Consider the following 70,000-nt stretch of genomic DNA (forward strand, 5'->3'; position numbering starts at 1 on the left):
CATAATTTATATCTGAAAAGTAACTAGTAACTAAAGTTTTCAAATAATTGTAGTGGAGTAAAAGTACAATATTTGCCTCTGAGATGTAGTGGAGTAGAAGTAAAAGTGTTGGAAATTGGAAATACTCAAGTAAAGTACAAATACCTCAAAATAAATACCCTGTACTTAAGTTCAGTACTTAAGTAAATGTACTTAGTTACTTTACACCACTGCTGAAAACCGAAGGCGGTTGTGTGTGTGTGTGTGTGTGTGTGTGTGTGTGTGATTTTGATTGTATTGCTGTATTGTTATATTATGCTTTCTGCTTTGGCAATGTAAACGTATGTTTTCTCATGCCAATAAAGCCCTTTGAATTGAAAATTGAATTGTGTGTGTGTGTGTGTGCGTGTGCGTGCGCGTGCGTGCGTGCGTGCGTGCGTGCGTGCGTGCGTGCGTGCGTGCGTGCGTGTGTAAGACATGCAGAATTAGTCGAGGCCTTTAACCCATTTAGGCCTAAGGCCAATTCTACAAATGCCCTCAAAATAAAAAAAAAATTATTTATATTTGTATAATTTATATATAAAAAAAACAGTTTTCTGAAAAATCCTATGTTGTCGTTGCTGTCGTCGGGCAGAAACCGTCTTATGGTCCATATTCAAACTTTTTGTGTTCTTCGTAAATGAACGCCCAACTTGACCATACTACTACAAAACTACTATCAAAAGACTCTATTGTAATTGGCTCTGGACTAAGAGCGTCTGCTAAATGCCTGAATTGTAAAATGTCATTACGTAGTCAGTGTTGCATTGCTGAATTGGAACGTGGTTGCACTCTATTTTAATGAGGTGCCGCGCACGTCGCTCAACACCTACACTACAGGTCACACAATGGACAATTGTTATGCATCTATAGGCTCATTCATATAAAAAAAAATCGCCTGGTGTCAGTCGGGAGCCTTTGTAAACTTTGTTGAGGTGTGAACTTAAAGTTGTTTTAATGCATAGAGCTCCTGTTCAAAAAGGTTGTTGCGCGGCGTGTCAGGACGCCCCATGAGCAATGCAACCCTGTACGTAGTTCTACGCCACGACATCTCAGGCAAATAATTGTACTTTTTTATTCACTCCACTACAATTATTTGAAAACTTGAGTTACAAGTGACTTTGTGGATTTAGATCTGTATTAACAAAACACACACGCACGCACGCACGCACGCACGCACGCACGCACGCACGCACGCACGCACGCACGCACGCACACACACACACACACACACACACACACACACACACACACACACACACACACACACACACACACACACACACACACACACACACACACACACACCAACCGCATCATTCCAAACATGCACTGCACAAGGTGCGGCCATAGTTGAATGATTAGAGAGCCCGCCTTGGAACCCAGAGGTCTCAGGTTCAATTCCAGGCCCCAGCAAGTGTCCCTGAGCAAGACACTTGACCCCCAACTGCTCCCCGAGACACTGCCCCTTAGGGTTAAATGCAGATACTGTTTTCCAATATATCCAGTGACAAATACCACAAATGCGTGTGGACTGCATTATTACGGGGCCAGAGCTCAGCTCTGGACCTGTTTTAATATTACCTGTATTCTGTTTCTTCTGCCACTTTTCGCAGTTCTGGCTGAACCGTGCTGTCGCTTTTTACGAAACTTGGCCATATGGTAGATGGTCATGAAAAACTATCAAGAAATAAATCTCACAATCTTTCGTCAAAAGGTGGCGCTATAGCACTCAATTGAAAATGCCAACTTTGAACAGGTACAACTCATGCCCTGTTTAACCTACAGCCATAAAACTTCAATACACACATGCGTCTACTCATGATGAACAACTTTAACCCTCTGACTTTTGACCTCTGACCTTTAGATCTCCCACCATTTTGAATTATATGAAAAACAGTTAAAACCTATCTCCTCCTGGGATTTTTGAGTAATCTGCACGAAACGTTTTACACATGAACTTTGGACCTATGCCGACAAACAAGCAGCAAAGATTTTCCATAAGTGAAAAAATGAAGCTTTAAAGGTATCATGACATTCATTTTCACTTTTTTTATTTTCAATGTTTTATTTGGGGTTGTATGACCTCAATTACACCCAAAAAACCTGAACTTAGAACATTCAGTGGATTTTCTGTGGTCTGGGGTTTTCTGAATAATTAGGCTGAAAAGTAATCTGAGCTTGGCCCTTCGACATTGAGGTCACAGTCGATTAATCCCGCCCACTCTCCTCCTCGCCCCTCCCCTCCCCTATCCTTTCCTTTTGGGGGGGCGGAGCAGAGGCGATGATTGACAGGCAAAATCCCTCACCAGCGACACCCGCAGGCAAAGATTTCTTTTTTCATTGCAGTTGAAAAGGCTTTAGAAATGTGAGAGAAAAACACCTGCCATGGATCACTGGAATGGAATTTTCACTTAAAACTTTTTGTACACTTTTGAAGGACCAGGACAAAGACTTTGAATGTGGTGTAAAAGTGAATGTCATTAAACCTTTAATGAGCCAATGAATATTGCAGTTTTATGACAATTATTCATCTGCCCATAACACATACATGCAGACTCACATTTCTTTGAAACTTTGCGTTAATGTTGAGGGTCATTCCAAATATTACTGAAACCAATCTTACTCCAATTGGTCAAAGGGGGGCGCTATAGCGATTTTTTGAAAGTGCAAACTTTAAACAGGCAAAAGTCATGCCTCATTTGGCCGACAGCCATTAAACCTGCTTACACATGTGCCTTGACTCATGAGGAACACATGTATCACGTTGACCAGTAAGCTCCGCCCTTAGATTGTCCGCAATTTTGAGCAGTTTGAAAAACACTTAAACCCAGGATTTTTCAGCTATTTGCGTGAAACTGTATCATCTGTTTGATCTCCTTTTTCACAGGTTCTTGTCCGTTGGTCCAATGGCTTCTCCCTTAAACGTGTGCCTCACAACCTGAAGGTTGCCAGTTCAAGCCTCACTTGATGCGGACTTCATTAAAGTTGCATTGCACACAACATGATTGTGTCAATTAATACATGTGCAATTGTTAAACATAACCTGAAATACTTATTTGAGAGGGTATGTTTTTGCTTCATTCTGAAAATAGCCGATCTACAATCTCAAAACTTTTCAGATAGCAACGTGTTTCTGAGCTTGTAGATCGGCTGCTTTCACTGGTTCACTTTTATCTTCAACAGACAACCTCAGCCTGGACAAAGCTATAGCACTATAGGTAATGTTGCAGCCCGTCAATCCGAAGGTTGAGGGTACGATTCCTGTTAATGGCAATAGGTTGACACGTCCAATCAATCCATTCTGCTTCCATCCTTCTCTCTCTTCAATCTATTGTTTCCATGTCTCTCTCTCTTCAATCTATTCCGTTTCCATGTCTCTCTCTCCGCCCTTAGATTGTCCGCAATTTTGAGCAGTTTGAAAAACACTTAAACCCAGGATTTTTCAGTTATTTGCGTGAAATTGTATCATCTGTCTGACCTCCGTTTTCACTGTATCAGGTCTGTTGGTCCAATGGCTTCCCGCTTAAGTGAATGTTTCACAACATCAAGGTTGTCAGTTCAAGCCTCACTTGGTGGAGACTTCATTTAAAGTGCATTGCAAACAACAAGACTGTATTAATGACTACATATGCAATTGATAAAGATAACATGAAATGCTTATCTGAGAAGGTCAGTTTTTGCAATGTATGACATACTTCATTCTGAAAATAGCCGATCTACAATCTCAAAACTTTTCAGATAGCAACGTGTTTCTGAGCTTGTAGATCGGCTGCTTTCACTGGTTCAGTTTTATCTTCAACAGACAACCTCAGCCTGGTCAATGCTATAGCACTATAGGTAGTGTTGCAGCCTGTCAATCCAAAGGTTGAGGGTTCGATTTCTGTTAATGGCAATAGGTTCAGATGTCCAATCAATCCATTCTGCTTCCATCTCTCTCTTTCTTCAATCTATTATGTTTCCATCTCTCTCTCTCTCTCTCTCTCTCTCTCTCTCTCTCTCTCTCTCTCTCTCTCTCTCTCTCTCTCTCTCTCTCTCTCTCTCTCTCTCTCTCTCTCATTCACCAGGTCAGGTCTGTTGTTCCAATGGCTCCTCGCTTAAGTGTGTGCCTTAAAACCTCAAGGTTGCCAGTTCAAGCCTCACTTGATGCAGACTTCATTTAAGTTGCATTGCACACAACATGATTGTTGCGAAAGCGGAAGGAGGCCTCCGACCAAGTGGAGCTTACTATATCACCGTGCTTGGGTTGTGTGTGTGTGTGTGTCTGTCCCTTATTTATGGTCTTTCCGTGTGTGTTCACACTCTCATTGGCTCGCGCCCCCATGTGACTCGAAACTCCGTGCTGAAATGCCAGCAGCTGCACTGCCTGTATACAGCGTGTGTTCACGCTCTCATTGGCTCGCGCCCCCATGTGACTCGAAACTCCGTGCTGAAATGCCAGCAGCTGCACTGCCTGTATACAGCCGGCAGAGTGCGGCAGAGCACACTACTACAGTGTGGTTGAAATATAGCAGCCTCAGTCAATCTGCGTTCGCTTCCAGCGTTCGCGCGTCTTACTTGTGTCAATTAATGCAAGTGCAATTGTTAAAGATAACCTGAAATGCTTATTTGAGAGTATGTCTTTTCAATGTATGACATACTTCATTCTGAAAATAGCCGATCTACAATCTCAAAACTTTTCAGATAGCAACGTGTTTCTGAGCTTGTAGATCGGCTGCTTTCACTGGTTCAATTTTATCTTCAACAGACAACCTCAGCCTAGACAAAGCTATAGCACTATAGGTAGTGTTGCAGCCTGTCAATCCAAAGGTTGAGGGATCGATTCCTGTTAATGGCAATAGGTTGAGACGTCCAATCAATCCATTCTGCTTCCATCTTTCTCTCTCTTCAATCTATTATGTTTCCATGTCTCTCTCTCTTCAATCTATTCCTTTTCCATGTCTCTCTCTCCGCCCTTAGATTGTCCGCAATTTTGAGCAGTTTGAAAAACACTTAAAACCAGGATTTTTCAGTTATTTGCGTGAAATGGTATCATCTGTTTGACCTCCGTTTTCACTGGATCAGGTCTGTTGGTCCAATGGCTCCCCGCTTAAAGGGGAACTTCGCCGATTTTGCTGCCCATAGCGTCAAATGACGTTTTCCGCGGGTTCTCACCTATGTCCGCACTACATGGTGTCTCAGTGAGACCAACCCCACACACCCCAAGGGGTGTCTCCCAAAGAGTGGGATCAGCCTTCTTTCTCCCTGCTCGCGTCGGTAAACACTCCGTGGGAGGAATACTAACACAACAGATATTTATTTGAACCATAAAACACAGAAGAGCAGCTCCACCGCAGAGGAATTCAACAGGCTGTATGCTGAAATCATGCTGGACACAGCTTGGATTAATTACTTTATAGAGTAAGTAATGATTGCTGTAAACGTTATGCCAATTTGACATAATAATCCAAGTGTAATTGTACTTGATTGCTTTAATGTTAGAGATTAATAAAGTTAGGGTAGTAGTATACAATTTGTAGTTGACTTCTGATAGACGCATGCACGCAGAGCAGTGTTGTTTACATTGTCGTTCCATAGCTAGCCAAATGCAAAGCTAAACCACTTGTGTGACAAGCCAAATTTATGCTTTGTCTCTTGTCAAATTTCAAATATAAAGTGCTTATGCCATGGCCACGGATGTTACAATTTGAATCGGCTGGGTGCAAGTACCCGTATCTTCCGTATTGTTTAAATAAAAGCATTTTAATCTGATCGGTGGTCATTTTCTCATAAACCTCCCAACCGATCGCATAAGGGTCGCATAATAAATGGCCACTGATCGGATTAAAATGCTTTTTTATTAAACAATACGGAAGATACTGGTACTTAGACCCACCCGATTCAAATTGTAACATCCGTGGTCATGGGATAAGCACTTTTTATTTGAAATCCGAACGTTTATGTAGATGTACGGATTGTACATGTAGAAAGTGCAAACACCAGGTTGAAGTTCCCCCATGACAGTCATGTTTCAGGGCTACGTCGCCGGGTCCCGAAAATAGCAGATCTACAAGCTCACAACGTGTCAGACTCGACACTTTGTGAGCTTGTAGGTCTGCTATTTGCGGCTTGCATGCAATATTAGTATAGATTAGGCTTCACGTGGGATGATATCTATTTAATCTACAAGTGTAATCTAATGTGTTCTTTTCAACAGGACAGAATGTTGTTTCGCCTGCCTGCGGAAATGGAGTAACGTTCGGCTGATGAAGACCCCTGGGACTCGCCTTTTGAGATACAACCATATTCTTTTTCTAAATAAAACGATTACATTTACACCCTGCTTGCTCTACTCATTGATCACGGTACATTCTACATTGTATAAGCATTCATAATGACAAAATGTGAACCCCAATTCTATAAGGGTTCTTTTGAACTGTTTCATGATAGGAGATGGTCTTTCATTTGGCAGAATGGTACATAATTGCATTACAGATATAATAGTGAAAAACTCTTGTACATTCTGTTAGTATTTACTTCTACATGTAATCATAATTTTTCTGGGGACCCCAGCACATTGGATTCAACTTTACTGGTCTTAGATACAATAGGCTATAGTAAAACCTAATATTATCCATATACACCAATTGAAAGCATGAAACGGTCTCATTTGAAAAAAGAGAAAAAAAACGATTAGGCTGTGTGTATGACAAGAGTATTTGAACATTAGCATGTCATTCTAAAGTAATGCCCATGTTTTCTATAAGTTTAGTCCAAAGAATATAACTGGAAATGACAGTGAAACATTATGCTCTCAGAAATAAGGAGTCACACATGACATGAGTATGAAACGTTTTGTTTTATTATTATATTGTTGACTACTATGCTGCATCTCCATGGATGTCCCGACTCCCAAGTAGAAGATGGACGTCACGTCACCAGCACCGGACTGTACGGTGGGATGGAATGTAGAAAAAAAAATTATGCACGTGCGCGCGCGCACACAGACACACACGTTTAGTGTTACTATGCTAATTTATACATGATATATTTAGTTTACTATAAGATACAATCAAATCAATACAGAACACAATACAACAGCAGCCAAGACTAATAGTTTCACCCATTGGCTTGCTGGCACAACAAAGACACGGTGATGATGGGACTGGCATCCTGGTATAGATATAGCAAACTTGCAATGGGTATTTCACGTGATCCAAGAAAGAACATGGCTTCGATGTCGTGTTTTGTGATCCAAAGGTAGACAAAAAAGTCGGAAAAGTTGGAACGTAACATTCAGTGTTGCCAGATCTTGTGAGAGAAATAAGCAACCAGGTATATGAAAACAAGCCCAAAAGAAAATACCTGTGCCAAGAGCACTTGAAACCTAGACATGGGTTATTTGAAAATTGCCGATCTACAAGCTCACAACGCGTAACGATGTGACGCAGTGTGAGCTTGTAGATCTGCTATTTTCCAAAAAATCTTGAGGGGAAAAAAGTGCAAAATGTGGAATATTTTTTAAACATTTTAACAACACATTTTTGGTAGGGTCTCCCTGGCAAATATGTTGGCGCGCAGTGCACAGATGAGGGTCCGTGGAAAAGTACATGAACATGTTTGAGAACCACTGGTTTAAACAACAATCAAAACTTTTGGAAACGAGCCCAAATATCAACTACATTTTAGAAACCAGCCGCTTATAATAAGCAGACATGGCAACACTGGCCAATGCAATGTGCTGTATGTGTTTGTTGATGTTGTTGTAGTGAGAACTGGGAGGGGAAAGTTACAACGTAGACCACGCCCCCACGCAGCCTCCTCCCCACAAGGAAGTGCAGTGCCCCAAAGCATTGTGGTCATTGTAGTAATGCAGCCAAACCCCAGTCATCCAGTCAAAGTCAAGACTTCTATATTTTTCTGGCCATAGGGTGCAAATTTGAAATTTTGCTACTGTTATCTACTATATTATAATAGATCATTAATATATATATGATTAACATTGAGTGACTGCAAGTTCTTCCAGGGGTGTAATGCTCCTTTAAGTGAATGTTTCACAACATCAAGGTTGCTGGTTCAAGCCTCACTTGGTGGAGACTTCATTTAAAGTGCATTGCAAACAACAAGACTGTATTAATGAATACATATGCAATTGATAAAGATAACATGAAATGCTTATCTGAGAAGGTATGTTTTTGCAATGTATGACATACTTCATTCTGAAAATAGCCGATCTACAATCTCAAAACTTTTCAGATAGCAACGTGTTTCTGAACTTGTAGATCGGCTGCTTTCACTGGTTCACTTTTATCTTCAACAGACAACCTTAGCCTGGACAAAGCTATAGCACTATAGGTAGTGTTGCAGCCTGTCAATCCGAAGGTTGAGGGTTCGATTCCTGTTAATGGCAATAGGTTGAGATGTCCAATCAATCCATTCTGCTTCCATCTCTCTCTCTCTCTTCAATCTATTATGTTTCCATGTCTCTCTCTCTCTTCAATCTATTCTGTTTCCATGTCTCTCTCTCTCTCTCTCTCTTCAATCTATTCCGTTTCCATGTCTCCCTCTTCAATCTATTCCGTTTCCATGTGTCTCTCTCTCTCTCTCTCTCTCTCTCTCTCTCTCTCTCTTGAGGGGCGGCCATAGCTGAGTGGTTAGTGAGCCAGCCTGGGGAGCCAGAGGCCCTAGTTGCCCCAGGTACGATTCCAGGCCAGGCCAGCAAATGAAATTTGTCCCTGAGCAAGACTCTTAACCCCAAATTGCTCACAGGCCCTCATTGGAAACAAGACCGCAAGAACTTTCATGAACGGACCTGTTAAAGGAATTATCCTTATCTCTTCAATCTATTCCGTTTCCATGTCTCTCTCTCTCTCTCTCCGACCTGGGTTTAGCCTGGACAAAGCTATAGCACTATAGGTAGTGTTGCAGCCTGTCAATCCGAAGGTTGAGGGTTCGATTCCTGTTAATGGCAATAGGTTGAGATGTCCATTCAATCCGTTCTGCTTCCATCTCTCTCTCTCTTCAGTCTATTATGTTTCCATGTCTCTCTCTCTCTCTTCAATCTATTCCGTTTCCATGTCTCTCTCGCTCTCTCTCTCTTCAATGTATTCCGTTTCCAAGTCTCTCGCTCTCTCGCTCTCTTCAATGTATTCCGTTTCCAAGTCTCTCGCTCTCTCTCTTCAATCTATTCCGTTTCCAAGTCTCTCTCTCTCTTTCTCTTCAATCTATTCAGTTTCTCTCTCTCTCTCTTTCTCTTCAATCTATTCCGTTTCTCTCTCTCTCTCTCTCTCTCTCTCTCTCTCTCTTTCTCTTCAATCTATTCCGTTTCTCTCTCTCTCTCTCTTTCTCTTCAATCTATTCCGTTTCTCTCTCTCTCTCTCTTTCTCTTCAATCTATTCCGTTTCTCTCTCTCTCTCTCTTTCTCTTCAATCTATTCCGTTTATCTCTCTCTCTCTTTCTCTTCAATCTATTCCGTTTCTCTCTCTCTCTCTTTCTCTTCAATCCATTCCGTTTCTCTCTCTCTCTCTTTCTCTTCAATCTATTCCGTTTATCTCTCTTTCTCTTCAATCTATTCCGTTTATCTCTCTCTCTCTTCAATCTATTCCGTCTCTCTCTCTCTCTTCAATCTATTCCGTCTCTCTCTCTCTCTTCAATCTATTCCGTCTCTCTCTCTCTCTTCAATCTATTCTGTCTCTCTCTCTCTCTCTCTCTCTCTCTCTCTCTCTCTCTCTCTCTCTCTCTCATAATTATGTTTTTTTAGAAAGTGAGCAACAGCAACAGTCCACCTGGCCTATTCCCATGGATTGGATCTACCCACCTCACCTGCTGTCATTCCCTCTCAATCCATAATCACACCTGCCCTCACTCACTCCTCATTAGTCTCTCTCTCTCTCTCTCTCTCTCTCTCTCTCTCTCTCTCTCTCTCTCTCTCTCTCTCTCTCTCTCTCTCTCTCTCTCTCTCTCTCTCTCTCTATTCCCTGGCCCCGCTTATCGCTGTATATTTTGTTATTGTTTTTTGACAATTAAGACACATAAAACAACATTACACAAAAAAATTAAATAGACAGAATCAACAGCAAGCCAGCAACCAACAATAATATATATATATATATATATTTATACACATAATATACATACATATTTATATGTGGGATCATCTTTATAATGACTATGCTAGTCCAAAGTGAGTATTCCACTCACTTTGTTTTTCTTCCATTCAACATTATTCAGGAGAGAAGAGAAACTAAAACTAACTCCATATGGAAATTCAATGGATTCATCTATAATATATCTATGACGTTTGACTCCACATTTGGCCAGTACTGCAGCCAGATTCGACCACCCTTCACTTAACCTCATAGTCGGCCTGGCTCTGAAAGAGGCTAGCCGATGACGTCATCCGTGGCCAAATTTGGAGAATCCTAGCCTCACTGACTTACGTTATATAAACAAGACCAGGAGACTGCCAGACCCAGAATAAGTACTTTATAAGATCAGAGCACTACGTCACGGCTAAGCCGGACTACACATGACGTGTCAGCCTGTGTCTATGCCCATGTATGGACGAAAGGGGGACAAAAGATGGACAGACATTTATCCCCATATATGGACGAAATAGGGACAAAGCCTCATGTAGGCCGACCCTCTGGGTCTGGCAAAAAGTTGAAGTTAAATATTTCAAAAAGTGTTGAACGGGTGTGAATAATACTATGTGTGAGCCTTGTGACAAGTACATTTGGATGTCCGGTAGTCTGCTAGATTAGCTCTGCACAAACACACAGACACTCTTACAGGCATTTTTGACATTCAGTTATTCAAGTCAATTCAAACTTTAATCCAGACACACCATGGGGCCATAGAGTACAAAATTAAAAATTAAAAACACATCACACAATAAACAACAATACATTACAAAAACCTAAAATCATACATAGAGGCTAAGAGGCTGACTCTCTAGTGTTTATGCAGCCTGGACGAGTACCGGAGACGACTCCTCCCAGGATTGACTATATCCTCAATAATATTGGTCCGGGACTCATCCAGGCGAGACATGAAACCATATACATGGAGTGTCTTAAGAGAGCCTCAACAAGTGAATGGCACTATGCCATCTAGGGACCTTGGAGTAGTATCCTCAGGGCATCATTGTATGCCATCTTAAGCCTCCGCACGCTACCCTTCTTGTTTGTGCACCACAGGAAGGCTGTATACATGGGAGTACAGAATGCTTTAAAACGTGCACATTTGACAGGATCAGAACACATACTGAACCGGCAAAGCGGCATATTGCCCTGGGTAATAAAGTATGCGGCACCGCCTAGAGATATCTCTATCATCATGGAGATTGTCAGTAAAAATGTGGCCAAGGTACTTGATTTCCTGGCACTCTGTCTGGCATTATGTCATGATCATTGCCATAATTAGGGCAAACTTTCAATAGCTGTTGCATTGTGAGCTTGGAGATCCATTGTTAGCTTTTGGGAATTTGTACCCTTTTGAAACCTCTCCCTCAGCAGCGAGTGGAGCTATTGTTGTTTGGACACCTAACTCCATTTCAGCTTGATTTCTGCTCGTCTGAAACAACTATCTCCACCTGCGCTGGGTAAAGTGTTGATTTACCCGCGATTTGGGTAAAGTGTTGATAATATAATGACACATGCAAGTATCTAACAATATATAAAGTCACTATACCAACTTTGATGAGGCAGTATTGCTTTGTTTTAAAAATATAAGGTTTTCTTCATTTCCTGAAAAACTATTTTGTTTTTTCGTTTCCTGAACAATGAGCGTTTTGGAGTTAGCAGGTTCAGGCTGGACAGCAGAGATATGTATATGTATATGTATATGTGTATATATATATATATATATATATATATATATATATATATATATATATATATATATAATATATACATATACATATACATATATATATTCACATATATATGTGGGATCATCTTTATAATGAATATGCTAGTCCAAAGTGAGTATTCCACTCACTTTGTTTTTCTTCCATTCAACATTATTCAGGAGAGAAGAGAAACTAAAACTAACTCCATATGGAAATTTAATGGATTCATCTATTATATATCTATGACGTTTGACTCCACATTTGGCCAGTACTACAGCCAGATTCGACCGCCCTTCACTTAAAGGAGGAGTTCACCCAAAAAAGTACTTATTTTCTATCAATTACACACCCTATGAAGCCTTGAATCCATGGATTCTTTTTCGTTTTTGTCGCATTCTTAAGCTAATAATTTAATTCCCGTCTCCTACCGGCTAATGTATCCGGTAGGAGACACAAAGTAGATTATTTGTGTCTCCTACCGGAAATACACACGGTCATCAAATTATTGTCTTAGGAATGCCACAAAAACAAAAATAAATCCATGAAATCAAGGCTTCATGGGGTGTGTAATTGATAGAAAATAAGTAATTTTTTGGGTGAACTCCTCCTTTAACCTCATAGTCGGCATGGCTCTGAAAGAGGTTAGCCGATGACGTCATCCGTGGCAAAATTTGGAGAATTACATTATATAAAAAAGTTTAAGTTAAATATTTCAAAAAGTATTTAACAGTTGTGAATAATACTTTGTGTGAGCCTTATGACAAGTACATTTGGCTGTCCAGTAGTCTGCGAGATTAGCTCTGTACAAACACACAGACACTCTTACAGGCATTTTTGACATTCAGTTATTCAAGTCAATTCAAACTTTATTCCAGACACACCGTGGAGCCATAGAATACATACAAAACTAGAAAAAGTGCTCCTCGGAGCACAGGTCTCCGCCAGGTCAGGTACGTTATTCTGGCCTCCTGGTGGCGCTATAATAGGCCAATGTGAATAGGGTGCCAACCGTGCCATTTATTCTTGCATTGACACTGCATTCATGATTTGAGGCATTTTGTTCCAAAAATGTGTTTTGCTAAATTAGACCTGCTGGTGGCGCTATAACAGGCCAATGTGAGAAGGGTGGCATTTCTTCCTCGGCCTAGTGGGAATGTGCGTGTGAAATTTCACGGAAATCCCAAGCTGTGTGTATACTTTGAGGCTTTTTGTTCAAAACGGACCAATCCTGCAAACTTTGGAAGCCAAACTTAGGCAATGAGGATGGAATATGGGAAATCGGACAGATCCGTGTTGATCACATGACTATAGTGATACTGTGTACCGATTTTCATGACGTTTGGATAAAATTTGTAGGAGTAATATTAAAAAATGGGTTTTGCACAAATCGGCCTCCTGGTGGCGCTATAACAGGCCCATGTGAAAGATTTGGGGCAGAGGTTCTGAATTGGCATCCAGCAGGGAGTGTGTGTGCACAGTTTCGGAGCGACCGGGCCAACGGTGCTGGAGATTAGCTGGTGACAGACGGACACACACACACACACACACACACACACACACACACGGACGGACGGACGGACGGACGGACGGACGGACAAGGGGTAAAACATACTCTCTCGCCATGCCTTCGGCCTGGCGGAGACAATAAAACTAGAAAATGTGCTCCTCGGAGCACAGGTCTCCGCCAGTACTGTTCCTGATTAATTCTGTCTTACCTATTTATATTACATATTGTCACGTGTCACTTGACCAATGTTAGCTTGGCTGATGGAAGCTCACTTCAAAAAATATAAATGATTTTTTTAGTGACACACCTATTTATAGGTTTTTATTTCGTCATGCGTCTCGCTAGCCAATCAAAAGCATTGGTGACAACATATTGTCACGTGTCACGTGAAGCTTGACCAATGTTAGCTTGGCTGAGACGGAGGGACACACGGAAGGACAAGAACGAAAACATACTCTCCACCTCTGGCGGAGACAAAAATATATAAACACATCACACAATAAACAACAATACATTACAAAAACTTAAAATCATAAAATCATGCATAGAGGCTAAGAGGCTGACTCTCCAGTGTTTACCTAGCCTGGACGAGTACCGGAGACGGCTCCTCCCAGGATTGACTATATCCTCAATATTACTGTTCCGGGACTCATCCAGGCGAGACATGAAACCATGTCTTAAGAGAGCCTCAACAAGTGACTGGCTCTATGCCATCTATGGGACCTTGGAGTAGTATCCTCAAGGCATCATTGTATGCCATCTTAAGCCTCCGCACGCTACCCTTCTTGTTTGTGCACCACAGGAAGGCTGTATACATACATGGGAGTACAGAATGCTTTAAAACGTGCACATTTGACAGGATCAGAACACATACTGAACCCGCAAAGTGGCATATTGGCCTGGGCATAAAGTATGCGGCACTGCCTAGAGATATCTCTATCATCATGGAGATTGTCAGTAAAAATGTGGCCAAGGTACTTGTTTTCCTGGCACTCTGTCTGGCATTATTTCATGATCATCCTACAATATAATTGGAGTAACCTCTGTCTGTCTTGGTGTCTTGGGTCGACCGGGTATGGGCTAGTTGCCATAATTTGAGCAAACTTTCAATAGCTGCTGTAACCCTCCACTGTATGGACGACCAGGTCATCAGCGTACATCAGGTGATTGCACTTATTTAACTCAATGGATAGATCATTCATGTAAACGTTGAACAAAACGGGAGACAAAATCCCCCCTTGTCGTACACCATTGCTAACAGAAAAATGGGCAGATGTAACATTACCCCATTTGACCTGCATTTTCTGATTTGCATACCAACACACCAGTATATACGCACAATGTGTTTAGGTGTGCCTCTATCAAGCAGCTTTTGAAACAGTTTGTAGTGGATCCTGTCAAAAGCTCGAGACGCATCAATGAAACATATAGGAAGACAGTGGAATAATGGCTACTGTAGCTGGCAATCAATTCTTTAAGTGCAATGTATGTATAGTCTGTGCCGTGTTTCTTTTGAAATCCAAACTGTATATCTGCAGTCAAGACAAACATTTCAAGGCGCACAAGGAAGTAGGGATGCTAAGGTTCATGTGGCTATTTAACTACACATCTCACTGGCAAGCTCTCTCTCTCTCTCTCTCGCACGCACGCACGCACGCACGCACGCACGCACGCACGCACGCACGCACGCACGCACGCATGCACACGCATGCACACGCACACGCACACACACACACACACACTCTTTAGTTTCCTCTCTGATCCACTCGCCTTTTTTTCCTCACCTATTGTTTTCCCCTTGTCTGTCTCGCCTTTTCCTCCCTCACACCTCTCTCTCTCTCTCTCTCTCTCTCTCTCTCTCTCTCTCTCTCTCTCTCTCTCTCTCTCTCTCTCTCTCTCTCTCCCGCACCACCCATCCCTCCTCCTCCTCACTTCCTGGTGTCATGGCCTAAACATGTTCTCACAGTTTGGGTATCGATCCGTGGCGTGAACCAGCCTGTGTGTGTGTGTGTGTGTGTGTGTGTGTGATCTAAGGAAACGGGCCTTGTCCACATCTCTTCAGCGTAAAGCCTTGACATGGTTTTCCTTCAAACGCATCAGCACCTGATGTCCAACTCTATAGCTGTGAACATTTTCTCAATCAGCCTCCGTGTGTGTGTGTGTGTGTGTGTGTGTGTGTGTGTGTGTGTGTGTGTGTGTGTGTGTGTGTGTGTGTGTGTGTGTGTGTCTGTGTCTGTGTGCGTGCGTGCGTGCGTGTGTGCGTCCGTGTGTGTGTGTCCTGGGAATGACGTTAAACTGCCCCGTTGTAACTACCATCGTCAATGTAGTATAGGTGCAGTGGATGGATTTGTAATTTCTGTGGACCACCCAGCTACTGTATGTTAACAATTGCATTGTATTTTAAGGAGAAGGGTGGCAGCGTGGATTCATACCCTGAGGGCAACAACCTGGAATCTGAAGCATATTATTTTCAAAATATAGATATTACAGTACAGTTAAGTACATTAACCCAGTTTTATTGGGGTGATTTCCATTGAGGTCCTTTGAGCATAAACGTGTGTCTGTAAACTGAGTGCCGCACGTGTTGGGGGTGGGGGTGGCACAGACCTACAGAAACATATAAATGATGAATACATTCATACAATTTCCAATAGACGACTATTGCCAGTAACCATGGCAAGAAATAACATGATAATGGAACCTGCTACAACTCAACTAAGTGAAGGTTATAATTAGGTCCAGTAGGGATCATCTTTATCTGTTTCAATATTTTGTTATTGTTTTTTGACAATTAAGACACATGAAACAACATATACTGTACACAAAAAAATATATAGACAGAATCAACAGCAAGCCAGCAACCAACAATAATATATCTATGACATTTGACTCCACATTTGGCCAGAGCTTCAGCCAGATTCGACCGCCCTTCACTTAACCTCATAGTCGGCCTGGCTCTGAAAGAGGTTAGCCGATGACGTCATCCGTGGCCAAATTTGGAGAATCCTAGCCTCACTGACTTAAGTTATATAAAAAAGTTGAAGTTAAATATTTCAAAAAGTATTGAACAGGTGTGAATAAGTGACAAGTACATTTAGATGTCCGGTAGTCTGCGAGATTAGCTCTGTACAAACACCCAGACACTCTTACAGGCATTTTTGACATTCAGTTATTCAAGTCATTTAAAACTTTATTCCAGACACACCGTGGGGCCATAGAGTACATACAAAATAAAGAAATAAAAACACATCACACAATAAACAACAATTCATTACAAAAACTTTAAATCATGCATAAAGGCTACGAGGCTGACTCTCCAGTGTTTACCTAGCCTGGACGAGTACCGGAGACGGCTCCTCCCAGGATTGACTATATCCTCAATAATACTGTTCCGGGACTCATCCATGCGAGACATGAAACCATACACATGGAGTGTCTTAAGAGAGCCTCAACAAGTGACTGGCACTATGCCATCTATGGGACCTTGGAGTAGTATCCTCAGGGCATCATTGTATGCCATCTTAAGCCTCCGCACGCTACCCTTCTTGTTTGTGCACCACAGGAAGGGTGTATACATGGGAGTACAGAATGCTTTAAAACGTGCACATTTGACAGGATCAGAACACATACTGAACCTGCAAAGCAGCATATTGGCCTGGGCATAAAGTATGCGGCACTGCCTAGAGATATCTCTATCATCATGGAGATTGTCAGTAAAAATGTGGCCAAGGTACTTGATTTCCTGGCACTCTGTCTGGCATTATTGCCATAATTTGGGAAAACTTTCAATAGCTGCTGTAACCCTCCACTGTATGGACCAGGTCATCAGCGTACATAAGGTGATTGATGATAGAGTTACGTATTGCACTTATTTAACTCAATGGATAGATAATTCATGTAAACGTTGAACAAAACGGGAGACAAAATCCCCCCTTGTCGTACACCATTGCTAACAGAAAAATGGGCAGATGTAACATTACCCCATTTGACCTGCATTTTCTGATTTGCATACCAAAACACCAGTATAGCCTATGCACAATATGTTTAGGTGTGCCTCTATCAAGCAGCTTTTGAAACAGTTTGTAGTGGTTAATCCTGTCAAAAGCTCGAGACGCATCAATGAAGCATATAGGAAGACAGTGGAATAATGGCTACTGTAGCTGGCAATCAATTCTTTAAGTGCAAAAATACCTGTGCCATGTTTATTTTTAAATCCAAACTGTATATCTGCAGTCAAGACAAACATTTCAAGGCGCACAAGCAAGTAGGGATGCCAAGGTTCATGTGGCTATTTAACTACACATCTCACTGGCAAGCTCTCTCTCACTCATTCACTCGCTCACTCACTCACTCATGTTTAGGCCATAACTAGTACATCTGTATGTTAGAGTATGTTAATACAATTTAACTAGTACATCTGTATGGTAGAGTATGTTAATACAATATAACTAGTACATCTGTAAGGAATGTGGTTCCCATGTGGATCTCAGACTTCATGTGAGCAGCCTGTGATGTCAGTCATCACCTTTGGGCCCAATCAGAGCCCTGTTGACTTCTATTATACAATTTAAGTTCAATATTTCAAAAAGTATGAAACGTATGTGGGGGAAAAACATCTTTATTTGGTAGAGTTTCCTATTTCAAGCAACTACCATGTCTTCCTCTTGTTTAACAGCTTACATGCATAGCGCATGCATGCATTTTCAACACTTTCAGTGCATTTGCTATTAAAAACACTAACATTTACTCCTACAATCGCCTGTGCTTTATCGACTTGCACTATACTGAATGCCCTATTGCACATACAATGTGATTTAGCCCTGTCCTCCACCAGAAAAGTTAGACAAGCTGGCCGATATGGTACAACTCAAAAGACAGTATGTATCCCCATTATCATGCACACGAAGGCTAAACCAGCAGCACTAAGCCCAGCAGACGAATTCTCATAATATCCTTTGATGTCATTTTCTTGGGTGACGATCTCCGGGGAGGTGGTGCCTTTGATGTAATTTTCTTGGGTGACGATCTCCGTGGAGGTGATGGTGTGGAGGTTAGGAAAGTCCTCACCCTCCGTGCTTCTTCTTCTTCTCCGGTTGTTGCATTGCATGAAGGTGCTGCAGGTGGCGACGTCGCACAGCCGGGTGACGCAGTGCAGGTAGTAGGTGGAGACGGTCTCGTTCTGCTGCTCCATGAAGCGGAATGCCGGGAAGGAGAAGCGGGCGCTCTGGCTCATGCCGTTCTGGATGATGCTGGTGAACTGGTCAACTTCGCAGGGTATGAACAGGTCGTAGAAGATGGAGCTGCTGGGAAGCGGGGAGATTGAGGCGTAGCACCGGTCCAGGAGCACGTTGTACTGGCCTGTCAAGTTGGTGGCCTTCACCTCCACGTAGATGTTGGTCCTCAGCTCGATTCCATTCTCTGGCATCACCAGGGGGCTTGTGTACTGTTCATCGCTGAACAGTTCCATGCGCAGGGTGCTGATGAAGCTGCCATTGTTGTCCTTCAATGCGATAGAGGAGGCTGACACATCGATCTGGGTGTTGTTGATCAGGTACTCTAAGGGGTAGGCACAGGAGTAATAGTACTTCATCTCAACATTGTAGGTGATTGTCCCTGTGGTGGGATCAGAGGATCGCACAATGCCACTGACGTTGACTGTCTGGATGTTGGAGAAGTCTGAGAACACTCCTGTGCCGGCAGCGCTGGTCGTCCTGAAGTGACTTCCACAGGCATGGGTATTGTTCAAGGGGAAGTTGAAACGCACCACGGGTGGAGTGACAGATGTATCCAGGGTTCCCCTGCAGACTGCCTCCGGATGATGGTTCACGATCATCAGTGACTCGTTGTAGCCGGTGTAGACAACAGGGCAGGCTTGGATTGCCAGACTGATGGAGTCGGTGCCACATGTCACTGCGATGTCAGTGTATTCTGGTCGCCTCGCTTCTCCCATTGCACCACAGGCACTCAATGTCAGCTGACTACTACTTCTTCCTATGATGGTGGCAACGATTAAAAGAATGTGAAAATTCATCTTGGCTCTACAGCAGGCTTTCCGCCCCTGTGACTGGATACCTCGTTTAGTCAGCTCTGAAGGCAAACGCAGGTTGATGCTGGTGATGGGTGTTCAGGAGTCTTTTATAGTGTCTCCTTTGCCGCGATTGGCTCAAAAGAAGGTTGAACCACCCAGCCACTGTATGTTAACAATTGCATTGTATTTTCAGGAGAAGGGTGGCAGCATGGATTCATACCCTGAGGGCAACAACCTGGAATCTGAAGCATATTATTTTCAAAATATAGATATTACAGTACAGTTAAGTACATTAACCCAGTTTTATTGGGTTAATTTCCATTGAGGTCCTTTGAGCATAAACGTGTGTCTGTAAACTGAGTGCCGCACGTGTTGGTGGAGGGGGTGGGGGTGGCATAGACCTACAGAAACATAAAATAAATGATGAATACATTCATACAATTTCCAATAGACAACTATTGCCAGTAACCATGGCAAGAAATAACATGTGCATAATGGAACCTGCTACAACTCAACTAAGTGAAGGTTATAATTAGGTCCAGTAGGGATCATCTTTATCTCTTTCAATATTTTTTTATTGTTTTTTGACAATTAAGACACATAAAACAACATATACACAAAAAAATAAAATAGACAGAATCAACAGCAAGCCAGCAACCAACAATTATGTGTGTGTGTGTGTGTGTGTGTGTGTGTGTGTGTGTGTGTGTGTGCGTGTGTGTGTGTGTGTGTGTGTGTGTGTGTGTGTGTGCGTACGTATGTATATGCATATGTATATATATATATATATACACATATACATACATATATACATCTATATGTGGGATCATCTTTATAATGACTATGCTAGTCCAAAGTGAGTATTCCACTCACTTTGTTTTTCTTCCATTCAACATTATTCAGGAGAGAAGAGAAACTAAAACTAACTCCATATGGAAATTCAATGGATTCATCTATAATATATCTATGACGTTTGACTCCACATTTAGCCAGTACTACAAACAGATTCGACCGCCCTTCACTTAACCTCATAGTCGGCCTGGCTCTGAAAGAGGTTAGCCGATGACGTCATCCGTGGCCAAATTTGGAGAATCCTAGCCTTATTGACTTACATTATATAAAAAAGTTGAAGTTAAATATTTCAAAAAGTATTGAACAGGTGTGAATAGGTGACAAGTACATTTGGATGTCCAGTAGTCTGCGAGATTAGCTCTGTACAAACACCCAGGCACTCTTACAGGCTTACAGTCAATTCAAACTTTATTCCAGACACACCGTGGAGCCATAGAGTACATACAAAATAAAGAAATAAAAACACATCACACAATAAACAACAATTCATTACAAAAACTTAAAATCATGCATAGAGGCTAAGAGGCTGACTCTCCAGTGTTTACCTAGCCTGGACGAGTACCGGAGACGGCTCCTCCCAGGATTGACTATATCCTCAATAATACTGTTCCGGGACTCATCCATGCGAGACATGAAACCATACACATGGAGTGTCTTAAGAGAGCGTCAACAAGTGACTGGCACTATGCCATCTATGGGACCTTGGAGTATCCTCAGGGCATCATTGTATGCCATCTTAAGCCTCCGCACGCTACCCTTCTTGTTTGTGCACCACAGGAAGGCTGTATACATGGGAGTACAGAATGCTTTAAAAGGTGCACATTTGACAGGATCAGAACACATACTGAACCTGCAAAGCAGCATATTGGCCTGGGCATAAAGTATGCGGCACTGCCTAGAGATATCTCTATCATCATGGAGATTGTCAGTAAAAATGTGGCCAAGGTACTTGATTTCCTGGCACTTTGTCTGGCATTATTGCCATAATTTGGGCAAACTTTCAATAGCTGCTATAACCCTCCACTGTATGGACCAGGTCATCAGCGTACATAAGGTGATTGATGATAGAGTTACGTATAAGACAGCCCGTATTGCACTTATTTAACTCAATGGATAGATCATTCATGTAAACGTTGAACAAAACGGGAGACAAAATCCCCCCTTGTCGTACACCATTGCTAACAGAAAAATGGGCAGATGTAACATTACCCCATTTGACCTGCATTTTCTGATTTGCATACCAAAACACCAGTATATACGCACAATGTGTTTAGTTGTGCCTCTATCAAGCAGCTTTTGAAACAGTTTGTAGTGGTTAATCGTGTCAAAAACTTGAGACGCATCAATGAAGCATATACTGTAGGAAGACAGTGGAATAATGGCTACTGTAGCAATCAATTCTTTAAGTGCAAAAATGTATAAATCTGTGCCGTGTTTCTTTTGAAATCCAAACAGTATTATCTGCAGTCAAGACAAACATTTCAGGCCGCACAAGCAAGTAGGGATGCTAAGGTTCATGTGGCTATTTAACTACACATCTCACTGGCAAGCTGTCTCTCTCTCTCTCTCTCTCTCTCTCTCTCTCTACACACACACACTCTTTAGATTCCTCTCTGATCCACTCGCCTTTTTTTCCTCACCTCTTGTTTTCCCCTTGTCTGTCTCGCCTTTCATCTCTCTCTCTCTCTCTCTCTCTCTCTCTCTCTCTCTCTCTCTCTCTCTCTCTCTCTCTCTCTCTCTCTCTCTCCTCCCGCCCCACCCATCCCTCCTCCTCCTCACTTCCTGGTGTCATGGCCTAAACATGTTCTCACAGTTTGGGTATTGATCCAGGGCGTGAACCAGCCTCTGTGTGTGTGTGTGTGTGTGTGTGTGTGTGTGTGTGTGATCTAAGGGAACAGCACCATGTCCACATCTCTTCAGCGTAAAGCCTTGACAAGGTTTTCCTTCAAACGCATCAGCACCTGATGTCCAACTCTATAGCTGTGAACATCTTCTCAATCAGCCTCCAAGTGGTGTGTGTGTGTGTGTGTGTGTGTGTGTGTGTGTGTGTGTGTGTGTGTGTGTGTGTGTGTGTGTGTGTGTGTGTGTGTGTGTGTGTGTGTGTGTGTGTGTGTGTGTGTGTGTGTGTGTGTGTGTGTGTGTGTGCGCGCGTGCGTGCCTCATTAACACATCCTGTGTTCAGTGCCTTTTTGCACGCACACACACGCACACGCACACACACACACACACACAGAATCTGATCATAGTCATTGTGTTTGTGTGGGAATGATAGCTATAGGGTGATATAACAGCCCCATTCAATGAGACAAGTTCTATAGGTATCGGGTGACCCTAAAGACATTGAATTGGCTCTCCAATGCAGGGTTTTTTATAAGCTCTCTAATTGTTCCTACCCAGTTTTAACAACAAAAAGCTGGGAGATTGTCCTCAGTCTATTGAGCCAAGCGTTCACGCCTTAATTCACGCCGACAACAATATCCTGCTTCTGCAATCTGAGAAAGCGGCGAGGTTCCATGCATCATCTCTGGCGAGGAGCGAGCGCCATCTTCACCAAGTAACTGGCTAGTAGATATGACATATTTGAAAAGGTTTGAATTTTTTTCTGAAACATTGAAGCACTTTTACTTTTAGTCGGGTCACACAGTGAGGTTCTGTGACCATCCTTTGGCAAGGATGTTTTGACGATTGATTTGACCTCTATGGACCTTTTAGAAAAGATTTAGCCCCCAGGTCCCTCCCAAAAATCCCGGCATTTTTTGCTAGACAGTCAAATTCAAAATGGCGCCCGGCGCCATCTCTAAAAATTAACTTTTGATCTGGATGACCTAGAATCATGTATGAAGGCACTTTTCCATACAAGTCAACCATGAGGATTCCAAATCTGACACAATTTTAATTGTAAGACCTCGTTTTGACCCCGAAATTCAAGATGGTCGACATCCAGTAGAGTAAAAACTTAGCTTTAGTTCAGGTTTGTAAATTTGGTTAAGTAACAAGAAGAGGTTAGTCCCGCCTATTACAGCCTAGTCCAGCCTATTACAGCCTAGTCCAGCCTAGTACAGCCTAGTAAAACCTATTAGAGCCTAGTACAGCCTAGTACAACCTAGTCTTAACTAGTCCAGTCTGTTCCGTGCTAGTATAGCCTATATTGCCGTCCCATAGTCTGTTCCATCAAAAGGCTGGACTAGGCTAGACCTGGGTGTACTAGGCTTTACTGTACTAGACTCTACTGGTCTCTAATAGACTGTTTTAAATTCCAGTAGGCTGTGCTGGTCTGTACTAGGCTATATTAGGCTGCACAAGGCAGATCTGTACTAGGGCTGACAAGAGCCTAGTACAGCCTAATAGAGCCTATTAGAGTCTATTACAGCCTAGTACAGCCTAATCTATCCTAGTCCAGCCTTATCAGTCCTAGCATAGCCTGGTACCCCCTCCCCTATTCTGTTCTCCCACCAGGCTGGACTAGGCTAGACCTGGGTGTACTAGGCTTTACTGTACTAGACTCTGCTGGGCTCTAATAGTCTGTTTTCAGCTCTAGCAGGCTTACGCTGTACTGGGCTCTATTAGGCTATAGAAGGCAGTACTTTACTTTGGCCTACAAATGTTCATGCAAAACTATTGCACACACTAAAGGCGGTTACACACCGGCGAATATGCGAATATACGCAAAATTCGGACTTGTTCCGAATAATTAAAAGACGCTTTTTTCGCTCCGCGAAACTGGTGTGGAAGCTTGCATTGACTTTATAAGGTTTTTAAAAAAAACGTATTATTCGCATGAATAATATCGCCCCGGTGTGTAAGGACCTTAAGTGTGCAATAAGAACTTAGAGACCAGTAGAGTCTAGTACAGTACAGCCTAGTACACCCAAGACTAGTCTAGTCCAGCCTTTTGGGAGAACAGACTAGGGGAGGGTGGTATAGGCTATACTAGCATGGAACAGGCTGGACTAGGCTACACTAGGTTGTACTAGGCTGTACCAGACTCTAATAGGCTCTATTAGGCTGTATAGTCCCTTGTCAGCCCTGTAGATACTCAGACCATTGGGATTAACCACTGTGTACACGGGCAATAGTTTGTGTGTGCACGACCAATAGTTTTGCATGAACATTTGTAGGCCAAAGTACTGCCTTCTATAGCCTAATAGAGCCCAGTACAGCCTAGCAAAGCCTACTAGAGCTTAAAACAGCCTATTAGAGACCAGTAGAGTCTAGTACAGTACAGCCTAGTACACCCAAGACTAGTCTAGTCCAGCCGGGAGAACGGACTAGGGGAGGGTGGTATAGGCTATACTAGCATGGAACAGGCTGGACTAGGCTAGACTAGGTTGTACTAGGCTGTACCAGACTCTAATAGGCTCTATTGGCTGTACTAGTCCCTTGTCAGCCCTGTAGATACTCAGACCATAGGGACTAACCACTGTGTACACGGGCAATAGCTTGTGTGTGCACGAGCAATAGTTTTGCATGAACATTTGTAGGCCAAAGTAGACCTTTGTAGACCATAGTACAGATCTGCCTTGTAGCCTAATAGAGCCTAGTACAGCCTAGCACAGCCTACTAGAGCTTAAAACAGCCTATTGGAGACCAGTAGAGTCTAGTACAGTACAGCCTAGTACACCCTTGACTAGTCTAGTCCAGCCTTTTGGGAGAACAGACTAGGGGAGGGTGTTATAGGCTATACTAGCATGGAACAGGCTGGACTAGGCTACACTAGGTTGTACTAGGCTGTACCAGACTCTAATAGGCTCTATTAGGCTGTATAGTCCCTTGTCAGCCCTGTAGATACTCAGACCATTGGGATTAACCACTGTGTACACGGGCAATAGTTTGTGTGTGCACAACCAATAGTTTTGCATGAACATTTGTAGGCCAAAGTAAAGTACTGCCTTCTATAGCCTAATAGAGCCCAGCACAGCCTAGCAAAGCCTGCTAGAGCTGAAAACAGACTATTAGAGCCCAGCAGAGTCTAGTACAGTAAAGCCTAGTACACCCAGGTCTAGCCTAGTACAGCCTGGTGGGAGAACAGCATAGGGGAGGGGGTACCAGGCTATGCTAGGACTGATAAGGCTGGACTAGGATAGATTAGGCTGTAGTAGGCTGTACTAGACTCTAATAGGCTCTATTAGGCTGTATAGTCCCTTGTCAGCCCTCTAGATACTCAGACCATTGGGATTAACCACTGTGTACACGGGCAATAGTTTTGCATGAACCTTTGTAGACCATAGTTCTATCTGCCTTGTTGTATGCCGCTATTTGTGATGATATACGCAAGGTATTATAAAGGAAGTTACGAACTCAACTACCTCTCCACATATGCAGCACGCCCTCCGATGTGCAATAGGAAAAAAAAGGGGAAAAAAAGAAGAAAAAATAAAAGAAAAAAAAAAACTCTCCGGGAGCCATCACCTTACCGTGGTGGAGGGGTTTGTGCGTCCCTATGACCCTGAGAGCTATGTTGTCAGGAGCTGTGTGCTCCTGGTAGGGTTTCCCATGACAAACTGGTCTCTGGTGAGGGGCCTGACGAAGAATGGTTCAGGGCTGGACAGCAGGCCCTAAGGGGGCAACCCCCCAGCTATCTGGCTATCTGGCAGTGGGCTAACAACCTAGAGAACCTCTTCTTGTTACTTAACCAAATTTACAAACCTGAACTAAAGCTAAGTTTTTACTCTACTGGATGTCGGCCATCTTGAATTTCGGAGTCAAAACGAGATCTTACAATTAAAATTGTGTCAGATTTGGAATCCTCATGGTTGACTTGTATGGAAAAGTGCCTTCATACATGATTCTAGGTCATCCAGATCAAAAGTTAATTTTTAGAGATGGTGCCGAGTGCCATTTTGAATTTGGCTGTCTAGCAAAAAATGCCGGGATTTTTGGGAGGGACCTGGGGGCTAAATATTTTCTAAAGGGTCCATAGAGGTCAAATCAATCGTCAAAACATCCTTGCCAAAGGATGGTCACAGAACCTCACTGTGTGACCCAACTATTTGGTACTTTATCGTCGCTGTCGGGCAAAAACCTCTTATCTCCATATTTTTGTTGTAAATTAACACCCTACTTGATCATACTACGGCGTCACACAAAAGCATCAAAAGTAGCGGATCTACAAGTGCGTTCTTTAGCTTGTCGATCTGCTACTTTTGCTATACGTTTTGAATTTGAATCCTGAAACGTAACAGTTTTGGACATATGAGGTTTCCACCCGACAGAGACGATATTTTTATGCCAATGGCTTTTGTACATTTTACTTAAAAAAAAGAAGAAGAAAAAAACTAAATATATCGGAGTACCCTTTTCCACGACTGGCTAAAGGTTCAGCTCCAGTGCATCCTCGTTAAGTGTCAGAGCGAGGCCGGCCTTTGATCCTCGGAAACGGTGGAACATCCCAGCTATAGTTGTTCTGGTGGTGGGGGGGGACGGGCTTGCAGTACACGGTTTATTAGATTTTACAGAAGGAAGCACTCTACTCTCCCCCCTGAAAAATGGGGATTAAATTATGCTGCAGGAAAGGCTGAATTGCCCCCCTACAATGGATGTGGTTACAGGGATGAGAGTACATATATATAGCGTACAGGCGGGGGGCACGGCGATGCACACGCTGTGTGGATATGGATGACTCCCCTATGGGCGACGCTAATGTGGGCCGCTTATCAACATTTGATCCAAATTGCATCATGTTCTTTTAACCCTTTAAGACCGGGGAAAGCATCTGTCATTTTGAGATGTTAACCACTTTAACCATTATCTTATACTTTGGGCTATTCAAAATAGCAGATCTACAAGCTCATAGCGCTATGAGCTTGTAGATCTGCTATTTGTTAAAAAATCGGGAAAATTTGTGCAAATCTTTGAATATATATATTTTTTTAAAGCTAACATTTGTAACTCAAATCTTTGCTTCTAGGGATTCTACAAATGTCTTCTAAAAAAAAAAACATGTTATAATCAGTGGTTCTCAAACTGTTTCATGTCAAGGACCCCCACAATTGTATGTATTTGGCCACGGACCCCCATCTCAAAAGTGTTGTGACCCCCCCCCCCCCAGAAGCAAAGATTTTAGTAAAAAAAATTGCTTTAAAAGATATATATATATATATATAAGACTTATTCACGTGATCGATCGGTGTTTTGATGACGTAACGTCGCTCTCTGGACTCGCTCAAAACACAGCAGATCTACAAGCTCACAACACGTCAGGTGCGCAATGTGTTGTGAGCTTGTAGATCTGCTATTTTCGGCACGTGACAAGTCTACTCTACTACACTCAATCCGACAGCGACATCTAGAGGCAAAGTGTCTGCAACAGTGAGCTTGTATGACAGACTGATTTGAAATGTGTTTGATGTGCGGTGCGGTGATAATAATGAATGGCCGTGTTTTATTTTGTACCGGTCTGGATGTCCGACGGGAATTTTATTTACCGGTCTTTGCCCTAAAAAATCGGTCAAAACCGGCAATTACCGGTCTAACGCGACCTCTGATATATATATATAATTATATATATATATATACGGTATATCTATATACACACACTAGGGGTGTGCCGTGTCACGAAACGATACGATACGATATTGGGCACACAACTTCGATACGATTTCGATACGATACGCACTTTTTTATCATGAAAATATATGGGGGAGAACAAATGCAAACAAATATTTCAGTTTTTGTATTATTCAGGCATGCAAACTTGTAGCTTTTCAGCTTCCACTAGCCGTTTTGAATCCAAATAGGGCAATAGTGTGACACCTGACCCGAAAAAAAACAGCATGTTGTCACCCTTTTCACCTCAGGGCTGTTTGCATGCCTGATTATTATTATTGTTAATTTCTTTTTTTTTTTTTTTTTTTTAATGATATTTTTTCAAACCTTCTTCAAACGGCGCGGCACACCTCAGCAGTAGCCCCGGCCCAAAATTGGGACGTTTGCCAGGGTTGATAAACACTGTGTTAGAGTATGTTAATACAATTTAACTAGTACATCTGTTTTTTAGAGTATGTTAATACAATATAACTAGTACAACTGTAAGGAATGTGGTTCCCATGTGGATCTCAGACTTAATGTGAGCAGCCTGTGATGTCAGTCATCACCTTTGGGCCCAATCAGAGCCCTGTTGACTTCTATTATACAATTTTCTATATTTCAAAAAGTATGAAACGTAAGTGGGGGAAAAACATCTTTATTTGATAGTTTCCTATTTCAAGCAACTACCATGTCTTCCTCTTGTTTAACAGCTATCATGCATAGCGCATTCATGCATTTTCAACACTTTCAGTTTATTTGATATTAAAAACACTAACATTTACTTCTACAATCGCCTGTGCTTTATTGACTTGCACTATACTGAATGCACGATTGCACAAACAATGTGATTTAGCCCTTCCACCAGAAAAGTTAGACAACCTGACCGATATGGTACACCTCAAAAGAAAGTATGTATCCCCATTATCATGCACACGAAGGCTAAACCAGCAGCACTAAGCCCATCAGACGAATTCTCATCATGTTATTTAGTCTGGCCTTTGAAGACATTTTCTTGGGTGAGGATCTCCGGGGAGGTGATGGTGGTGGACAAGTCGGCTGGCTCATCCTCTGTGCTTCTTCTTCGTCTCCTGTTGTTGCATTGCATGAAGGTGCTGCAGGTGCTGACCTCACATAGCCGGGTGATGCAGTGCAGGTAGTAGGTGGAGACTAGGTCTCCACCTACTATCTCGTTCTGCTGATGCTGGAAGCGGAAAGCCGGGAAGGAGAAGCGGGCGCTCTGGCTCATGCCGTTCTCGATGATGGTGGTGAGCTGTTCAGTCTCGCAGGGCATTAACAGGTTGAAGAAGGTGGAGTTGCTAGGAAGCGGGGAGATTGAGGCGTAGCACCTGTCCAGGAGTACGTTGTACTGGCCTGTCAAGTTAGTGGCCTTCACCTCCACATAGACGTCGGTCCTCAGCTCGATTCCATTCTCTGGCATCACCAGGGGGCTTGTGTACTGTTCATCGCTGAACAGTTCCATGCGCAGGGTGCTGATGAAGCTGCCATTTTTGTCCTTCAATGCGATAGAGGAGGCTGACACATCGATCTGGGTGTTGTTGATCAGGTACTCTAAGGGGTAGGCACAGGAGTAATAGTACTTCATCTCAGCATTGTAGGTGATTGTCCCTGTGGTGGGATCAGAGGATCGCACAATGCCACTGACGTTGACTGTCTGGATGTTGGAGAAGTCTGAGAACACTCCTGTGCCGGCAGCGCTGGTGGTCCTGAAGAGACTTCCACAGGCATGGGTAGTGTTCAAGGGGAAGTTGAAACGCACCACGGGTGGAGTGACAGATGTATCCAGGGTTCCCCTGCAGGCTGCCTCCGTATGATGGTTCACGATCATCAGTGACTCGTTGTAGCCGGTGTAGACGACGGGGCAGGCTTGGATTGCCAGACTGATGGAGTCGGTGCCACATATCACCTCGATGTCAGTGTATTCTGGTCGCCTCGCTTCTCCCATTGCACCACAGGCACTCAATGTCAGCTGACTACTACTTCTTCCTATGATGGTGGCAACGATTAAAAGAATGTGAAAATTCATCTTGGCTCTACAGCAGGCTTTCCGCCCCTGTGACTGGATACCTTGTTTAGTCAGCTCTGAAGGCAAACGCAGGTTGATGCTGGTGATGGGTGTTCAGGAGTCTTTTATAGTGTCTCCTTTGCCGCGATTGGCTCAAAAGAAGGTTGAACCACCCAGCTACTGTATGTTAACAATTGCATTGTATTTTAAGGAGAAGGGTGGCAGCGTGGATTCATACCCTGAGGGCAACAACATGGAATCTGAAGCATATTATTTTCAAAATATAGATATTACAGTACAGTTAAGTACATTAACCCAGTTTTATTGGGGTGATTTCCATTGAGGTCCTTTGAGCATAAACGTGTGTCTGTAAACTGAGTGCCGCACGTGTTGGGGGTGGGGTTGGCACAGACCTACAGAAACATAAAATAAATGATGAATACATTCATACAATTTCCAATAGACAACTATTGCCAGTAACCATGGCAAGAAATAACACGTGTATAATGGAACCTGCTACAACTCAACTAAGTGAAGGTTATAATTAGGTCCAGTAGGGATCATCTTTATCTCTTTCAATATTTTTTTATTGTTTTTTGACAATTAAAACACATAAAACAACATATACTGTACACAAAAAAATATATAGACAGAATCAACAGCAAGCCAGCAACCAACAATAATATATCTATGACATTTGACTCCACATTTGGCCAGTGCTTCAGCCAGATTCGACCGCCCTTCACTTAACCTCATAGTCAGCCTGGCTCTGAAAGAGGCTAGCCGATGACGTCATCCGTGGCCAAATTAGAGTTAAATATTTCAAAAAGTATTGAACAGGTGTGAATAAGTGACAAGTACATTTGGATGTCCAGTAGTCTGCGAGATTAGCTCTGTACAAACACCCAGACACTCTTACAGGCATTTTTGACATTCAGTCATTTAAAACTTTATTCCAGACACACCGTGGGGCCATAGAGTACATACAAAATAAAGAAATAAAAACACATCACACAATAAACAACAATACATTACAAAAACATAAAATCATGCATAGAGGCTACGAGGCTGACTTTCCAGTGTTTACCTAGCCTGGACGAGTACCGGAGACAGCTCCTCCCAGGATTGACTATATCCTCAATAATACTGGTCCGGGACTCATCCAGGCGAGACATGAAACCATACATGGAGTGTCTTAAGAGAGCCTCAACAAGTGACTGGCTCTATGCCATCTATGGGACCTTGGAGTAGTATCCTCAGGGCATCATTGTATGCCATCTTAAGCCTCCGCACGCTACCCTTCTTGTTTGTGCACCACAGGAAGGCTGTATACATGGGAGTACAGAATGCTTTAAAACGTGCACATTTGACAGGATCAGAACACATACTGAACCTGCAAAGCAGCATATTGGCCTGGGCGTAAAGTATGCGGCACTGCCTAGAGATATCTCTATCATCATGGAGATTGTCAGTAAAAATATGGCCAATGTACTTGTTTTCTTGGCACTCTGTCTGGCATTATTTCATGATCATTGCCATAATTTGAGCAAACTTTCAATAGCTGCTGTAACCCTCCACTGTATGGACGACCAGGTCATCAGCGTACATCAGGTGATGTACGCTAACTCAATGGATAGATCATTCATGTAAACGTTGAACAAAACGGGAGACAAAATCCCCCCTTGTCGTACACCATTGCTAACAGAAAAATGGGCAGATGTAACATTACCCCATTTGACCTGCATTTTCTGATTTGCATACCAACACACCAGTATACTATATACGCACAATGTGTTTAGGTGTGCCTCTATCAAGCAGCTTTTGAAACAGTTTTTAGTGGTTAATCCTGTCAAAAGCTCGAGACGCATCAATGAAACATATAGGAAGACAGTGGAATAATGGCTACTGTAGCTGGCAATCAATTCTTTAAGTGCAAAAATGTATAGGTCTGTGCCGTGTTTCTTTTGAAATCCAAACTGTATATCTGCAGTCAAGACAAACATTTCAAGGCGCACAAGCAAGTAGGGATGCTAAGGTTCATGTGGCTATTTAACTACACATCTCACTGGCAAGCTCTCTCTCTCTCTCGCACGCACGCACGCACACACACACTCTTTAGTTTCCTCTCTGATCCACTCGCCTTTTTTTCCTCACCTATTGTTTTCCCCTTGTCTGTCTCGCCTTTTCCTCCCTCACACCTCTCTCTCTCTCTCTCTCTCTCTCTCTCTCTCTCTCTCTCTCTCTCTCTCTCTCTCTCTCTCTCCCGCCCCACCCATCCCTCCTCCTCCTCACTTCCTGGTGTCATGGCCTAAACATGTTCTCACAGTTTGGGTATCGATCCGTGGCGTGAACCATCCTGTGTGTGTGTGTGTGTGTGTGTGTGTGTGTGTGTGTGTGTGTGTGATCTAAGGAAACGGGCCTTGTCCACATCTCTTCAGCGTAAAGCCTTGACATGGTTTTCCTTCAAACGCATCAGCACCTGATGTCCAACTCTATAGCTGTGAACATCTTCTCAATCATCCTCCGAGTGGTGTGTGTGTGTGTGTGTGTGTGTGTGTGTGTGTGTGTGTGTGTGTGTGTGTGTGTGTGTGTGTGTGTGTGTGTGTGTGTGTGTGTGTGTGTGTGTGTGTGTGTGTGTGTGTGTGTGTGTGTGTGTGTGTGTGTGTGTGTGTGTGTGTGCGCGCGTGCGTGCGTGTCCTGGGCATGACGTTAAACTGCCCCGTTGTAACTACCATCGTCAATAAAGTAGGTGCAGTGGATGGATTTGTAATTTCTGTGGACCACCCAGCTACTGTATGTTAACAATTGCATTGTATTTTAAGGAGAAGGGTGGCAGCGTGGATTCATACCCTGAGGGCAACAACCTGGAATCTGAAGCATATTATTTTCAAAATATAGATATTACAGTACAGTTAAGTACATTAACCCAGTTTTATTGGGGTGATTTCCATTGAGGTCCTTTGAGCATAAACGTGTGTCTGTAAACTGAGTGCCGCACGTGTTGGGGTGGGGGTGGGGGTGGGGGTGGGGGTGGCACAGACCTACAGAAACATAAAATAAATGATGAATACATTCATACAATTTCCAATAGACAACTATTGCCAGTAACCATGGCAAGAAATAACATGTGTATAATGGAACCTGCTACAACTCAACTAAGTGAAGGTTATAATTCGGTCCAATAGGGATCATCTTTATCTCTTTCAATATGTTTTTATTGTTTTCTGACAATTAATATAAAACAACAAATACGCGAAAAAATAAAAGACAGAATCAACAGCAAGCCAGCAACCAACTATTATACATATATATATATATATATATATATATATATATATATATATATATATATATACATATACCATTCAACATTATTCAGGAGAGAAGAGAAATTAAAACTAACTCCATATGTAAATTCAATGGATTCATCTATAATATATCTATGATGTTTGACTCCACATTTGGCCAGTGCTTCAGCCAGATTCGACCGCCCTTCACTTAACCTCATAGTCGGCCTGGCTCTGAAAGAGGTTAGCCGATGACGTCATCCGTGGCCAAATTTGGAGAATCCTAGCCTCATTGACTTACATTGTATAAAAAAGTTGAAGTTAAATATTAAAAAAATTATTGAACATGTGTGAATAATACTTTGTGTGAGCCTTGTGACAAGTACATTTGGATGTCCAGTAGTCTGCGAGATTAGCTCTGTACAAACACCCAGACACTCTTACAGGCATTTTTGACATTCAGTTATTCAAGTCATTTAAAACTTTATTCCAGACACACCGTGGGGCCATAGAGTACATACAAAATAAAGAAATAAAAACAAAATCACACAATAAACAACAATACATTACAAAAACTTAAAATCATGCATAGAGGCTAAGAGGCTGACTCTCCAGTGTTTACCTAGCCTGGACGAGTACCGGAGACAGCTCCTCCCAGGATTGACTATATCCTCAATAATACTGTTCCGGGACTCATCCAGGCGAGACATGAAACCATACATGGAGTGTCTTAAGAGAGCCTCAACAAGTGACTGGCACTATGCCATCTATGGGACCTTGGAGTAGTATCCTCATGGCATCATTGTATGCCATCTTAAGCCTCCGCACGCTACCCTTCTTGTTTGTGCACCACAGGAAGGCTGTATACATGGGAGTACAGAATGCTTTAAAACGTGCAAATTTGACAGGATCAGAACACATACTGAACCTGCAAAGCAGCATATTGGCCTGGGCATAAAGTATGCAGCACTGCCTAGAGATATCTCTATCATCATGGAGATTGTCAGTAAAAATGTGGCCAAGGTACTTGATTTCCTGGCACTCTGTCTGGCATTATTGCCATAATTTGGGCAAACTTTCAATAGCTGCTGTAACCCTCCACTGTATGGACCAAGTCATCAGCGTACATAAGGTGATTGATATTGCACTTATTTAACTCAATGGATAGATAATTCATGTAAACGTTGAACAAAACGGGAGACAAAATCCCCCCTTGTCGTACACCATTGCTAACAGAAAAATGGGCAGATGTAACATTACCCCATTTGACCTGCATTTTCTGATTTGCATACCAAAACACCAGTATATACACGCACAATGTGTTTAGGTGGGCCTCTATCAAGCAGCTTTTGAAACAGTTTGTAGTGGTTAATCCTGTCAAAAGCTCGAGACGCATCAATGAAACATATAGGAAGACAGTGGAATAATGGCTACTGTAGCTGGCAATCAATTCTTTAAGTGCAAAAATGCCTGTGCCATGTTTCTTTTTGGTTCCCATGTGGATCTCAGACTTCATGTGAGCAGCCTGTGATGTCAGTCATCACCTTTGGGCCCAATCAGAGCCCTGTTGACTTCTATTATACAATTTAAGTTCAATATTTCAAAAAGTATGAAACGTATGTGGGGGAAAAAACATCTTTATTTGATAGTTTCCTATTTCAAGCAACTACCATGTCTTCCTCTTGTTTAACAGCTTACATGCATAGCGCATACATGCATTTTCAACACTTTCAGTTTATTTGATATTAAAAACACTAACATTTACTTCTACAATCGCCTGTGCTTTATCGACTTGCACTATACTGAATGCACGATTGCACAAACAATGTGATTTAGCCCTGTCCTCCACCAGAAAAGTTAGACAATCTGGCCGATATGGTACACCTCAAAAGAAAGTATGTATCCCCATTATCATGCACACGAAAGCTAAACCAGCAGCACTAAGCCCATCAGACGAATTCTCATCATGTGATTTATGCTGGCCGTCTTTGATGTAATTTTCTTGGGTGACAATCTCCGGCGAGGTGATGGTGTGGAGGTGGGACAAGTCGGCTGCCTCATCCTCCTCCGTGCTTCTTCTTCTTCTCCTGTTGTTGCATTGCATGAAGGTGCTGCAGGTGCCGACCTCGCATAGCCGGGTGATGCAGTGCAGGTAGTAGGTGGAGACGGTCTCGTGCTGCTGCTCCATGAAGCGGAATGCCGGGAAGGAGAAGCGGGCGCTCTGGCTGACGCCGTTCTGTATCATGCTGGTGAGCTGGTCAGCTTCGCAGGCTATGAACAGGTTGTAGAAGATGGAGCTGCTGGGAAGTGGGGAGATTGAGGCGTAGCACCGGTCCAGGAGCACGTTGTACTGGCCTGTCAAGTTGGTGGCCTTCACCTCCACGTAGATGTTGGTCCTCAGCTCGACTCCATTCTCTGGCATCACCAGGGGCCTTGTGTACCCCTCATCGCTGAACAGTTCCATGCGCAGGGTGCTGATGAAGCTGCCATTGTTGTCCTTTATTGCGATAGAGGAAGCTGACACATCGATCTGGGTGTTGTTGATCAGGTACTCTAAGGGGTAGGCGCAGGAGTAATAGTACTTCATCTCAACATTGTAGGTGATTGTCCCTGTGGTGGGATCAGAGGATCGCACAATGCCACTGATGTTGACTGTCTGGATGTTGGAGAAGTCTGAGAACACCCCTGTGCCGGCAGTGCTGGTCGTCCTGAAGTGACTTCCACAGGCATGGGTATAGTTCAAGGGGAAGTTGAAACGCACCACGGGTGGAAAGACAGATGTATCCAGGGTTCCCCTGCAGACTGCCTCCGGATGATGGTTCACGATCATCAGTGACTCGTTGTAGCCGGTGTAGACGACGGGGCAGGCTTGGATTGCCAGACTGATGGAGTCGGTGCCACATATCACGTCGATGTCAGTGTATTCTGGTCGCCTCGCTTCTCCCATTGCACCACAGGCACTCAATGTCAGCTGACTACTACTTCTTCCTATGATAGTGGCAACGATTAAAAGAATGTGAAAATGCATCTTGCTGTACAGCAGGCTCTACGCCCCTGTGACTGGATACCTCGTTTAGTCAGCTCTGAAGGCAAACGCAGGTTGATGCTGGTAATGGGTGTTCAGGAGTCTTTTATAGTGTCTCCATTGCCGCGATTGGCTCAAAAGAAGGTTGAACCACCCAGCCACTGTATGTTAAAGGTATCATGACATTCATGTTTACACCACATTCAGAGTCTTTGTCCTGGTCCTTCAAACGTGTACAAAAAGTTTTAACTGAAAATTCCACTCCAGTGATTCACTGTAGGTGTTTTTGTCTCACATTTCTAAAGCCTTTTCAACTGCAATGAAAAAATAAATCTTTGCCTGCGGGTGTCGCTGGTGAGGGATTTTGCCTGTCAATCATCGCCTCTGCTCCGCCCCCCCCAAAGGAAAGGATAGGGGAGGGGCGAGGAGGAGAGTGGGCGGGATTAATCGACTGTGACCTCACTGTCGAAGGGCCAAGCTCAGATTACTTTTCAGCCTAATTATTCAGAAAACCCCAGACCACAGAAAATCCACTGAATGTTCAAAGTTCAGATTTTTTGGGTGTAATTGAGGTCATAAAACCCCAAAAAAAACATAACAAATTAAAAAAGTGAAAATGAATGTCATCGAACCTTTAACAATTGCATTGTATTTTAAGGAGAAGGGTGGCAGCATGGATTCATACCCTGAGGGCAACAACCTGGAATCTGAAGCATATTATTTTCAAAATATAGATATTACAGTACAGTTAAGTACATTAACCCAGTTTTATTGAGTTAAGTTCCATTGAGGTCCTTTCAGGGTAAACGTGTGTCTGTAAACTGAGTGCCGCACGTGTTGGGGTGGGGGTGGGGGTGGCACAGACCTACAGAAACATAAAATAAATGATGAAAACATTCATACAATTTCCAATAGACAACTATTGCCAGTAACCATGGCAAGAAATAACATGTGTATAATGGAACCTGCTACAACTCAACTAAGTGAAGGTTATGATTAGGTCCAGTAGGGATCATCTTTATCTCCTTCAATATGTTTTTTATTGTTTTTTTGACAATTAAGACACATAAAACAACATATACACAAAACAAATAAAATAGACAAAATCAACAGCAAGCCAGCAACCAACAATTATATAATTGTATATATATATATATATATATATATATATATATATATATATATATATATATATATATATATATATATATATATATATTCACATATATATTCACATATACATACATATGTATGGAAGTCCATAGGTCCAAAAATTAAATAATAAATACCACAATGAAATAAATAATAAACACAATGATATAAATACAAAATACAATTAAATAAATACAAAATACAATTAAATAAATAAATGTATTTATTTATTGTGTATTTTTTTATATATCATTGGGTTTTCTATTTATTTCTTTGTGGTTCTTATTTATTTCATTGTAACTTTTAATGTCAACCTATATATATTACATGATGCCACTTTTAGCTATTTAATCAAGTCCATTGGTCCAAAAATTAAAAAATAAATATCGCAATGAAATTAATAAAATCCACAATGATATAAATAAAAATACAAATAAATAAATAAAAAATACAATTAAATAAATAAATGTATTTATTTATTCTGTAATGTTTTTTATTTTATTGCGTTTTATATTTATTTCATTGTGACTTTTAATGTCAACCTATATATATTACATGTTGCCACTTTTAGCTATTTCATAAGGTACATTGGTCCAAAAATGTTATAACAAATACCACAATGAAATATATAAAAAACATCATGATATAAATAAAAAATGCAAATAAATAAATAAATACATTTATTTATTTTTTAGTGTTTTTCATTTAATTGTGCTTTTTATTTATTTATTTTGGTATTTATTAAATGGGTTTTTTATTTCATGCTGTCTTTTCAAAAGAATGGCTTCCATTTACCCAATCATGGATTTCATGCTGTCTTTTCAAAAGAATGGCTTCCATTTACCCAATCATGGTTTGACATCGCCGTCTGTCAATCAACAGGAACGGGGCGGGACCATAGGGCGGGACCTATTTGCTGATTGGGTAATCCCTGGCTCTGGATTACTTTGGTCTGTCTGTAAAACTGAAGCCAGCTCCGCCATTTTTAAATCCCACTGAATATCACTAGTGTTTTTATCTGTAGATAAAGTAGGCCTATTATAATCGATTTGTAGTAAAAGTTATAAAAGTTATGGCATATGTGAATGAGAATGACTTGAGGGATGTGATGTTTACTTTAGATTAGATAGTTGTTGTTTTTTTCGCAGACCCCCCGAGGACCCCCCCCGCGATTTCCTCCCTCACTAAAATGATAGCCTACTTACTTGTTAATGTTTTTTTTTCTTCACACATTTGGTAAATAGAGAGAGAGAGAGAGAGAGAGAGAGAGAGAGAGAGAGAGAGAGAGAGAGAGAGAGAGAGAGAGAGAGAGAGAGAGAGAGAGAGAGAGAGAGAGAGAGAGAGAGAGAGAGAGAGAGAGAGAGAGAGAGAGAGATGAATAAGGTGTCAACGAGGTGGTCAGCAGTGTAAATGGCTCTTACAATTTAAATAAGGCTACAATGACCAGTTACAGATACACTTCATCCACCTGAAAGGTGCAAATAGTTGCTAGGCTACTATACTTTTTGGGAGGGATGTTCAGCAATAAAAATGACCAAAAAAATGACAGTATCAGTATGCTCAGGTTTAAAAACGTGACAGTGCTTACAGACAAATTATATGCTTGGTTTGATTAATAAGCTAAATTGGAAAAAGAAATAAAAAAACAGATTACAGGACAACAATATCAGATATCCCCATCATGCAAGAATAAAGACAGTAAACTCAAATAGCATTCAATGTGGGTTAATAATGAAAAAATATGTAATCAGTTACTTCAACTTGATTATATGCAAGTATAAAGACCGTAAAACTATATATACATTGGGGGTGGTTAATAAGGAAGAATACAAATGAATATTTGATGGGGCGCTGGGTCCGCGGAAGTTTACAAAATTGTGGAGGGGGTCCTTTGGTCCTATAAGGATGGGGACCCTTGAGATAGAGAATGCCAGTGTTAAACATTACTTACAGCGGCCCTGAAGGTTAAATCTGTACTCCAGGTTGAACACCTGTATATCGGTATCAGAGAATGAACATTTTAAATTGAATGTTCAATAAGGAGGTTCAAGCATGTTTGTTTTTACTTTATTTTCTTTTTTCCCCAGTTTTTTTTTCCATAAGCAGAATTAGAGGGTATCCAACAACATAATTATGATTTGTTTTGGTTTTCATTTCATTTAATTGTATTATTTAAAAAATATTGTTTCATACATCGTGGGTGTTCCTTTCCTTTAATGCCTATGCGAACCCGGGGGTCTGGTGAAGGGGTTAAGAAGCGGCCTGGGTTGTTTTACAATCACATGACCACCAGATCAGAGGAAGAGAATGTCCCTATTTCTAGCAGGCAAACTATAGAGTACATGAATACATTAATGATCACTGACTGATCTATGTACAATGTACTGAAAATATATGCTTTTTTATGATAGTGTGTGTTGTGTGAACTGTTTGCCCATATATAGTGATGTGATGTAATGTCTCTCCCCTCTGAAAAGCTTTTTAAAAAATAAAATGAAAAGTTGGTAACCAAAGAAAATAAGCAGGTTCAGAGGGTATCCAGATATATATGGTTTGTTTTTGTCTTTATTTTATGTTTTAAAATGTTTTGTTATACATAATTGTTTTCTTTTCTGAGGGTAAATTAGTAATGTCTGTGAGAACCCTGGGGTCTAGTGTGGTTTGTTTTGCAACCACAGGACAGCTATGTCATAGGAAGAGATAGATATTATTGTTGTAAGCAAGCAAACAGCCGAATACATTAATATATATCACTGATAGACAATCTGTACACTGGAAAAAGAGGCACCTCTTTCATTTGCAGTGGGAATTTGTGTGAACTGTTTGTCTCTGCTTACATGACATTATATCTTATCTCAGGTACGTGATAATCAGCTTTATTGTCACATCACAGGTTTAAAAAGTGGGTGAAATTTGTTTTTGTGCATAGTTCCCATCATATTATTTCCATAGAAAAAAATAAAGGGAAGAAAAAGAAGGGGGTGGGGGTGCAAGGGGGAAAGGAGATCAATCAAGTAAACAAATTATCTACATATTTACACATACCTATATCACGTGTCTCAAGGGTTTCAAGGGTCCCCATCCTTATAGGACCAAAGGACCCCCTCCACAATTTTGTAAACTTCCGCGGACCCAGCGCCCCATCAAATATTCATTTGTATTATTCCTTATTAACCACCCCCAATGTATATATAGTTTTACGGTCTTTATACTTGCATATAATCAAGTTGAAGTAACTGATTACATATTTTTTCATTATTAACCCACATTGAATGCTATTTGAGTTTACTGTCTTTATTCTTGCATGATGGGGATATCTGATATTGTTGTCCTGTAATCTGTTTTTTTCTTTCTTTTTTCAATTTAGCTTATTAATCAAGCCGAGCATATAATTTGTCTGTAAGCACTGTCACGTTTTTAAACCTGAGCATACTGATACTGTCATTTTTTTGGTCATTTTTATTGCTGAACATCCCTCCCAAAAAGTATAGTAGCCTAGCAACTATTTGCACCTTTCAGGTGGATGAAGTGTATCTGTAACTGGTCATTGTAGCCTTATTTAAATTGTAAGAGCCATTTACACTGCTGACCACCTCGTTGACACCTTATTCATTCTCTCTCTCTCTCTCTCTCTCTCTCTCTCTCTCTCTCTCTCTCTCTCTCTCTCTCTCTCTCTCTCTCTCTCTCTCTCTCTCTCTATCTATTTACCAAATGTGTGAAGAAAAAAAAACATTAACAAGTAAGTAGGCTATCATTTTAGTGAGGGAGGAAATCGCGGGGGGGGGTCCTCGGGGGGTCTGCGAAAAAAACAACAACTATCTAATCTAAAGTAAACATCACATCCCTCAAGTCATTCTCATTCACATATGCCATAACTTTTATAACTTTTACTACAAATCGATTATAATAGGCCTACTTTATCTACAGATAAAAACACTAGTGATATTCAGTGGGATTTAAAAATGGCGGAGCTGGCTTCAGTTTTACAGACAGACCAAAGTAATCCAGAGCCAGGGATTACCCAATCAGCAAATAGGTCCCGCCCTATGGTCCCGCCCCGTTCCTGTTGATTGACAGACGGCGATGTCAAACCATGATTGGGTAAATGGAAGCCATTCTTTTGAAAAGACAGCATGAAATCCATGATTGGGTAAATGGAAGCCATTCTTTTGAAAAGACGGCATGAAATAAAAAACCCATTTAATAAATACCAAAATAAATAAATAAAAAGCACAATTAAATGAAAAACACTAAAAAATAAATAAATGTATTTATTTATTTATTTGCATTTTTTATTTATATCATGATGTTTTTTATATATTTCATTGTGGTATTTGTTATAACATTTTTGGACCAATGTACCTTATGAAATAGCTAAAAGTGGCAACATGTAATATATATAGGTTGACATTAAAAGTCACAATGAAATAAATATAAAACGCAATAAAATAAAAAACATTACAGAATAAATAAATACATTTATTTATTTAATTGTATTTTTTATTTATTTATTTGTATTTTTATTTATATCATTGTGGATTTTATTAATTTCATTGCGATATTTATTTTTTAATTTTTGGACCAATGGACTTGATTAAATAGCTAAAAGTGGCATCATGTAATATATATAGGTTGACATTAAAAGTTACAATGAAATAAATAAGAACCACAAAGAAATAAATAGAAAACCCAATGATATATAAAAAAAATACACAATAAATAAATACATTTATTTATTTAATTGTATTTTGTATTTATTTAATTGTATTTTGTATTTATATCATTGTGTTTATTATTTATTTCATTGTGGTATTTATTATTTAATTTTTGGACCTATGGACTTCCATACATATGTATATGTATATGTATATGTATATGTATATGTATATGTATATCGTCGGTGTCCGGGACGAACCAGCTAAGGGACCAGTCGAAATTTACATAAGGGGGGGCATGGAGGAAAATAGGGGAGGGTCATGCCTTTCTAATTTTGGTCCAAGGGAGGGTCAGCTAATTTTACTTTGAATCCAAGGGAGGGTCATGCAATTTTGAATTGATAAAATAGTCCGTTTTTTATGTACCTTTTTAGTACAGCAGAACAGTGGTCAATGACCCCTCTCCATTTCAAAGGATACAAAGAATTCAAATCAAGTAACACCGTGTCTATTTAGAATCAATGACGGTCGTTAACAAGCCATCAACGCACAGCGAGTGTGAACGACCCAGTCAAATCTATTCAGCGTCTTAACGATGGTGGTTGAACAATTAAGCAAAACTTCAACAGGCGTTATTGGAGAGATGCATTATAAATAGGCCTACTATAACTGGATATTCATAATCATTTGAAGTAATTCTGTGCATGTGATTAATGTGGATCTATATGGACAGTTGTGTATATATGCCTAGCTCCACAAGTAAAACCAGAAGCATCAGGCCATAATTGATAGCCTAATTTGTTTTATGTAGGCAACAGTGTAGTTGTAGTCACTGTAGTTGATAATTAAAAGGGCAGAGTGACAAAAGTTTTAAACTAATGGTTACCAAATATTCAACTTTCTTCAATCTGACCAGGATTCAATGGGTTTCCCACATGTAAGATGAGAACACTATCCATTCTGCTACCACTACTACAGATACACTGTGCATTTAGCAAGACTGACTACACTACAGCAATGTTCTAATCAATGTGGAAAGCAAAACATTGGACATATCAGTTTTAAATGTCATGTTGTATTTGATGGGGAGGGTTAGGGGTGTCAAGAATTTCACAATACGATACATGATGTTGGGCTTTAAACTGAAAGTGACTGACTGGAGTCTGTTTCATTTCTCTCCAAAATACCTTGAATATGATGGAGGACATGATTAATAATTACTATGATTATGATAAGCTTTACATTTCATATCATACAGTAAAAACTCCTAACTTTCACCGGCAAAAAAAAAGAAAGTGTTTTTTTTGTATTAAAAAAACAATTAAAAAAATATTACGATACAGTATGACATCATGACAATACCTATCATCACATTTTAATACCACGATAGGCTATATCGTGACACAATATATCGTGACACTTCTGGGCGGGGAGGGTTACTCTTTTTTTTGTAATCACTTGGGGAGGGTCATTGATTTTTTTTTTGTGTCAAAGGGAGGGTCATGGCATTTTAGATCAGGGCACATACATTTCCTCCATGCCCCCCCTTATGTAAATTTTGACTGGTCCCTAACTCCATTTTCATCTTTTTTTTTTTTTTCATAAATCAATGCTATTGAACACCCTTTACGTCTGTGTAAAAAATCAAAACATTTGAACCAATGAAAAGTATTAAAAAGCGCCTCTGACGAAAACTCCCAACTCCATTGGATCCTCAAACTGTCCGTCAAAAACAAACAACTCCCCCCTCACCTCTCCAGTGCTGCCTTTTAACAGCATGAGTAGAGCACGCTGCGCAGTGAGCCAGGAGGAGGATCACGTAACAAACTCCCCGTAATCTGTTAAAACTATGCAGTGTACCTGTTTATCAAACTTAGCACTGACGCTAATGTTATGAAAACAAGTAATTATATTTCTAAAATCTATGAAGTGTTTAATGAGGAGAGCAATGTGACAAGAAGAAAGGCGTTCATAGCATTTCTGTCGCGCTAGTACTACTACCTCTTTGCATAAGTTATTGTAATATTTAAAGTCCTGTTTATTATTGTAGGCCTATAATAAGTGTCATGAAGCATCAGGGCATTAATTCACACGTTGTTGTGATGCATTGTGAGCTTGGAGATCCATTGTTAGCTTTTGGGAATTTGTACCCTTTTGAAACCTCTCCCTCAGCAGCGAGTGGAGCTATTGTTGTTTGGACACCTAACTCCATTTCAGCTTGATTTCTGCTCGTCTGAAACAACTATCTCCACCTGCGCTGGGTAAAGTGTTGATTTACCCGCGATTTGGGTAAAGTGTTGATAATATAATGACACATGCAAGTATCTAACAATATATAAAGTCACTATACCAACTTTGATGAGGCAGTATTGCTTTGTTTTAAAAATATAAGGTTTTCTTCATTTCCTGAAAAACTATTTTGTTTTTTCGTTTCCTGAACAATGAGCGTTTTGGAGTTAGCAGGTTCAGGCTGGACAGCAGAGATGTGTATATGTATATGTATATGTATATGTGTATATATATATATATATATATATATATATATATATATATATATATATATATATATATATATATATACATATACATATACATATATATATTCACATATATATGTGGGATCATCTTTATAATGAATATGCTAGTCCAAAGTGAGTATTCCACTCACTTTGTTTTTCTTCCATTCAACATTATTCAGGAGAGAAGAGAAACTAAAACTAACTCCATATGGAAATTTAATGGATTCATCTATTATATATCTATGACGTTTGACTCCACATTTGGCCAGTACTACAGCCAGATTCGACCGCCCTTCACTTAACCTCATAGTCGGCATGGCTCTGAAAGAGGTTAGCCGATGACGTCATCCGTGGCCAAATTTGGAGAATTACATTATATAAAAAAGTTTAAGTTAAATATTTCAAAAAGTATTTAACAGTTGTGAATAATACTTTGTGTGAGCCTTATGACAAGTACATTTGGCTGTCCAGTAGTCTGCGAGATTAGCTCTGTACAAACACACAGACACTCTTACAGGCATTTTTGACATTCAGTTATTCAAGTCAATTCAAACTTTATTCCAGACACACCGTGGAGCCATAGAATACATACAAAACTAGAAAAAGTGCTCCTCGGAGCACAGGTCTCCGCCAGGTCAGGTACGTTATTCTGGCCTCCTGGTGGCGCTATAATAGGCCAATGTGAATAGGGTGCCAACCGTGCCATTTATTCTTGCATTGACACTGCATTCATGATTTGAGGCATTTTGTTCCAAAAATGTCTTTTGATAAATTAGACCTGCTGGTGGCGCTATAACAGGCCAATGTGAGAAGGGTGGCATTTCTTCCTCGGCCTAGTGGGAATGTGCGTGTGAAATTTCACGGAAATCCCAAGCTGTGTGTATACTTTGAGGCTTTTTGTTCAAAACGGACAATCCTGCAAACTTTGGAAGCCAAACTTAGGCAATGAGGATGGAATATGGGAAATCGGACAGATCCGTGTTGATCACATGACTATAGTGATACTGTGTACCGATTTGCATGACGTTTGGATAAAATTTGTAGGAGTAATATAAAAAAATGGGTTTTGCACAAATCGGCCTCCTGGTGGCGCTATAACAGGCCCATGTGAAAGATTTGGGGCAGAGGTTCTGAATTGGCATCCAGCAGGGAGTGTGTGTGCACAGTTTCGGAGCGACCGGGCCAACGGTGCTGGAGATTAGCTGGTGACAGACGGACACACACACACACACACACACGGACGGACGGACGGACGGACGGACGGACGGACGTGTGTGCGTGTGTGCGTCCGTGTGTGTGTGTCCTGGGAATGACGTTAAACTGCCCCGTTGTAACTACCATCGTCAATGTAGTAGGTGGAGTGGATGGATTTGTAATTTCTGTGGACCACCCAGCTACTGTATGTTAACAATTGCATTGTATTTTAAGGAGAAGGGTGGCAGCGTGGATTCATACCCTGAGGGCAACAACCTGGAATCTGAAGCATATTATTTTCAAAATATAGATATTACAGTACAGTTAAGTACATTAACCCAGTTTTATTGGGGTGATTTCCATTGAGGTCCTTTGAGCATAAACGTGTGTCTGTAAACTGAGTGCCGCACGTGTTGGGGGTGGGGGTGGCACAAACCTACAGAAACATAAAATAAATGATGAATACATTCATAAAATTCAGACAACTATTGCCAGTAACCATGACAAGAAATAACATGTGTATAATGGAACCTGCTACAACTCAACTAAGTGAAGGTTATAATTAGGTCCAGTAGGGATCATCTTTATCTCTTTCAATATTTTGTTATTGTTTTTTGACAATTAAGACAACATTTACTGTACACAAAAAAAAAATAGACAGAATCAACAGCAAACCAGCAACCAACAATAATATATCTATGACATTTGACTCCACATTTGGCCAGTGCTTCAGCCAGATTTGACCGCCCTTCACTTAACCTCATAGTCGGCCTGGCTCTGAAAGAGGCTAGCCGATGACGTCATCCGTGGCCAAATTTGGAGAATCCTAGCCTCACTGACTTAAGTTATATAAAAAAGTTAAAGTTAAATATTTCAAAAAGTATTGAACAGGTGTGAATAAGTGACAAGGACATTTGGATGTCCAGTAGTCTGCGAGATTAGCTCTGTACAAACACCCAGACACTCTTACAGGCATTTTTGACATTCAGTTATTCAAGTAATTTAAAACTTTATTCCAGACACACCGTGGGGCCATAGAGTACATACAAAATAAAGACATAAAAACACATCACACAATAAACAACAATACATTACAAAAACTTAAAATCATGCATAGAGGCTAAGAGGCTGACTCTCCAGTGTTTACCTAGCCTGGACGAGTACCGGAGACGGCTCCTCCCAGGATTGACTATATCCTCAATAATACTGTTCCGGGACTCATCCAGGCGAGACATGAAACCATACATGGAGTGTCTTAAGAGAGCCTCAACAAGTGACTGGCTCTATGCCATCTATGTGACCTTGGAGTAGTATCCTCAGGGCATCATTGTATGCCATCTTAAGCCTCCGCACGCTACCCTTCTTGTTTGTGCACCACAGGAAGGCTGTATACATGGGAGTACAGAATGCTTTAAAACGTGCACATTTGACAGGATCAGAACACATACTGAACCTGCAAAGCGGCATATTGGCCTGGGCATAAAGTATGCGGCACTGCCTAGAGATATCTCTATCATCATGGAGATTGTCAGTAAAAATGTGGCCAAGGTACTTGATTTCCTGGCACTCTGTCTGGTATTATTGCCATAATTTGGGCAAACTTTCAATAGCTGCTGTAACCCTCCACTGTATGGACCAGGTCATCAGCGTACATAAGGTGATTGATGATAGAGTTACGTATAAGACAGCCCGTATTGCACTTATTTAACTCAATGGATAGATAATTCATGTAAACGTTGAACAAAACGGGAGACAAAATCCCCCCTTGTCGTACACCATTGCTAACAGAAAAATGGGCAGATGTGACATTACCCCATTTGACCTGCATTTTCTGATTTGCATACCAAAACACCAGTATATATGCACAATGTGTTTAGGTGTGCCTCTATCAAGCAGCTTTTGAAACAGTTTGTAGTGGTTAATCCTGTCAAAAGCTCGAGACGCATCAATGAAACATATAGGAAGACAGTGGAATAATGGCTACTGTAGCTGGCAATCAATTCTTTAAGTGCAAAAATGCCTCTGCCATGTTTCTTTTTGGTTCCCATGTGGATCTCAGACTTCATGTGAGCAGCCTGTGATGTCAGTCATCACCTTTGGGCCCAATCAGAGCCCTGTTGACTTCTATTATACAATTTAAGTTCAATATTTCAAAAAGTATGAAACGTATGTGGGGGAAAAACATCTTTATTTGATAGAGTTTCCTATTTCAAGCAACTACCATGTCTTCCTCTTGTTTAACAGCTTACATAGCGCATACATGCATTTTCAACACTTTCAGTGCATTTGCTATTAAAAACACTAACATTTACTCCTACAATTGCCTGTGCTTTATCGACTTGCACTATACTGAATGCACGATTGCACATACAATGTGATTTAGCCCTGTCCTCCACCAGAAAAGTTAAACAAGCTGGCCGATATGGTACACCTCAAAAGACAGTATTTACCCCCATTATCATGCACACGAAGGCTAAACCAGCAGCACTAAGCCCAGCAGACGAATTCTCATAATGTCTTTTGATGTCATTTTATGTCATTTTCTTGGGTGACGATCTCCGGGGAGGTGGTGCCTTTGATGTAATTTTCTTGGGTGACGATCTCCGTGGAGGTGATGGTGTGGAGGTTAGGAAAGTCCTCACCCTCCGTGCTTCTTCTTCTTCTCCGGTTGTTGCATTGCAGGAAGGTGCTGCAGGTGCTGACCTCGCATAGCCGGGTGACGCAGTGCAGGTAGTAGGTGGAGACGGTCTCGTTCTGCTGCTCCATGAAGCGGAATGCCAGAAAGGAGAAGCGGGCGCTCTGGCTCATGCCGTTCTGGATCATGTTGGTGAGCTGGTCAACCTTGCAGGGCACAAACAGGTTGAAGAAGCTGGAGCTGCTGGGAAGCGGGGAGATTGAGGCGTAGCACCGGTCCAGGAGTACGTTGTACTGGCCTGTCAAGTTAGTGGCCTTAACCTCCACGTAGATGTTGGTCCTCAGCTCGACTCCATTCTCTGGCATCACCAGGGGGCTCGTGTACCCCTCATCGCTGAACAGTTCCATGCGCAGGGTGCTGATGAAGCTGCCATTGTTGTCCTTTATTGCGATAGAGGAAGCTGACACATCGATCTGGGTGTTGTTGATCAGGTACTCTAAGGGGTAGGCACATGAGTAATAATACTTTATCTCAGCATTGTAGGTGATTGTCCCTGTGGTGGGATCAGAGGATCGCACAATGCCACTGACGTTGACTGTCTGGATGTTGGAGAAGTCTGAGAACACTCCTGTGCCGGCAGCGCTGGTCGTCCTGAAGTGACTTCCACAGGCATGGGTATTGTTCAAGGGGAAGTTGAAACGCACCACGGGTGGAGTGACAGATGTATCCAGGGTTCCCCTGCAGACTGCCTCCGGATGATGGTTCACGATCATCAGTGACTCGTTGTAGCCGGTGTAGACGACGGGGCAGGCTTGGATTGCCAGACCGATGGAGTCGGTGCCACATGTCACCTCGATGTCAGTGACTTCTGGTCGCCGTGCTTCTCCCAATGTATTACAGTCACTCAATGACAGCTGACTACTTCTGCCTATGATGGTGGCAACGATTAAAAGAATGTGAAAATTCATCTTGCTCTACAGCAGGCTTTCCGCCCCTGTGACTGGATACCTCCTTTAAGTCAGCTCTGAAGGCAAACGCAGGTTGATGTTGGTGATGGGTGTTCAGGAGTCTTTTATAGTGTCTCCTTTGCCGCGATTGGCTCAAAAGAAGGTTGAACCACCCAGCTACTGTATGTTAACAATTGCATTGTATTTTAAGGAGAAGGGTGGCAGCGTGGATTCATACCCTGAGGGCAACAACCTGGAATCTGAAGCATATTATTTTCAAAATATAGATATTACAGTACAGTTAAGTACATTAACCCAGTTTTATTGGGTTGATTTCCATTGAGGTCCTTTGAGCATAAACGTGTGTCTGTAAACTGAGTGCCACACGTGTTGGGGGTGGGGGTGGCACAGACCTACAGAAACATAAAATAAATGATGAATACATTCATACAATTTCCAATAGACAACTATTGCCAGTAACCATGGCAAGAAATAACACGTGTATAATGGAACCTGCTACAACTCAACTAAAGGTGGCAATACACTACGAGATAATCGGGCTAAAAAACAACCCTCACGAGTATCGGGGGGGCGTGTCTACCCCAGCCTAGATCGGGGGCGAAACTCGGGCATAAACATCGTCTAGTGTGAGGGTTCAAAGATCCAATCTGAACCCTCCCGAGTTGCTCACAAGACGATCGGGGCCACTCCGATCACGTTCAAAATAGTTTGATATTTCGAGTGAAAAACCCTCCCCTCGGGTGAACCCCCCCTCCCCCCTTTTTTGACATCGTCAAAATCATTTTCAAAAATGTTTGATATTTATCTGGATCGCTACTGTATGGAACACCTGGCGCGGGTCGGACCGAGAGAACCCCGCAATGCCACACACACACACACACACACACACACACACACACACACACACGTTGTTTATGTAGGATGGACAATCATGTGCAGCTGCGGTGGATCCATGTTTTATATTAAAATACATTATTTTGATAATGATTTTATGATTTTCATTTTAAAATATGGACTGACAGTCCTATAGCTATAATGTCCATAGAGAATATATCCCCACTTGAAAAGATGCTTATTAAACTTTATAACTTGCCTGGTACCATGCATGCTTCATCTTGCCGTCTAAAATTATATTCCTTGGCTTGCAAACAGCCAAAACGTGTGTAGCCGATGAAACACAACGGCTTTGCATTGATGACACCAGGTTTAAGAAACTCATGAGCACACTGGCCAATACAAACTAATAGGCGAGTGCGCTCTGGTGCGCAATTTCCGAACGCACTGCTGCTGTCCAATGTGTCCAAATTCATCTTTAAATGCCCTGTTTTCAGCACTGTCACAAATCTTTTACACATATCTTTTATACTCTTTATACCAGGAGTCTTCAACGTTTTCAGGCCAAGGACCCCCTAGCTGAGAGAGAGACGAAGCAGGGACCCCCACTATATTGTATAAAATTGTGTTTCAGATTAAACTTTTTTTGTTTACTTGGTCTGCTCTTTTTTCCCCTCTACACCTATATCTCTTTGCCAAAAATAGCCGATCTATACAACGCCTCGCAGTGCAAGGCGTTGTGAGCTTGTAGATCTGCTATTTTTGGCTAAAGTTCTCCTCAGAAAAGGGATGCCAGGGTTCAAGTGGTTAAGGTAAAAAAAAAAAAAAGATAACACACAAAGATTTGGCGGACCCCCTGTAGTAACTCTGAGGACCCCCTAGGGGTCCCGGACCCCCTGTTGAAGACCCCTGCTTTATACTTTTGGATAGTGTCATTTCTCTTGTTAACTAGCAGATTAATGTTTAGCGATCTCAAGCAGTCTGTCTCTCTCAAGTAGCAGCTGCAATCCATCCAGTAACGACCAATTTATGCTTCGACGTACAACGGTCAGTGCATGGTGGGAAAAGTACTCAGATATTTTACCTAAGTAAAAGTATCAATACTCGGTTACAAATAAAAGTCCGGAATTCAAAATTGAGTAAAAGCACAAAAGTATTAGTATAAAAATGTACTTAAAGTAGCCTACCAAAAGTAAAAGTACTAATATTTGAAAATAGCAGATCTACAAGCTCACAATGTGTTGCAATGCGATGCATTGTGAGCTTGTAGATCGGCTATTTTCAAATAGCTCTATGTAGGCCTATAAAATAGGGCTAAAGTGGTTTTATAATATAATAATTGATAATAGCAAAGTAACTAGTAACTAAAGTTTTCAAATGATTGTAGTGGAGTAAAAGTACAATATTTGCCGTTGGGGTGTAGAAGTAATACAATAGTACTGAAAATTGGCAATACTCCAGTAAAGTAAAAATACCTACAAATTGTAGGCCTACTTAAGTGCAGTACTTGAGTACATGTACTTTGTTACTTTATGACAACGGTGTTGCGCCCCGAATATATTCAATCTGCGCTTCAGTGTGAGCTTGTGGATTTGCAAAGCGATCCTGATGAATCATGCTTAATAATGTGACGTTGTAGCCTACGTCTGGCATTGCGGGGTATAATGAGAATAAAAGTAAAATCATTCAAATTATTGAATGATTATGATGAGGACGGTAGGCTTTGCTTCATGGTCAGTCTTGGAGGGGGGGGGGGGAACCGCTCGTTTACGGTTTATTATGCCACCTAATAGCTTACATTTTGATTCATTCTCTGTGAGAGAGTATCACAAATGTGTGCCAAATATAAGGCGTTCTGTCTTGACTCTTGGAGTTCCAGTACATTTGTTAACTATCCATTTCATAAATTAGCCTTTCATTATGTTCTGGCCCACCATCTAATGCTTTAGAAAAAAAACTTTCATGTTGGTGCACCCTTCATAGTTCTTAAATCCATGAATTTTGCAAAATGTTGCAAGGGAAGTCTCTGTGCCAGCCAGGATTATTTTGTTCTTCGTTGCACAATGGTTTCGAGTGGTTAACATTATGCGATATTAGCTGTAGAATACAACTCTCGTAGACGTATTTATGATTCTGACGTTTTCAATCTACGAGAGTTGTAGGGTTCACCCCCCATGGACACAGGGACTTTCTGCACTATGCCCCGCAGACACTCCAAACATGTACAAATTGAAAATAAAGGTGCTTATCCCCACGCAGCAAATATTAACTATCACTACGGGGTAGTAGTTTAATGTAATAATCCATATCTTTCAATAAAGAAGTGTTTAATGCCGTCTGTGGCTGATTCTCTCGGAAGTTCCCAATGGGCGGTAGTGACGCGCCCATCTGGTGAAACCCGGAATTACACTCAATGTAAACAGGAAGTAAGCGAGGGTGATAAAATGGCATTCGGCCACGGACGGCATTAAAACACTTCTTTATTGAAAGATATGGATTATTACATTAAACTACTACCCCGTAGCGACAGTTAACATTTGGGGCGTGGGAAAAAGCACCTTTATTTTTTAATTTGTACATGTTTGGAGTGTCTACGGGGTATAGTGCTGAATGTTTCTGTGTCCATGGGGGGTGAACCCTACAGCTCTCGTAGATTGAAAACGTCATAATCATAAATACGTCTATGAGAGTTGTATTCTACAGCTAATGCGATATACAAGACCACAAGTAGCCTACCGCGAATGAGACGCGTTGTGAGCTTGTAGATCTGCTCTGATGCGGTGCACTGTGTGCGTGTGTGTGTGCGTGTGCGTGTGTGTGTGTGTGTGTGTGTGCGCGCGCGCGCTCCGCTGCTCAGGAGCGCAGCTGACTGTCGGAGAAAAACACTGAATTGACATATGAAAATGTACGGATTGTAATGTGTAACTTTATTTAATATCAAAATAATATAGGCTACTGATATAATATCTTATATAATTATAATTATTAATAATTCATCATTTATATTTTTATTTATATTTTAAATATATTTTCCTATTTATTATTGCTGTTCGGGCAAGCCCGAGAATCTGGATAGAATCTTGTAATGTGAGATGCCCCCGATGTTTTTAATCGTGTAGTGTGTGCATGTTAAGATAATCTGATAAGAGAATCTTGAAAGATTATCTTGTAGTGTGTGATGATACCCGATTTAAAAATCGTTAATATTAAGATTATCTCGTAGTGTATGTCCACCTTAAGTGAAGGTTATAATTAGGTCCAGTAGGGATCATCTTTATCTCTTTCAATATTCTTTTTTTTTTTTTTGACAATTAAGACACATAAAACAACATATACTGTACACAAAAAAATATATAGACAGAATCAACAGCAAGCCAGCAACCAACAATAATATATCTATAACATTTGACTCCACATTTGGCCAGAGCTTCAGCCAGATTCGACCGCCCTTCACTTAACCTCATAGTCGGCCTGGCTCTGAAAGAGGTTAGCCGATGACGTCATCCGTGGCCAAATTTGGAGAATCCTAGCCTCACTGACTTAAGTTATATAAAAAAGTTGAAGTTAAATATTTCAAAAAGTATTGAACAGGTGTGAATAAGTGATAAGTACATTTAGATGTCCGGTAGTCTGCGAGATTAGCTCTGTACAAACACCCAGACACTCTTACAGGCATTTTTGACATTCAGTTATTCAAGTCATTTAAAACTTTATTCCAGACACACCGTGGGGCCATAGAGTACATACAAAATAAAGAAATAAAAACACATCACACAATAAACAACAATTCATTACAAAAACTTTAAATCATGCATAAAGGCTACGAGGCTGACTCTCCAGTGTTTACCAAGCCTGGACGAGTACCGGAGACGGCTCCTCCCAGGATTGAATATATCCTCAATAATACTGGTCCGGGACTCATCCATGCGAGACATGAAACCATACACATGGAGTGTCTTAAGAGAGCGTCAACAAGTGAATGGCACTATGCCATCTATGGGACCTTGGAGTAGTATCCTCAGGGCATCATTGTATGCCATCTTAAGCCTCCGCACGCTACCCTTCTTGTTTGTGCACCACAGGAAGGCTTTATACATGGGAGTACAGAATGCTTTAAAACGTGCACATTTGACAGGATCAGAACACATACTGAACCTGCAAAGCAGCATATTGGCCTGGGCATAAAGTATGCAGCACTGCCTAGAGATATCTCTATCATCATGGAGATTGTCAGTAAAAATTTGGCAAAGGTACTATATTTCCTGGCACTCTGTCTGGCATTATTGCCATAATTTGGGCAAACTTTCAATAGCTGCTGTAACCCTCCACTGTATGGACCAGGTCATCAGCGTACATAAGGTGATTGATGATAGAGTTACGTATAAGACAGCCCGTATTGCACTTATTTAACTCAATGGATAGATAATTCATGTAAACGTTGAACAAAACGGGATACAAAATCCCCCCTTGTCGTACACCATTGCTAACAGAAAAATGGGCAGATGTAACATTACCCTATTTGACCTGCATTTTCTGATTTGCATACCAAAACACCAGTATATACGCACAATGTGTTTAGGTGTGCCTCTATCAAGCAGCTTTTGAAACAGTTTGTAGTGGTTAATCGTGTCAAAAGCTTGAGACGCATCAATGAAGCATATACTGTAGGAAGACAGTGGAATAATGGCTACTGTAGCAATCAATTCTTTAAGTGCAAAAATGTATAAATCTGTGCCGTGTTTCTTTTGAAATCCAAACAGTATATCTGCAGTCAAGACAAACATTTCAGGCCGCACAAGCAAGTAGGGATGCTAAGGTTCATGTGGCTATTTAACTACACATCTCACTGGCAAGCGCTCTCTCTCTCTCTCTCTCTCTCTCTCTCTCTCTCTCTCTACACACACACACTCTTTAGTTTCCTCTCTGATCCACTCGCCTTTTTTTCCTCACCTCTTGTTTTCCCCTTGTCTGTCTCGCCTTTCATCTCTCTCTCTCTCTCTCTCTCTCTCTCTCTCTCTCTCTCTCTCTCTCTCTCTCTCTCTCTCTCTCTCTCTCTCCCCTCCCGCCCCACCCATCCCTCCTCCTCCTCACTTCCTGGTGTCATGGCCTAAACATGTTCTCACAGTTTGGGTATTGATCCAGGGCGTGAACCAGCCTGTGTGTGTGTGTGTGTGTGTGTGTGTGTGTGTGTGTGTGTGTGTGTGTGTGTGTGTGTGTGTGTGTGTGTGTGTGTGTGTGTGTGTGTGTGTGTGTGTGTGTGTGTGTGTGTGTGTGTGTGTGTGTGTGTGTGTGTGTGTGTGTGTGTGTGTGTGTGTGATCTAAGGGAACAGCACCATGTCCACATCTCTTCAGCGTAAAGCCTTGACAAGGTTTTCCTTCAAACGCATCAGCACCTGATGTCCAACTCTATAGCTGTGAACATCTTCTCAATCAGCCTCCAAGTGGAGTGTGTGTGTGTGTGTGTGTGTGTGTGTGTGTGTGTGTGTGTGTGTGTGCGCGTGCCTCATTAACACATCCTGTGTTCAATGCCTTTTTGCACACACGCACACACGCACGCACACGCACACACACACACACACACACACACACACACACACACACACACACACACAGAATCTGATCATAGTCATTGTGTTTGTGTGGGAATGATAGCTAGGATGATAAGGGTGATATACTGTAACAGCTCCATTCAATGAGACGAGTTCTATAGGTATCGGTTGACCCTAAAGAATTGGCTCTCCAATGCAGGGTTTTTTATAAGCTCTCTAATTGTTCCTACCCAGTTTTAACAACAAAAAGCTGGGAGATTGTCCTCAGTCTATTCAGCAAAGCGTTCACGCCTTAATTCACGCCGACAACAATATTCTGCTTCTGCAATCTGAGAAAGCGGCGAGGTTCCATGCATCATCTCTGGCGAGGAGCGACCGCCATCTTCACCAAGTAACCGGCTAGTAGTTATGACATATTTGAAAAGGTTTGAATTTTTTTTCTGAAACATTGAAGCACTTTTACTTTGGTACTTTATCGTCGCTGTCGGGCAGAAACCTATTATCTCCATATTTTTGTTGTAAATTAACGCCCTACTTGATCATACTACGGCGTCACACAAAAGCATCAAAAGTAGCAGATCTACAAGTGCGTTCTTTAGCTTGTCGATCTGCTACTTTTGCTATACGTTTTGAATTTGAATCCTGAAACGTAACAGTTTTGGACATATGAGGTTTCCACCCGACAGAGACGATATTTTTATGCCAATGTCTTTTGTACATTTTACTTAAAAAAAACAAGAAAAAAAACCTAAATATAATATTTCCACGACTGGCTAAAGGTTCAGCTCCAGTGCGTCCTCGTTAAGTGTCAGAGCGAGGCCGGCCTTTGATCCTCGGAAACGGTGGAACATCCAAGCTACAGTTGTTCTGGTGGTGGGGGTGGGGGTGGGGGGGGACGGGCTTGCAGTACACGGTTTATTAGATTTTACAGAAGGAAGCACTCTACTCTCCCCCCTGAAAAATGGGGATTAAATTGTGCTGCAGGAAAGGCTGAATTGCCCCCCTACAATGGATGTGGTTACAGGGATGAGAGTACATATATATAGCGCACGGCGGGGGCACGGCGATGCACACGCGGTGTCGATATGGATGACTCCCCTATGGGCGACGCTAATGCGGGCCGCTTATCAACATTTGATCCAAATTGCATCATGTTCTTTTAACCCTTTAAGACCGGGGAAAGCATCTGTCATTTTGAGATGTTAACCACTTTAACCATTATCTTATACTTTGGGCTATTCAAAAACAGCAGATCTACAAGCTCATAGCGCGGCACAGAGTTACAGCTATGAGCTTGTAGATCATGCTATTTGTTAAAAAATCGTGAAAATGTGTGCAAATCTTTGAATATATATATATTTTTAAAGCTAACATTTGTAACTCAAATCGTTGCTTCTAGGGATTCTACAAATGTCTTCTAAATCCTAACAGTTTAAACAAACAAAAAAACATATGTTGTTATAATCAGTGTTTCTCAAACTGTTTCATGTCAAGGACCCCCACAATTGTATGTATTTGGCCACGGACCCCCATCTCAAAAGTGTTGTGACCCCCCCCCCCCCCCCCCAGAAGCAAAGGTTTTAGTAAAAAAAAATTGCTTTAAAAGATATATATATTCAAAGACTTGAGAATTTTCACAATAAAAAAAAAAAAAATGCTATTTTTGAATAGCCAAATAATGGTTAAAGTGGTTACACAGATGCGTTCCCGGTCTAACTGGGTTAATGAGGGCTGGGATGCGGGTTGGGGGTACACACACACACACGCAGGTACGTATGCCTGCCGCTGATTACGAAAATAAGTCACAGGCTCGCACAGAGCGCGAGCGGGCAGGCCCCCGACCGCATATATACCTGCGTGCGGACACGCATGCACGCACAGATAGGCAAAACAATACAAACAAACAATTGAGTTACAGAGGCAAATTGGCTTTGTCAGAGATGGAACACACAATCGGAAATGTGCGTGCGTTGTGCATTTGAAAAGGAAAACAAATAAATGATTCCCTCTCTGGAAGCGACTGTGGTGGAAGATGTACTTTTTTTTTTACCTGAGTAAAAGTAGCAATACCACGTTGTGAGCTTGTAGATCTAGTATAGATCTAGTATACTGCATACTGGAGAGGAGTAACTAAATCTGTCAAATAATTGTAGGGGAGTAATAAGTACAACATTTACAGAGATGTACTGTAGTGGAGTAGAGGGATGAAGTATTCAGAAATACAATTATTCAAGTAAAGTAAACGTAGCTAAACATTCTACTTAAGTGCGTGTGAGTAAATGTAAATGTAAAACTGAGTAAATGTACTTAGTTTCTTTACACCACTGAGAAACGACTCAATATAGATTTTACGACTCCCACCCACTCCCACGTGCACACGCACACGCTCGCACACACACACACACACACACACACACACACACACGCACACACGCACACACTCACACACTCACACACTCACAGCGCGTGCTTGCCATTATCTCGAACAAGTAGTTAACCCTTTAAGACCTGAGAAGATTCTAGAAATGTCTTCTAAATCCTAAAAAAAATTTGAAAAAAAAAACCAAATTTTTTTTTTCCTCGATTTTTCAAAAATAGCAGATCTACAAGTTCATAGCGCGGCACTCGGTGCCGCGCTATGAGCTTGTATATCTGCTATTTTTGAATAGCCAAAGACATCTAAAGTGACACAGATGCGTTCCAGGTATCAATGGGTTAAATGCAATCTTCAAAAAGCAGCATGCATCACAGCCCATGCCAGACATCTGTTTTATTTACTCTCTCTCTCTCCGAGCGAGCGGCGTCCCCGCTTCATTTAGCCCCTTTAAGGAGACAGACAGGCACGTCGTTGGCCAATCATGTCCGCGGCAGCGGGGGTCTATTCATTTTTCTTGGGAAGGATTTATGCATGTAGATCTGCGCTGCCACCACGTTGCGCTGCAGATAACGAATTGCCTGCCCCCGGGAGGGAGCGCACGCACACACACACACACACACAATCGCTAAACACGAGAAAAGCACCAATAAGCAAACAGATTTGGGGTTTAGAGTGTGTCACAGAACACCAGGTGTTAACACATTGAATGCCAAAAACGGTCCGGACCGTTTTTGAGGGTCCAAACGAGAAGTGCCGAAAACGGTCCGGACCGTTTTTGACCCAATTCTATTTTTATACATGTGGGCCACGTGGGGCGCTAAAACGAAACTTTGACATCACCCAAGCAGTTTCTGAGAAGAAGAGGCTGGATGTGGCTCCATGTCAAAAATCCTTCCGGTCGGCGTTTTCAATGTTATCTCCTTGATTAAAAGCTTAATATCTCCATTTCTTTTTAATGTGGTGGAAACGAGCCGTTTTCGATCGGCGATCACGCTGCAATGGAGGGTCGCGTTGGAAATATTATTGTTCCAGGCGTTAGTCGGGACCCTCCGCCGTCTCGCACGCACGCTTTGTTTACATGCATTTCCGCGTCGGGGCTTCTCACAGCACGAAATGTATAACGCAAGTGGATGGAAGAAATGCTGGCACTCAACGTATAATATTTTAATAAACCTCTGGCACCCAATGTGTTAAAGGACAAGTCCGGACTAAAATAACACAGCCTTTTTTTCCTACTTGATCCCAAATGACTGGCCATAGGGTCTATTTGCATAGATATATAGCATAGAGTGGAGCCCATAAGCATATCACTACTTACGCTAGGGCATTCACAGAATAGTCGAATATTCGAATATTCGAATATCAAACCGACTATTCGACTATCAAACCACTATTCGACTATTCGAAAAAAAAAAAAAAAAAAAAAAACTTTTTTTTTTTTTTCTTTTTTTTTTTCTTTTTTTTAGTGGCTTTTCTAGAGCAGACACGCAGCTGTGAGCTCTGGTGTGACGTCAACTCGCATTCCTTGAGTCGAGTCATCAATGTAATTGAAAAAAAAAAATATATATATATTTTTTTAATTTTTTATAATCAAACCGAATAATCGACTATTCGAATACTTTTGGGTCGAATAATTCGAATACCATAAATCACTATTCGTTAATGCCCTAACTTACGCTATTTGTTGTGGTCAAAATATATATTTCTTTCATGAATCTGTTATTAGTTGTCATTACACATGCATCCATGCCTCGGTTGTCCCACACGAGCCGCCACAGTCTCGTAAATCATGTTTTGGCGTGAGCGTTCGGCGCAGCTGCCAATAAAAAGTGAATGTACTGGTCAATCACAGCGCGTCTTTTCCTGGACTTGGCAAAACACAGAACAGCTGTTGGTCTGTTTAGTAGACTACGGTGGCTTGTGTGGGACAACCAAGGGATGGATGTGTGTGTGTAATGACAACTAATAACAGATTCATGAAAAAGAGAAACACTTGACCGCAACAATGGCCAGTCATTTGGGATCAATATAAGTAGGAAAAAAAGTCTATATGTTATTTTACTCTGGACTTTTTTTCACCCTGCAGTGCCAATTGTCTAAGTAATCCTATGCGCTACACTCCCTCTGCCAGCCCAGAGCCGAGCTCATGCCTCCTTCAATGCATGAGAGCTACTGTAACAAGCCTTCTTATCACCTGACAGGGGGGAGTTTCCCCGGTAGGACGTAGCGTGTGGAAGGAACACGTCATTCCAACCAGTTCCTTTCCCCTCCATCAGGCGCCCCGGCTGACCAGGGGGAGGGCAGTATAGAGACCAGGATTACTGCATGTTTTTGTGAGGGTACCTACCCTAGGAGAACATGCAAACTCCACACAGAAAGGCCCTTTCGCCAACCTGATAATTATAACTGGGCCGTACAAGCCCTGAATAAATTCACCCTTTAGCGAAGTGGTTATAAGATATGTGGCTTTATAAGTGTCCCATTCCGCACGAGAGACCTGGGTTCATATCCCCGCAGAGTTACATATGCAAGCATGAATATACATCACTGCGTGTTTTGTTTATGGCACAAACGCGTGCTCTCAAGTGGGCTGCGTGTTGTTCACACACTGCACCAGACACAGAGAGAGACAAACAGCGCATGCTAGGGGCCCCTGAGCACAGAACGCATTAATGCATGCGCGTGGGAATGACTCAGATATAAATAACTTTGCATCACTACACTGTTTATTCAAACACATTACAGCAAGCATCCAAAAACAGACACATGGTGGCAAGGTCTCCATAGCGAGCTAGTGTTTTGTTTTGTTACTTTAAAAGCTTGAAGCAGTGTGAATTGAATTGAATTTAAGTGTAACCTAGTGTTACTGTTTTGCGTATAATTACGGTCAGTTTCATTTTTTGTGAAAGTGTCCCCTGTATTTTTTTGTGTGAGGATACATCTGTTTTTAGTATTATGTTGACATTCAAAAGTGTTTTTTTTCGGCACTTTGACTCAATGTCCCCAAATCATTAAAGCGCTCGACCACAGTCGAACAATTATGATCGCAGAGCTTTGCGCTCTGACATACAGTACGGTAAGATAGTGGTTCTCCAACATTTTCATGTCAAGGACCCCAGGTTTGATATTCATTTAGGCCTCGGATCCTCATTGAATTAAAAACATAAATAAATGGTACAGTTTATCTTCGGGATTCCAATCTACGTTGCAAAATCCTCAGTGTTAATTTATGGATACTGGAACAAGTATTTGCAGGGGTAGTACTGGACCTAAATACTGGAACAAGTACTGTACCTGAATACTGGAACAAGTATTTGGAGAGGTAGTACTACCTGAATACTGGAACAAGTATTTGCAGGGGTAGTACTGGACCTAAATACTGGAACAAGTACTGTACCTCAATACTGGAACAAGTATTTGGAGAGGTAGTACTACCTGAATACTGGAACAAGTATTTGGAGAGGTAGTAGGCTACCTGAATACTGGAACTAGTGTTTGGAGGGGAGTTATCATTGAACGTTTAGACGCTAGAGACACGCTGAAGAAGACCATAACAGGTCAAAACGCGTCCGTTTTTGCTGACAGCTGCCGCGGAACATTAAAGACTCCTACTGTAAGCATGTTATCAGTGAGTGTGGCTGTTTCTTTCGTTGTGTACTATACAGCTTCTGTAATGTCTACTGTGCCTTTAAGGATTTCTACATAGCCTAATGGCAGCATGCTCAGTTGTTGTGAGCAATTGCCTGCTGTAAATGTTTCACTGCTGACAACAATGCATATTATTCTGTATACGCTGTTGCTGTTGTTTGACTGCACATACGGTATATTAGCCATATACTGCACATTTTCCCCATATACACTCTGTGTAGGCTGTGTAGACACTGTATAGGTATCAGCCTCATATCCACTGTCAATATTCTGTATGCAGTACATTTATTTATTATTAATCTTGTCTGTGAAAATTGCCGATCTACAAGTATACACCACGACACATTGCGACGTGTTGTGAGCTTATAGATCGTCTATTTCCGTAGAACATTTGCCCCATAGGGATGCTAGGATTAAAGTGGTTATGTCTTTTATTTTTTACTCTCATATTTATGTTTATTAGCATACAGTTCTTTATCAATCTTTAATCAAAGTAGCTGTATCCCGCTACTCTTACCTGCGTCTGTTAGGGTTCGGGTTTTCATGCTACTTTGAGCTGTGATGACACCCGAATTTCCACACACCATTAAATACAGTCGATATATTGTTGGGCTTGAATCTCCGGACTGGCTGTGTCACGGTCCGCTCCTCGGGCCTCGGACTTTGACTGTATTCTGCCCTTATAAGGAAGGACTTATTAGGACTGTTCTGTTGTATCGTTCCAATTGTATTTCTGTTATTCTGTTGCTGCCTTTTGCCTTGGTGTTCTGTATCTTATTTTGTAGTTTGTTCTGTGCCTTCATGTATGGTGAAAGTGTATGAAAAGCACCCTCCCTCCCCTCAGGCAACAAGTACAGTACAGGCCAAAGTGCCCTTGAGCAAGACACACCATCCATAACGGTAGATACCTTTGGTTATACTGGGCAGCAGCCAGACACCCTGAGGGACACGCGGTACAAATCGCGAGGCCGAGAAGGCGCTGCTCTGGGCTCATGTGACTTGTCTCCTGGTTAAATGAGAAACAAAAAAGCCTTCAGTGTCATGTTTTTTTTTATGTTTGTCTTTTGTTTTTTTGTTTTTTTCTGGGACAATGTCAGACACTGCTTATGTTACACGTGGGGAGTAAAAATAACACTTTGGGGGGCGAATATAACGGCTACCTTGAAGATCTCCTTAACACACTTTAATCCTCAGCAGGTGCCAAGGTGGAACTGAACAGAGAGGCCATGCTGGAGAGGAATGAAAAGAACGGACGACCGGGAATGGGACTCTCTCTCTCTCTCTCTCTCTCTCTCTCTCTCTCTCTCTCTCTCTCTCTCTCTCTCTCTCTCTATACGTCGTCCTCAGACGAGCCCTCCATCGGCGTCTCCGGTCATTCTCCATACATCTGGCCAGCATCTTTGTTTATAGCACATCCACGTTGGTAGGTGTGAGACGCCCCCCTGGTCGAATGAATACATACATAAATGGATCAATTAATGGATAAATGTGCGAATTAATAAATAAATTAGTTAATTAATAATACATACGTAAGAATAAAGTGTGCTCAGCAAACGTTTCTTTAAATGAGCAGTTTAACCTAGTTTTCCCTGTTTCTTTTAATTAGGTAAGGTTTGCTGAGCACGCACGCTCAAATGGCAAACCGCTCGGTTTCTGCTTCCTATTCAACGAATGCCACAAACTCGTCATAACCTGTTCCATTTGGAACCCCCTCAAGGAACCATGAGGGTCCCTGGACCACACTTTGAGACCCACTTCCGGCGAAATATTTTATTTTCTGGCCAAAAAGTGTATTTGGTGAGTGTTCCCACCAAGGAAAGTTGGCTTAAAACCGTCTTTGTTTTGGTGAGTAGTGAATTTTCTTTTTATTATTTTTTTACTAAAGACGAGAGGCTACGCAGCCTGCACTACCGCAGGTGTGTGTGCAACGACTCGAAAGTACCATATCGTTGGGGAGAAGTCCTTCTAACACTATGGACCAGAGTTAGAGCCTATTGTGATAGTGCTGTCAAACCGTCATAGCTGCAGCATCACTTGGAGACAACCCAAGACACAAAAACAAACCGGTGGAATACTTCCAAGATAGTCTCAAGTCTCTCAACGGTCAACACACATAAATTGATGACGAGCTAAATATTTTTGAGCTATAGCTTTAAAAAGCCTCTTATCAAGTTGCATCTATTTTTATGCAATATCCTGTGCGTCCCTGCTTCATCTGTCTCTCAGATAGAGGTCCTTGGCCTGAAAAACATTGACGACCACTGGTCTAAAACAGTGGTTCTCAAACCTTTTCCAACATGTCAAGGAGCGCCAAAATGTGGCCGCGGACCCAATTAGACCCTATACAGTACCAGCATCCTGGCGTGTTTAGTTTACTTGTCTGCTCACTATTAATAGCCACATGTTATCTTATTTACATAGACGTCACCATTCACCCTGTCGTTTGTCGACTCGGGTTCATTTACTCTGGATAAGAGCGTCTGCTAAATGCCTCCATTGCAAATTGTAAATTATGTAGGCAATTGTATACAGAATGAACTAATGACATTGAAAACAAATAATGAACAAATCCTAGACTTAACACAAATGAAAATGAATAGCAGAATGACTTAAATAGAATAATAATACGCACACGCACGCCTGTACTCTCTTTTTCTCACACACACACACACACACACACACACACACACACACACACACACACACACACACACACACGCACGCCCACGCCCACACGCACAACACTTAAAGCCAGCGACAACTGTTCAATTGAAACAACTTGTTTTTGTACTTGTGAAGGCACATTTCTCTCCAACGCAATTTCTACTAAACATTATTTTCTTCATGTTTATTTTGGGCGCCCCGCCCCCACGCAGTTTCTCCGGGAAATGTTTTGTCTGGTTGATTATGACTCACGGTGTGCACTTAACATCGTTTTTCCGACCGTTTTTCAAAGCATGCTGTGCGTGCGTTTATGTTTGGTCTTTCAGGAAGCCAGTTTTCCATTCATTTGAAAATCAACTTGCACAGTCATGTAAATTGCCTGAGATAGATAAGCTGTTGTTTTCTGTCAAACTTCCACTATTTATGCAATAAATAGTGGAATTATGCAATTATTTTACCCACGTTTTGCCGCACGTTTCTGTTGCACCCTACTGCTGTTGTACCCTACTGGGTCACCTGCCAGCACCTGCCAGTGAGGAGCCCCCACCGGGAGGACGTAGCACCTCCGGTCTACTCCTCCCATCCAACATTCCCTGCTGACAGGCTCCGCCCCCAGCCCATAGGAGCCCAAGCCCCTCCCCGTCCGGCTCCCCTCTCCTGAACACGGCCATTTGTGTACGTACAGACACATTTAGCCCTGCACTGCCCGAGCACCCCTTTTAATGCATATCGCTGTTGCCGGGCAGGAATCTCTTATCTCCGTACCAACTTTTCCATTTTTTTCCTAAATTAATGTCCTACTTGATCATATTACAGCGTGACACAAAAGCATCAAAAGTAGCAGCTCCACAAGCTCGAAACGCGGCGCGAAACGATCTGCGAATCCTGAAAAGTTACATTTTTGGACATTTCCACCCGACAGAGACGATATTAACATGTTGTTTGATTAAAAGAGTTTAGACGATAGTAGGCCTATATCAACAAAAGATTGATTTACATACGAAATTCAACCGTCCATGTCTTTTTTTGTCGCATTCCTGAACACATAATCCAATATGTGACTAATTGAAGTTAATAGGAAACCAATCTTAACAAGAACAATAATATTAAAAAATATACATATCTTTAAACCTGGATTATCAGGCCTTTCAGTGATTACACTAAGAGAGTTGTTTTGGAGTTTATATTATTATTTTATGTAGTTTTGCATTGGTCTCCTACCACCTCTTATGAGCCTATATTGGATTATTGACTCAGGAATGAGACAAAAACAAAAAATAATCTCAATGAATTCAAGGCTTCACAGGGTTAGTAATTTATAGTCATTTGTTTTTGGGGTGAAGTACTCCTTTAGCAGTTAAGTGGTTGTTTAGCCAACATTAATTAAATTATTCATGTGAGTTACGCAACATATCCGTGACTTTGGAGAAAAATGCAAATGAACGCAGAAATCTAAAAATAAAGCCATTAGAGGAATAAACTGTCTCTGTGTGTAAAGGATTCATGGTGATAAGACATGAGCATGTAAAGGTTCTTTACGGCAACGTTCTCATCATCCCAGAAGGTTTCGCATGCAGGTATTTCTGTCATAAATCCTGGCATCCAAAAAACACAAGAACAAGCGGCAGCGACTTCAAAGAGAAGCCAATGCCTGCATCTCCTCAGATCAGCCCGTCTGAGATGTGTGTGTACTCTGTGTCGACACGGGCCTCGTTATGCCAAATATATCCCATTAAGCCATTCAATCCGGAGGAACGCGTCTCTGTCATTTTTAAGATTTCTTTGGCTATTTTCAAAGATCTGCTATTTTTGAAAATATCGTGACATTTTGTGTCAATCTTTAAATGTATATATCTTTTAAAGCGAACATTTGTAACTCAAATCTTTGCTTCTGGGGGGGGGGGGGGGTCCCTGGAACAAAATATTCTACAAATGATCCCTTTAAAAAATATATATAAATTCAAAGATTTGCACAAATTTTTCTGATTTTTTCAAAAATAGCAGATCTATCGTGCTATGAGCTTGTATATCTGCTATTTTTTAATAGCCAAAGAAATCTAAAATGACAGAGATGCGTCCCCGGATTGAATGGATTAAGACCTGAGGCAGATTCTACAAATGTCTTCTAAATCCGTAGTTCTGCAGTTCCCACACTTTAAAGATTTTTTTTAAAATGATCAAAAATTTCAGATGTACAAGCTCGCAGCTCACAGCTGTGAGCTTGTACATCTGCTATTTTTGAATAGCCAACGCTACAATCTAAAATGACACAGATGCTTTTCCGGTTTTAATGGGATATAGGTATATATATATGCACATGCACATGCACACGCACATGCACACGCACGCACACGCACACACACACACACACACACACACACACACACACACACACACACACACACACACACACACACACGCACACACACAGGGGTGACAGGGCCTGGCGAATAAATTGGGATGAATCACACTCTGTGCTGATTCCAAAATGAGTTCCATGCATCATAAGGTTAAATATTGATTTGTCAGCCAGTACTCTTGGTATATTCTTTAAATCACTCCACTTATTCCTTCCCTCTCTCTCTCTCTCTCTCTCTCTCTCTCTCTCTCTCTCTCTCTCTCTCTCTCTCTCTCTCCTCTCCAAACTTACTTTATACTCTTCTCTTTACGCCTTGTGAGATTGTAGACTTTTGCTATTTTCGGCAGCGATGTTTGGTGTAGAGGGGGAAAAAATATGGGTACCATACAAATATAGTAGTTATGATCTAGTAACACTACTCTACCATACAGATGACCTACCGTAATTTCCGGAGTATAAGGCGCACCTGAATATAAGCCCAAATTTAGGGAAAAAACTAATGTGTGCATATACAAGCCGCACTGGACTATAAGCCGCAGATGTGAAATCCATAGATTTAGAAGGTCCCCTAGTGGCCGTTAGCTGTAAAAATCCATAGATTAGCCGCACCGTTGTAAAGGCCTCAGGGTTCAAAGCATGGGAAAAAAGTAGCGGCTTATAGTCCGGAAATTACGGTAGTTATATATAGTATTAACATACTCTACCATACAGATGATCTAGCTATATTGTAATGACATACTCTACCATAAAGATGTACAATGTATTAAAGGGAATAGTTCACCCAAAACTAGTCACCCCATGGAGACTTGAATTCATGTGTATCTGTTTTGTTTTTGTCACATTCCTAAGCCAATAAATTGATAACCAGCGGACCGGTAGGCAGCGGTTCCGGTAGGAGACACAAAGGAGACTCTTTGTGTCTCCTACCGGTCCGGAACTGTTGCCGGTCATCAAATTATTGGTGTAGGAAAAAAAATCACACCCTGTGTGAAGTGGGCGGTGTCTTGCTAGCTAATCACAATACTGAATGGAGTCAACCAATCATGTACAAAAGATAAATACATTTATTGAAACACTCTTTATGATGGACGAAACCATAACTTGAAAAAAACCAAATTTTGTTTTTTTTCAAGTTATGGTTTCTTGTATAGGGCTATGCACATGTGTCATGTGACACTGGCCAATCACAGTCCTGAATAGACTGTGATTGGCCAATCACAGCGCAGGATAATTGTACAAATTTCCTGGGCCCAGATCACAGCGCAGGAAAATGTACAAATTTCCAAATCTCACTTATAGGGGCGGTTTCACCGCCCAAAAAGATATCCATGAATTCAATTCTCCGTAGGGTAACTAATCGATAGGAAAAAAAAGTCATTTTGGGGGTGAACTATCCCTTTAACATACGCTATCATACAGATGTACTAGCTATATTGTATTAATATACTCTACTATACAGACGTAGTTAAAATGTATGAACATACTTTTCCATGCAGATGTACTAGTTATATTGCATGTACATACTGTACTCCAGATGCACTAGCTACATTATATTGTATTAACGCATCATTTAAAATACAGACTGTTTAAAATAATGTTTTATTCATCAAAAAAAAAAGTTCTGGACAGGACTGCAAGATTAACTCCTCACACTGATAATTGTACAGTGTGCTCTTTCTACCACATTCCTCCTTATCGTTCTTGAATAACCTTACAGTTTGGCTACAAAGTCTTGGATAATGGTGGTGGAATGTATTTTTTTTTCTTTAAAATGGAAAGTAAGTGTCTGTTTTTAGTTGGAGTAGCGAGCCTGCGCCCATCGTCCCACAAAAAGCCTAACCCAAATGAGCCAATTGATTGCCATGGCAACCCCAGTCTTAACTCTTTGACTGCCAGAGTATTTTCATAAAGTACTCCCCCAGTGCCAGCAATTTTCGTGTTTTTTTATTTTTATATTTTGAATTTTTCTCATGAAAATAATTTAAGGGGACATAATGTAAAGACCCAGCACAAATCCGCCACTAGAGTGCAGCACATGACAGCTAGATCAGGTCGTTGGGTCTCTCTCAGCCTTCTTGATAGATTAGACAGAGAAAAACATGAAAACGGAAGTGACGTCGTCCCAGATTGTTTTGATCGCCAAAATGATCGTCACCCAGACCATAGATTATAGAAGAGAAACTGTCCGTTTGTCCGTCATACCGTGTGAAAGACCGTTTATTTACCTATTTTGGACGAAAATGACACGGGAAAAGAATCAAAAACCGGAAACGGAATCCAGGTCATGAAACCGGATGCAGATGTCCGTGAAGTAAGTGGAACTCGAGAATAACATTGAATATTAAGCAGCATAGCGCGATCAGAGATTAAACAATGAACGCGCGTCCAGCGCGTCCAGCGCGTCGACGGCCAACTGGACAAAGTAGCACTTGACGCGTTATCGCGTCGTCCGCAGTCAAAGAGTTAAGGCACACAGGCGAATATGCGAATATACGCAAAATTCGGACTCGTTCCGAATAATTAAAAGACGCTTTTTCGCGCCATGTACGCTTGCATTGACTTTATAAGGTTTTTAAAAAAAACGTATTATTTGCATGAAAAAAACGCCCCGGTGTGTAAGGACCTTTAAGCTTGATTTGGCAAATTCCCCACACCTGCCAAATTCTCCACACCTGCCATTTGATTACTTAGTCAGTTCACCTTCTACAGTCAGTTTGCACTCTTCACACATTCTCCACAGACGCTGCACACAGACTTTCCAGGTCCACCGATCCCCCCGATGTGCCCATATATGGTCATTCCCATATGGCCATATACTGATAACATCAGGGATCTCCATATATGGGCATAAAAGGGACACAGACAGACAGACGGTTACAGCGGGTACTCTGGCAACAGGTTTAATGGGTATTGCATAACAGGGTGGGGGCATCATGCATTCCCTAATTTGCATCGTTCCCAATTTGCATCGCTCCCGAGTACTCTAGTACAGTGGAGTGGTTCTCAAACTTTTTTATGTCAAGGACCCCCAAAATGATACATATTTGGCCGCGGACCCCCATCTCAAAATATTTTGTTCCAGGGACCCCCAGAAGCAAAGATTTGAGTTACAAATGTTCGCGTAAAACATATATTCAAAGGTTTGCACACATTTTCACGATTTAAATAAAAATAGCAGATCTACAAGCTCATGTATATCTGCTATTTTTGAATAGCCAAAGTATAAAAGGTTAAAGTGGTTAAAATTATTGTGGCGCTATATTAACACATTTCGCTGGGGACCCCCTGCGAATCCCCCCACCCAAGGACCCCACTTTGAGAACCAATGGTCTAGTATAATAGAATTTGA

General features: G+C 41.6%; 4 protein-coding genes across 4 annotated transcripts; all 4 read right to left on the reverse strand.

The window, feature by feature from the left end:
- Positions 1 to 18,222: 18,222 nt before the first annotated feature.
- LOC308106223 (zona pellucida-like domain-containing protein 1) lies at positions 18,223 to 19,386 on the reverse strand (the record flags this gene model as incomplete). The annotated part of the gene is made up of 1 exon (XM_080457279.1): positions 18,223 to 19,386. The coding sequence occupies one exon, from the start codon at positions 19,384 to 19,386 to the stop codon at positions 18,223 to 18,225; it is 1,164 nt and encodes a 387-aa protein (XP_080313405.1).
- A 9,358-nt stretch (positions 19,387 to 28,744) lies between these two features.
- On the reverse strand, positions 28,745 to 29,806 carry LOC308106224 (zona pellucida-like domain-containing protein 1; the record flags this gene model as incomplete). Its single annotated transcript, XM_080457280.1, has 1 exon — positions 28,745 to 29,806. One exon carries the CDS (start codon positions 29,804 to 29,806, stop codon positions 28,745 to 28,747), a length of 1,062 nt encoding a protein of 353 aa, XP_080313406.1.
- Positions 29,807 to 34,957: 5,151 nt separating this feature from the next.
- LOC308106225 (zona pellucida-like domain-containing protein 1) lies at positions 34,958 to 36,100 on the reverse strand (the record flags this gene model as incomplete). Its single annotated transcript, XM_080457281.1, has 1 exon — positions 34,958 to 36,100. One exon carries the CDS (start codon positions 36,098 to 36,100, stop codon positions 34,958 to 34,960), a length of 1,143 nt encoding a protein of 380 aa, XP_080313407.1.
- Positions 36,101 to 48,143: 12,043 nt separating this feature from the next.
- LOC308106226 (zona pellucida-like domain-containing protein 1) lies at positions 48,144 to 49,220 on the reverse strand (the record flags this gene model as incomplete). The annotated part of the gene is made up of 1 exon (XM_080457282.1): positions 48,144 to 49,220. The coding sequence occupies one exon, from the start codon at positions 49,218 to 49,220 to the stop codon at positions 48,144 to 48,146; it is 1,077 nt and encodes a 358-aa protein (XP_080313408.1).
- Between the last annotated feature and the right edge of the window lie 20,780 nt (positions 49,221 to 70,000).

This window comes from Gymnoscopelus braueri (genome assembly GCF_963280865.1).
Source record: "Gymnoscopelus braueri genome assembly, chromosome: 18".
NCBI classification, from domain to species: Eukaryota; Metazoa; Chordata; class Actinopteri; order Myctophiformes; family Myctophidae; genus Gymnoscopelus; species Gymnoscopelus braueri.